We start from the raw sequence: 72,089 nt of genomic DNA, 5'->3' as shown, positions 1-72,089 counted from the left end.
GGTAGTGTTTTTTCCCCTTTCTGCCATCAAAACATATCAACAAATTCACACAAAACAAACAAAAAGTTACCCTAAAATAGTGATTGGACTTTTCAAACAAAGCTCTTGCCTTTTTATAGTAAACCCACCGTTCTTGTGTAAAGACAAAAATAACCTTATAGCATGCACTACCTTAACAACTTTTTTAAGGTGTAAAATACAATTTTGTTTTTATGTTTTTGCTTTAGATTTCCATAATGGTGGGTTATAAAAGAAGTCAAATACTAAAATATGCACAGGTATACAATTAACAGATACCTTTATACGTCTAAAAGCTAATATTTGTGCCTTAAGAACATGCAGTTGCTGTTTTGTAAAAGCCGAAGGTAACTTTTGTTGTGAAGAAGGTCGATTCATCTGTTGCATAGAACCCTGGCTCGTGTTCATTGAGGACTGTGGTTGATGCATTGATGGCACGCCACTGTTGACTGAAGCAGGCTGCCTAGGTGGAAGCTGTTGACCATGATCCGGACCCTGAACCTGACTTTGACCACCTTGACCAGGAACAGAACTATTGACTAACAAAGGGCTTGAAGTTGAACCAAGATGGCCTGGGGGAATATTTGGGCGTGGTTTGGTGGACATCGCATCAGTTGATGAATTCCCTCTTGGAGAATTATCATTTGTCATATTGGCTTCGTTTGCCTTCTGCATTCTCGCTTGCATAAGCGGGATTAATTGTGCAACCAAATGAGAATTTTGCGGAAGTCTTAAATCAATGTTGCGTTCAAGAGCCAAAGCTTGCATTGCCTGCAGTTGAGCTGCCATTGTCATGTTTTGAGGAGTTTGTGGGGCCGACATAGGCCGTATGTTATTATTACCCTGCATTAAATGACCAAGTGATGTCGGCGTGATAAACTGTTTCTGGCTTTGACCTTGACCTTGACCTTGATCAGAGTCTTGCATTTTTGGATCTTTTGAAGAAGGAACCACTGTTCCCATTCTTACTTGTTGAGGCTGCATTCCTAGGCCCGATTTCTGTTGGTCTTGGAAAGCATATTGAGAGTAAGCCTGATGAACAGGGTTCGCCATGCTTTGATCAAAACCCTGATTCCGATTTTGCCCCTGCATTTGGGCAATATTACCTCCCATGACTCCTTGCATATTTCCAGATTGATAAGCTAACATGGCTTCTCTTGCTTCAGGGTTCCTAAGTAATTGCTGTTGTAAAGTCTGTAAATCATCACGCATAACAAACTTTAAACCCGATTCATGTAATCATATCCCAAATAAAATATATATATATCCTACCTAAAAGAGTAAATTTTTTTTGCCACGTGTCACTATCTAATGCATCCTCACTCTTTTTTCCCGCCTCTCTCTCCTATTAATTTTACGTGTTTCTTTATTTCTTTTTATAATTTTTGTTTTCCTTCCCTCTCTCCTATTAAATTATAATAATGATTTCTATAATTCATTTTACAAAATATTTTCTACTTTTTTTAAAAAGGGAAGTACGTTCATAAACATTATTATAAACTGAACATTTCTTTCATTATTTAACCTTTTTAATATGAATTACTTTGGGGTTGTTTGGGATTCCTTATTTTACCTCCTCATAACTTTTTCCCAAAAGTTCATAAATCACAATTTGTGACTTATTAACTTATCCCCTCACAATAAGTCACAATACCAAACGCCTTTTAAACTTTCCAAAAGCTATAAGCAGCCTAAAATAAGCAATCCCAAACATCCCCTTCATTTTCATAATAAGCATTTACATATTTATGAATTTTTGTTTTCCCTCCCCCTCTACTATTAACCAATAATGATTCTATAATTCCTTTTACCAAAACAATTTTTTTACTTTTTAAAAAAAGTATAAGCTTGTTCATAAAACATTTTAATAAACCGAACATTTCGTTCATCATTTTAATTTAAATTTTTTAATTTAATTATTTAACCTGTTTAATATGAATTACTTCTGGGGTGTTTGGGATTCCCTATTTTACATCCTAAGTCACAATATTGTGACTTATTAACTTATCCCCTCACAACAAATCACAATACCAGCCGCCTTTTAAATTTTCCAAAAGTTATAAGCAGCCTAATAATATAAACAATCCCAAACACCCTCTTACATATTTATGAATCACATCGTTTTTTATTATCCAACCAATGTAATAATAATAATAATAATATACCTACACTAAACCAATGGGTTTTTTTTTTTTTGACAAAATTAACTCAAAGTTCCCTAAAGAGGCTAAAGTTTACACCTTTGTGACCAATTGAATAATGAAACTAAATTATGGATACAAAATCAGTCAAAATTAAGCAATCAGAGCATAAACCATATGACAACTAAACAATATACACAATAAATACAAATTCAGCTCAAAATTCACAAAATTCAACCATAACTAAAAACAAAACCCTAACCTGTCTCTGCTGCTGCTGCTGCATTGGATCAAACCCCAACTGCGGAGCCGAAACAGCCGACGACGAAGACGAAGGCGATGCGGACGTGGACGGCGGTCCCGGACCGATGTTCCGCCCATGGTCGCCACCGGATTGCATCCGGACAGCTTCTAATTAATCCTACAACAATTACAACAAGTTTCCTAAATTAAACCCTAATACATATGATTCAACTCAACGATCTTCAATTTCCACTAATTTTCGCCCAAATTCAGCAGTAATTTTGCTGGAATTGAGAAATTAGGGTTTCAATTGGTGTCAAAATCAACACTGTGAGACTCTGTTTCTCTCTCACCTATAACTCTGTGTGTGTTTGATTGAAGTGAACACAAGAGTGTAGTTGAAGATGATAATAATAATCATAACATGTAACACTTGAAAGTTGAAACCCTAAGTACTAGAAGTGATATTTGTAACGTATTGAGGAAATGGGTTCGGGTTCGGGTTCGGGTTCGGGTTCGGGTTCGGGGTGACCTGATTGGGAAAACATTGTGGTTAAAAACGAAAAAGAATTAGCGTTGAATCAACGCTAATGTGTATATGGGTGATGTAACGTGGCAGATATGACGTGGTGAGGTATGATTGGTTGTGTCGGTGGATGTGTACGTGGCGCGGCATAGTATCTGATTGTGTTGGGTTTTTTTTTCTCGAGCTTGGACTTGTTTTGAACCGGGTTAAATGGTATCTTATGTGTTGAAATAAAAATTCACGAAAGTTGATAAAAGTGTTAATTAATACATGAATGCATAATCCTTTATTTAGTGATTCTTTACATATTTGGAATAATAATCCATAAAAGTCTTATTAATGCATAACATATCTTAATAAATTATAATTTGTTAGGAAACAATTGGTTGATATGTTTAACATACATAGCATGTTAACCTCAAACTCAAACCTTTTAATATTTGTGTTATGTTATCAAAAGTGTATTATAAATTGTTGTTTGTGATGGAGATAAAATATCACTTTAATCAACTCAAGTCATTCATATTTCATTTCTCAAAAATATCAATATTTGTATATGGCTGGTGTGACATGACGGATATGACGTGGTGAGATATGATTGGTGTGATAATGGATGTGTACGTGACGCGGCATGGTAGCTGATTTTTATTTTCCTGAACGTAGGCTTGTTTAGAAATGGGTTAAATAGTATATTATGTATTGAAATAAAAATTCACAAAAGTTAATAAAATTACTGATTAATACATGAATGCATGATTAAGTTAATGATTCTTTACATATTTGAAGCAAAATCCATAAAAGTCTTTATTAACATACTTTAATAAATTATAGCATGTTAGGAAACAAATTTAAACATGTCTTATATAGATCGACATGTTTAACACATAAAGCATGTTAAACTCAAATTTAAACATGTTAATATTTGTGTTGTGTTGTGTTAATATGCCAGTGGCACGTGACATAAATTACTCGTGTAAGTGGAGACAATCAGATAAAATATCACTTTTAACCAACTCAAATCATTCATATTTCATTTCTCATAGTAATATTTTTATTTTCAAGTATGAGGGAGACGGGGACTCGTAATCTAAAAGTATGTTAGTTCATGTTAAAAAAAAAAGAAAAGAAAAAAAGTTGATTGTCTCAATGTAAATTTAAAATGGGAATGGGAATGGGAATGTAATATTTAGATTATTATATAGAATATAAAAGTTTTCTAATCATGTCGTAAATTATATTTTAATCAAGTTTCATGACTTGATGCAAATATTTTATATGGTATATCAAAGTTTTGTAATAATGTCACAAATTTTAGAATTATCAAATGCTGTACCTTAAGTAGTTGTAGTTATGACATTTAATTGAGGGTAATAATTGATAGTTAGCATTTATATCTTAATCTTAATATAAAATAAACAAAATAAGAAGGTAGATGATATCCACCATTTTAATGCTATCACTTTAGAGAGCTAGCGTATAACAGATTTTAGATAATAGATCATAATCTTATATGAACATAAAAATAAAAAACGAAAGAATATAGATATCTATTTAAGAAAACAAAAATATATGAAATACTCAATATTCAACACCATGTAGTTGTTATAAAATGTTTTTATTTATTCTTTTAAAGATTATCATTTGTTTAGTTAACGTGTTTTCGAATATCTTTTTGCAAATAAATCTTTTTTTAACTTTTGGTATAAAACTTCTTTAAAAATAACAAATTTTCTATGTGAAGAATATGACAATTTTTATATGATATTTTTCACATGAGAGGTATGATAAGTAAGAGACGGTATCTTTAGCCTAATTCAAAATTAATTAATGGTTGCATTTAATGTTTTATAAAGACGTATATTGCCTATTTATTTTAGTTTATATACTATATCAATTTAATTATATGAAGTAAAGTATACTTAGTTTATTTAAACCGCGGATGTTCATGATACAACTTAGAATCATATAACCGGTCTTCCATATATTAAAAGTTGTCTATGGTAGAAAATATATTGAATTAATATATTGCCAAATAAGATGAGTTTATTAAATTTATAAAAAAATGCAAGTTTCGTCTAATAACAATGTAGAAATTTTATTTGACAATAATTTGAATTAACTGAATAAGATAGTTTTATGTTTTTCTCTAATTAATCAAGGTTTTGACGAGAATTACAAATATCTATAAGCATAATCGAATTAAGCTAAGAAAAAGTATATTAATATTAAAATTTAAAAGCACATAATTCGTATCAAGTTTTACTATTTATTTCAAACATTTATTATGATATAAGTCCTAAAATAAAAGTTAATACATCATATAAAAAAAATGTAAATAATACTATTAAGTACCTTCAAAAGAAAAATATTTTTTCACATAATAAAACTGCAATTAAAAATGCATTTTCACGTTTTGCTAGACTTGATGAAAATTAAAAACTTTCGGTCATTTGGTTTGTGTTTTCGCGTAAGCGGGTTGGGTATCAATATCATCTAATCCCATACCATTAAATTTTTAAAACTAATCTCATGCTCGAATACTCATCGCGTTACCTTTCCCTAATGTTTCGGTCTTGCTTGCCAGATTTGCGTTCGATTTGTTGACCTTAATTGTGTGATCAAGTTTGATTAAATATTGCGGGGCAATTTTGTAATTAGTACAAAGTATAGTTTAGGGTGCTTTATGCAACATTTGTAAGTTAAAGAGTCTTGATGTAAATATTAGGCGGTTATAAAGTTAGTTATATAACTACCAGGTGGTTATATAACCGCCATGGTAGTTATAACCGCCAGAGGTGGTTAATTAACCGCCATAAGGAAAACTATAAATATATGCTCGATGTAAACATTTGTATCGTGTCTTGTTCGATCAATAAAGTTTGTGTTTCGGGTTTCATCCCTTGTTGTTCTTCTTCCTTGTTATGTTCTTGATTGTTGATTGAATCGTAATCTCTTGGGCCTTACACAATTGTCATCCTTAACCATGACTGGTAATCCTGGTACTTTCGGTGGTACGATATCTAGAACTCATATTAATACGAAGGTATGCAACTTATTTGTTTATATATAATATGATTAGTTTTCATTGTCATCATTCATCAACTACTAATAATTTGTTTATCATTTGTAGATTAATGCCATACAACAAAAATTAGAGGTGGATCTGCATACAATACAAAGGCGTGGAAAAAAGGCGATAACACGATGATGTTGAGCTAAGAATAGCGTAGGCTAAATAGATAGCGGTGCAAGAACTCTACCCGAACGTCAATTGAATAAGTGTTACACCGAAAAATCACTTGTGCCACAAACACCATCACTCAGACAATCCTCTCGCTGCTTGAATTAATTGTTTCCCTGTGTGTAATTTTATATATATACTTATTCTACATTTAATTTTTATTCTATTAGTTTTCATGGTTTATGGAAACTTTTATAGGTACGCTTTATTTTCATTTACAGAAGACCGACAATTTTTTTATTATTCATTAAACTTTAGAAGAGTAATTACTAACATAAAATGAAACCAGTAATATAAGAATAAAACCCACCGGTGATCTATCGCTATATTTACCGGTGTTGGTCTCCTTGTGAAACTGTTATGGCTAATGTCACTAACACCCTTAGGAAATCATTAGTTAAAACTTTTGTTACTGATCCTTCAGCAAATTTCGTAACAACACAGCCCACATCATGTTTTAGGCAACCGAAATTCATAAAATTAATGTAGAGTTTGAGAATTTAACAAGTACATGCAAATATGTTCATTTAAATGTATTAATCAACCGATACTGGTTGCATTTCTTCTGCCTCTTTCCTCAATTTCTCGAACAAGACAGATGACAGATATCTCTCTCCAAAACTTGCATGAACAGTCTGTAAAAATAATAAATGAAAACATTATTAATTACTTTTTGTTTCTTAAATTCACAGTTAACAATGGCTAAACCATTCGGTTTCTGCGTTTAACCATCCAACATTTTTTAATCGATAGTTAATTAACTTAACTCCATATTACGACCTATTATTTCCATTTAGAATCCATCAAGTGAAAAAATAAGCACTGCCAATGATACTCTATCGGAAGCTATGGTGTGTAAAAAAGTTACCGAGAGATCACTGGCAGATTACCGACTGCTATGTAGGTGGCATGCTTATTTTGAATTCAACCAAGTTTATATAAAAAACAAGCATATATAAACAACTTATTGAACTCCACAACTATTCGAACAACTTTAAGGTGCTGTTTGTTTTTGCAGACATAAACTGTCTGTAAGCTGATTTCATCTGTTTTTATGTCTGCAACTGAAGATGTGGTCTGAAGCTCTGTAAGCTGAAAAAATAAGACTGTTTGTTTTTATAAGTTGATACTGTCTGCATAAACTGAAAATATGTAAATTATCAAACTTATCTCACTGGATAGAAGTTATTTAACATTCAAGTTACATAAAATTATAATATTAAAAACAAGTTTAAAAAACACATAACATAAAATAAACTCAAAGCACATTGTTTTGAAAGCTTTGTTCATTATGATTAGAAGTTTGACCCTTATTATTGGAAGGAACTTCATCATCATTTTGAAAGCTTTGTTCATGAGAGTCTCCATCATCATCTTCCGGATTACAAAAGCTACCATCTTGTATCTGAAGTGTTTGGACATGTGGGGATGATGAAACTCCAGATGTTTGAGTAGATGTCCATTGATTACCACCTGTAGCACTAAGCCCTTCGAACAAAGCTATGTGAAGGTCAAGATGAGGCAACGGGCGTGTTTTTAATGACATTGCCCTCGGGTGACCCTGCGCCAAATTAATATGGACTATAATTTATACTTTTCACTCTAAAATATAACACAATACTAAAAACATAAAGAAATATACACCTTCTTAAAATCTTCCCATTCCTGAGGCGTTAAAGTGAACATGTTTGTTTCTGGGTTGTAAAGATTTCCAGTCTTGTTTCGCAAATAACACCATCCTACATATTTTGATTTCATGGTATCAAAAGCATTTCTAATTTGCTTTTGACTCAAATCCATGTGAAATTGTTCCTTGAGTTTCTTTCCTAATATAACCCAAGACTCTCTACGCAAGCTTTGTCCATTTCTACCTACCCGCCCAATTTCTTCAAGACATGTTTATAATAAACATTTAATTGCGTCATCCGTCCATTGTTGTCGACCATCATTAGTTTCCATCTACAATTATATATATTCTTAACAATCATTTGTTCACAATACTCAAATAGCATAACAAAAACAATCATGGGTTCACAATACTCAAATACCATAACAAAAACAAATGGCTTAACAAAAACAAATCAAAGGTGGTTTGGGTCAAATACCATAAACCGACACACTCTTTTTTCTTAAAATGTATTTTCCTAAAGACGAAAGTTTATGGACCAAAATAAAAGAAATCATTTATATATGTTGACTTCTCTGAAAACTACTACCAATCTTGCCATATATCTCTGAAAACTACTACCAATTTCATAAATCTTCAACAACTCTCAAACAAAAACAACCAGACAATCAAACTCTAAAATACACACTTATAGCACATCTGGTACACTAGAATCTATCTACTGATTACAACAATCATAAAGACTAAAACTGGAAAACAAACGGATTCAAGAATCAAAACCCTAAATTAACAGAAGATGAACAAAATTGATGTTTGAGAGAGAAACTGAACGGATTGTATGAATCACGATAAAACTTCTCGACTCTTTCAATTTATATAAGCAGACCAAATCAGCCCAAAACACAACCACCAGAACGAGGTGGTCGAACGGCGGTGGTCGAACGGTTTAATGATGAAGCAGCGGGGGGTCGACGGAGGTGGTCGAACGGTGGTTATGGCGGCGGTATGGCGACCGAACCAAGGGAGAGAGCAGGAGGCGGTATGGCGGTGGTTATGGCGACCGGAACCAAGGGAGAGAGGAAGAGAAGGAGTGTACCTGGAGGAGCAGAGGCGGTGGCGATGGCTGCCGGCGAGTGGAGGAGCGACGGAGGCGGTGGCTAGGGTTGGAAGGGCTGGACGACCGGTTGTGGAGGATGAAGACGTTTGAAGCATGTTTCAATAGCTTTTGTTTTAAGAAGTTATAAGCTGTTTGCAGATCTTATTCTTTTAAAAAAACAAACTGTCTTCACAGCTGATTGTCTGCGCGCCTACAGACATTACTCTCCTGAAGATGTTTGAAGCAAAAACAAACATCACCTAAGAAGGCTTAAGGTGGCTGGTTTAAGGTAGGCAAAGACAAAATTGGTGTGCCATCACATTGTCACTTTTTGTAGGCTTTAGTTTTGTATTATAAATAAGTAATATTTAAATTGTTAGATTATACCATGAATAATTATTCTAGCAGGTTAAGTATTTAAATAGTAGATTATTTACTTGTGTGTTACAACTTGGACAAACTAAAAAAATGAATTCAAAGGGATTATGAAATAACAGGTGATTATTATTTTTAGTTACTATATTATTCTAAAGAGTAAATTGTGGTTTTCGTTTCCGTGGAATTTGTTTAAATATGCGGTTTTAGTCCAATAGTTTTAGATTTGCGATTTTCATCCATGAGGTTTCATTTCACTTGCAACTAAGCCCGACCCCACTAACCTCGTTAAGTCTGGTTGTTAAACCCGTTAGCGTGCCCCTCTCGGAAGGGGCAGTTTTGTCCCTTTTCTCCTCAAATAAACCCAGCCCTAATTCGCAAGCCCCCTCACGTGAGGGGCTGGGGTGTATTTGGGGAAAAAAAGACAAAACTGCCCCTCACGTGAGGGGTACACTGGGTTTAACAACCAAACTTAACGGGGTTAGTGGGGTCGGGCTTAATTGCAAGTGAAATGAAACAACATGGACGAAAATCGCAAATTTGAAACTACTGGACTAAAACCGCACATTAAACAAACCACGGAGACGAACACCGCAGTTCACTCTATTCTAAATTTCTAATTAAATTAATAAAAAGTACTCCATTTTATATAGAAAAATGTAGAAAATAAAATTAGTTACCACTATGAGTTTGCCTTTGTTTTCTGGCCTTCTAGCAAGTCTTAATTCAGCAACAGTATTGGCTCCTGAAGATATTCCAACCTACATAAAAACAAAAAGAAAAATCCCAACGACCAAATCAATTTTCTTAAATCTAAAAAATAAATTCAAGTAAATAATTAAAGTGTTAGGACCAGTTGCTCAAAAACAAGTACATTATTAGTCAAAATAGTCATAATACTAACTTGACAAACAAAAAACACAGAAAAATCAATTTAAGGAGCATTTATTTTAAAAAAAAACACATATTTTAAGTTAGATTTCGGGTTAGCCGTATTAATCAACTTGTTATAGTCAGTGTCAGTGCCGGCCCGGAGGAGGGGATGGGCTATTATCCAGGGGCCATAATTGATAACTTTTAGGGACCTGTTTCTTTTTACTAGCCCTGAGTCCTGGAACTTGTAAGGTTCTCGAGAACGGTCCTGATCAGTGTTGAATGATAATTCTATTTCTTACCATAAGTCCTTCTTTCACGGCCAATTATCTCGCCATGTTCATGGCATCTTCACTAGACACCTGTAATGAGTCGTTTCAAAGGTTAACCGGTAGCTCAACTTTTTAAAGATTAATAATATAGGAAATTACGATAAACATGCTAAAAAATTACCATAAGAACCTCCTCCATTATGTCCATGTCCAAGATGTCGGGTTTGAACCCGACCCCATTTCCGGTTATTTGACGAGGCCCTGTGCGATAACAAGGTGCCGTAAGTTCATATGATAAAACTTAAAAGGGTAAAAAAGGAAAACATATAAATTATATAACTTACCTGGTTTGCCACCATTTAGTATGTTGCTTTCCTCGGGCTCAAGCCCTGGTTTAGTATGATTTTTTTTTCCATAAATCTATAGAAAAAAAAATATGATTTTTTTGTCCAAATTATTATTATTATTATCTAATATAAACAAGAACTTTGGTGCCGCAAATGGCCTGTTGGGCCACTTGGCGGCACCGTTATGTTCGATGAATTTTGTTTTTTTAATTCAGTTATCATAATAAATTAACGGGAACAGACCAAACGCTAATATTTTTTTGTTTTAGTTCTAGTATCATAACAAACATGAAAGAAACCGACCGAGTTTACGCAGACTCACGGCCTTATTTAAACCCCATGACCGACAACGCTAGGGTTTTACCAATGCTCAAGTTTACCGACCCCCCCCCCCCCTCAAAATAAATAAATAAAATTGGTTGTTGGTCCACCTCAATTTTTATATAATTTTTTTGTTTTTTAGTTCCGGTACCATTATACACGTAATCAAAACCGACAGAATTCGTGTCAAGTTACCACCTCAATGCTCGGGACCACAACGCTTGGGATTTACCACCGCCTGGGTTTGCCAACCAAATAAACATCGTATTAAATATTTTGTTTTCTTATATGTTAATTTGGTGAATTAATTTTTTTGGGTTTTAACGCAGCCGATACTGATCGAATTCGTATCGACTTATCGTCGTAACGCTCGGGTTTTACCAACACCCATGTTTCAACACCGGGGTTTTGTCGGTAGAAAAACTAGTTATAATTTAAAATAAATTAGACATTTTTAAGATTTTAGAACCGGTTTCACCTTAACATCAGGATTCTTTGATTTAAGATATTGTCCAACACCGGATACTGTGCCTCCGCTACCGATTCCCATCACAAAGATATCAACTTTCCCATTCGTGTCGTCCCAAATCTCTGGTCCCGTCGTCTCAAAATGCACCTATATTTTTTTCATCAAATTATTAATAAACACGGTTTATATATATTTTTAAGTGAAACGGATAATAAAAATTAAAAGTTACCTTGGTGTTTGCAGGGTTAGAGAATTGTTGAAGCATGAACGCGTCGGGCGTTTTCTCCAAAAGATCATACGCTTTCTTAACGGTCCCACCCATCCCTTTAGTCGGGTCGGTTAATATCAAATCCGCTCCAAATGCTCGCATGGTTACTCGTCTTTCTAAGCTTGTGTATGAAGGCATTGTTAACACCATCTTGTACCCTTTTAAAGCAGCCATGAATGCCATACTGATCCCCATGTTACCCGAAGTAGGCTCGATCAACACCGTCTGGTAAAACCGTCAATGCATAATGTACACATGTTAACTAACCATATGTTGTTATTTTTATTATCACAAGTTTTAGTTCATGAGATTGTTTACCTTTCCAGGTGTGATCAGTTTTTTCTCTTCGGCGTCGTTTATCATAGAAAGTGCCGGCCTGACGATGAATACATAAGAAAGTCACCCGTTGACTCTAAAGAATCAAACTTATGAAGCCTCGAATTTGATTTAGACAATTGTTTAAAATAATTTTTTTAGTATTTTGTATATGGTTATGGTTAACAAAGTAGGGGTGCGTAAGAAACTGAAAAAACCGATTCAAAACTAAAAAAAACCGCATCAGAACAAAAACTGACGGTTTGGTTTTATGTTTTTGTAAAAGTCGAACTAACGGTTCGTTTTGGTTTCGCATGTAATAAAAAAAATAATAATAAAAACGAACCAAATTTCTAGATTTTTATTTTTTATTTTAAGTAATTTTTAAAAATTTAATAAATATGTACCTCAAATATTTTTGGTCAAATGTATAATAGCATATTGGTTAACAATTAACACAATTATTTATACCTAAACGCATTATTTTCGACAAACTTTCTTTTCGGCCTAAAATTTTCAAGCTCAAGTGGAAAAAACCGAAAAAACCAAAACCAAACTAGAATCAAAATGAAAATCGAAAACCGAATCAAAACAAAAACTAAAGGTTTGTTTTTTGTTTATATAAAAGCCGAACTAACGGTTTGGTTTTGGTTTCGAGTGTAATAAAAAAACGAACCAAATTTCTAGATTTTTGTTTTTTTTTAAGTAATTTATAAGAATTTAATAAATATGCAACTCAAATACTTTTGATCAAATGTATAATAGTCTACTAGTTAACAATTAACACAATTATTTATACCTAAACTCATTATTTTCGGCAAACTTTCTTTTCGGCCTAAAATTTTCAAGCTCAAATGACAAAAACCGAAAAAACCAAAACCAAACAATAATCAAAATGAAAACTGAAACCGAACGGTTTCAAAAATCCAAAAACCAAAGTTTTGGTTTTTGGTTTGATTTTAGCCCAGACAAAAATAAATTACTTTTGCCAAAATTGAAGTGGAAAAATCAAAACCCATTAATTTGACAGTCAAAATTCTAAATTCTGACCTTTTTTATATGCATATGAAATATGAAGTGTACCCGTATTAACTGACCTGTCCTTGATGCTAGAAGTTGGTTGAAACATTTCTTGCTTGACTGCTACATAGGCCCCACAACCCTCAGTGACTTTGTTAAGATATACAAGGGGTGTTTTTCCAATAATCTGATAATTCAAGGGTCAGATTGTAAATAGTGAAAAATTAATTATTCAACTAAATGCTTTTACTGTTGCAAACAAAAACCACTGCTACTGTTTCAGACAAAAAAGAACACTTGGCACAGCATCTTCATTGGTTAGATTCAATGTTTTAGCTTTAGAAACATTAATTAACAAATTATTTTACATTATTTTATTTTTCTTATATAATAATTTAATTTGTATAAGTATTTTGCTAACCAAGTATTTTTTTTATATAATTATTTTTATATAACTTAGATTTAGCATAAAAACAAATTAATATAACATGTAAATGTTTAAATTGATTAAAAAATAAATAAATTGTGGGCATTTGTAAAACCATGTTAGTGGGAGGGTTCAAACTAACAAAATATATAGTCACGTTACGTTAGTGTCATGTAGACAGAAAAACATTCACTAACTTAATAATCAAACATATTACATGTATAGTGGTTTTACTAATGAGGTAAAATAAATAAAAAGTTGAAAACAAAAGCATCCATGTCATTGGTAAACTGATGGTGGACCCATGCTCACGCCACGTTATTAGCGCTTGCCCCCATTGGCGTCCCTTAAACGTAATGGTAGTGGGTTAACGCCTATTACATATGCTATAAATGGTTTTGGTCTTTTATGTAGGCAATGACCAACATAAAGTATACATGGAAAAAAAGTATTTTTTGGTTTATATTTTATAATATCAAAATACAAAATGATATAATCCACGCACACTAGTGGATCACTTGCCTTTTCTTTATTTTATCTAAAACCAGATTTAGCAAAAAGAGATTTATGACGTCACGGATGGCCCTTTCACTCATGTCGTTATACTATTTAATAGATAAGTTCAATTTAACAATCATTCTAACTTTAAAAAATAAATGTGTAATATTATTTTCGCAACTTGTTACTTGGTTTAAGTATCGTTATTATTACAACCACACAATGTTTGTACAACTTGTTACTTGAATTTAAGCTATATCTTATGCCGATTACGAGGTGTAAACGAGCCAAACTCAACATCAACTCGTTAAAAGCTCGAACTTAATCAAACTTAAATCAGCTTGAGCTTAAAATAAGTTTGTTTAGTAAGCGCGCTAGAGAGCTGGCTCGCAAGCATAAACGAGCTTGTTTTACATAAATTTTATTTTTATTTTCTGAACGGCGGAATTCTATGTATCAAATATATGTATCTATATAATAATATTTGTTATATACAAAATTGTAATAAAATTAGCAAAATAGTATAAATTATGTTGTATATGAAATTAGAATTAGAATATATATATATAAATGTATCTGAGCTAGGTCTTGGGCAAATTTCGTCCCACCGTGTGTTACGTTAGAGAGTTTTGCTCTAGTTATGGCACAAAGAATGCCAAGTGGCAGTCGGCGGTATGGTTTCCCGTGAAACTCCCGAGCCAAACTCTGAAGCCAGCGTGGACCCGGCTAAGACAACATAGTCTGACAAGAGTTGGACATCGGGGCTCTCCAAATTTGGAGAGCGCAATGGCCTAAATACGCCGTTCTAAGAAAAAATAAACAATCCAATCCTAAGCTGAGCTCCAGCTTGAAAAAACGTCTCACAGCTCAAGTTTTAGAAGAAGAGCTTGAAACGAGAGGAAATTAAAATACGAAAGCTATACACGATATGCACGATACGATCGGAGGCAAAATATAATTAATCACCTGAGATGCGTCTCTTCTGATGTTAGTTCCAGGTAGGTCTTTAGGCAGATCTCTGAGTCTTTGAGCAAACGATGATTCGGGCAACGGTTGAGATGTATATAGCCTTGCTCCGATCGAATTGAGCAAGTTAGTTCTTCTCTTGGATACAAGCTTGGCTAATGCAGCCATTAATGGTTGTGGTGATAGAATACAAGTTATAGATATTGAGAGTGAGGTTGAGAGGTGGAGTGTTGTTTTAAGACGAAAGTGGATGGTTTATATAGAAGGTGTAATGTTATTATTATAGTATGCACCCCTTGAAGTTATTTTTTGTACAAAAATGGAATATACTTTCTTTTGACTGACTGTTGGCAGGTGCCTACGTGATATGGCGGATAACACGAAATGCTTACATGGATAGTGAGTTAGTGATGAGCCGGTGTATGGATTTGAATGTATAATAAAAGTGTATCAAATAAAGTGGATATGAAATCGTATAAAATAACAATGACTGTGAAAATTTAGTTAAATCATCAAATTGATTGTTTACCTAATAAGATTTGTAAATGAATTTTGGTATTACATATAATAACATAAAGCAAGTTTTTTTTTAATTATTTTCCATGTTTAATCACATAATTAAATGTTTGTGTAAAATATAATTAAACAACAATCATATCCAGTAAAATCTCACAAATAATACAGATATTAGCAGGGTGTGTAAAAAATAATTAAGCTAGTAAAATTTATAAACACGATTTTATCTGTGAAACTTTTAAAAGTTGATGTAAAAAGACAATGCCATCCTCTTCAATATATTATAGAACTATATATGCATTGAAAAGGGGTGAGTAGATTATGAAAATTTAAATAATGTTATAAACATGTTACCGAAGTATATAGATATTAAATATATATAAAAGGACTCTAGTATAGTATAGTATAATTTTACACCAGATTCGATAGAAAGAATTGAGATTTTGATAGTATTTTTTTAAATAATTTTATAGATAGATTCACTAGTCATGAACATAGCTCTCAAAATATTAAAAAGTAACAAATTATACATATAGATAATTTTGATTTTACGATTGTTCAACAACAAGGTTTATCTGTTTATGATTATTAATTATTATAAAGGCACATAGATAACATAAGAGTAATTTATAATTAAAGACAATTTTTATCATTAAAAAGACCCCAATTTTATTATTTAGTCATCAATACATATTTTATTATGAAGTTTTTCTCTGTGGTCAACATAACAGAAGACATATACCGATAATATTGAGTTCATGCAATTTTTGTGACTCGGCAAGTTAACGTGAAATTTGCCCATTAGGTTTGATGATTAAAAAACTTTGTAACAAAAAGAATATAAAATATATATTGTGTTTTTGACCAAAATTATTTTTGTTAGCAACATTTTGAATTATCCTAAATACACAAGTAAGCCATTCTGAGACAAAGTGTCAACTGTCAGTACTAACTTTGACGTTTCAAATCTGACTCATATAGAAACACCTAAATGAAGAAACCCACTACTATAGGAAAACCCTTTAGGTTTCGAACCTAAGAAGTCAAAGATCTCAAACATTAACTTTCATTCCCGTGTTATTGGACTAGAAGGCCAGAAGGGTCAATGATGACCAAGAAGAATACTAATATGAATTTTGTACTTCGATTAAAAAAAATGTTGAGCCGATCAAACAAGAAAGAAGTTAGTTAAATTAGATTTTGATTCCCAATAACAAAAAAGTACATGAGAAAAGCCGCCACATGCCCACCTTCACATGCAAATGCAGTGTATCTTATTCATTAGTCCCTATTGAGTTTTATTTTAATTTATAAAAAAACAAAAGAATTGAACTAATTTGTAAAATATCGTGCGAATTTAATAACCTTTTGATAAAACTTGACAAACTAACTGAATCCAACTAAAAACAATGTATGATTATATGCTACCATATGTAAAACAAATTTCTCAATCTTTGATGGGTGATAAGCTCTAAAAGATAAGCGATAAGTGGTTAAGTCACTCTATTAGACATTTTGTGTTTGATTCTGAATTTGTATAAATGTTATATTGTTATTGGACTATTTCGGGTATCCATAATTACTTGCGGATCATATGAGAAAGAATGATAAATATTAACATAGGTTAGGAAGTATGAAGTATACATTTAGTTAATATTATTATGGCTTCGGTCCCATAGATGGTTCCCGGGGTGGGGGGGGGGGGGGGGGGATCCCCTGGTGATCTAGAGTAGCACACTATCAAGGTAAGGGACTTGCCCCATGTGGGGTCCAAGGGGCAACGTCTCTTGCTAGAATTGCATTGTTAGGTCAACGTAAAAATTTATGATTTTGCAAACAAATTGGACCAACGTGTGAATGGCAAGAAATGATATTCAAAAGTTATCGGAATTAAGTAGTAACTTGGTTACTAAAAGTCGGCAGTAACTTTGAAGTTGGGTAGTAACCTAAATAGAGGTCAATGACATATCTTGAACAGTTGTAGCAACTTAGTTTAGTGGCAGCTATTTTGTCTATCAGTAATGACTTAAGTTAAGTAGCAACTACTCATAAAAACAATTTATAAATGGTTCCATCACTTGAATTTAGGCTATTGTCTTTGTTCATGATTCCTCTTCTTTCATTTATATTTTTTTGAATCTTTGATGTTTGTTTTTTCCTTTTTGTATTTTGTAAAGTTAATCTCCAAGTGTATAATTTTTTTTATTATATTTTATTTCAAATCGATGGAGATTTGTGAAAAGGATTTCTTATTTCAAATTCAAATAGATGGAGACATGGGGAGAAGACTCTTGATTAATACAAAAACCATAATCGATCTAAATATCTAACAAACAACAAAAGCTGCTTAAATGATAAATCTAAGCCCAATTCACTTGATACAGTCAAGTCCAATAAGCCTTTTTTGCGGCCCAAAATAAGCAACCCAAATACCCAATCATGATAGTTTAAAGTTAATTATATGTTTTGACATTAAATTGGAGATAAAGACATATATTTCAACTCGTATTATTGTAAAACCGTTATGCGTTTATGTTTATGTACCATCTAATAAAAAAAATATCTCATGTCATGTGCCATCTTTATATCTTCTCTCATAATTTTTTCCGGTCATTCTATTTTTTATTAACTACACCTCTCTCTCTCATACATAATAATATGCATATTTAAAAAAAAAATACTAATTATATATATATATTAATTTGAAAGTAAGGAATGTCTCACATTTTGTTACTGTTCTACTGATAGCATATATTACAACAAGTATATTATGTATTGGAATTGTGACACGTTCTATGATACGTGTTCAACATCTGTGTTATTAACTTTTATTCATTTATCTTTTATCGATTTCTTCGTTCTTCCTGTTACCTGTCTCTCCCTTAAACCCCTCTTCTTTAATCTTGAGGATGATGAAAGATCCAACCAAAAGAGAGAGAAAATTCACAGATGGTCGTTGGACAGTTGTTGACGGGGCTGTGATGACGGAGGCATCGAGTATGCTGTTTTGCACCGGTACGATTGTTGCCGGTTTCGATTTACGAACCCTAGGCGGCGGTTGCTTATGGTGCTCCGGCGATCGTTGATGAGGCCGCGATGGTAATAACGTGACCGTTTGCCTGCCGTTGCCAGCGGCTCCGACCGTCTATGGCGGCAACGGCATTGAGTCTGTTGATTTCTGTGTATGGCGATGGCTACTTTGAATCTGTTGGCTTGATTCGTTGATGCTAGCGCTTGACCGTTAGCCTGCCGTTGCCGATGGCTCAGGCCGCAGATGATGATGCATTCGGTGGCGGTTTTGTATGTTGAAGGCTATGATGATACCTCTTGAACTACGATAACTCGTTGATGATGAGCTTAGCTTCATCTGAGAGCTAATTTGTTTCTTTGATATTTTTTGATTTGTTTTTTTATGTAATTTTCACTGCCTTTATTTTTTTTGTTTGGTGTAACCTCCTTCGTTTGGATTTGGTTATACGATGACTTGCTTTGTTGTTTGATGTTTTGCGCGCATTTAAATTCGTTTGATTGGCATGCGTACTCTACTGTTTAGATTGTTTGTGATCTTATTCCGGTAGTGATTTTATTAAGCATTGGACCAGTCGACCAGAATATTCAGTCACCGATGAAGGGGTCCGTGAACTTAGATTGAACAAATGAACAAACACTTAAACTCGACCAAATTTCGTGTTTGTTCTCTAAGAAAACGAATATTTTGTATTTGTTTGTTAATAGTCTAAATAAACGGTTCTCAAACACTAACGAACCTAAATGAACCCAAATGGGCCTATATGAACATAAACGAACATTAATTATATCTACATTGAATATTTCCAAATCAAACAAGTATGTCTAAGCAAATGGTTTTAAAATATGCAAATCAAATTGATTTTAAATTAATATTTGCAATAAGTAAATTTAAATGATTTAAACAATGAACACATATAAAAGAAAATAATCAAGCGTTCACAAACGTAAATGATCAAATGGGTCATTTGCTCTTCTTGTTCATTTCTTTAATTAAACAAACAAAAGGTGTTAACATTCGTTTGTTTATTAATTGACTGAACATACATAAACAAACTTATTGTCAAATGGTTTGTTAAAAGTTTATTTTTGTTTACAATTTACATGCCTAATCTCCCCTTTTATCATGACCACTGTTGTCTTCAATGCATTAGCTAGTCAAAATGACCACCACCACCGATGCCTCTAGTCTCCACTAGCCGCCACCACAACCGGTGAAACAACCGCCACCATCCATGTTGCCGTTGCAACCACCACATTGAAAAAAGACCCGAACTTGGAAAAAAATTCAGGAACTTAATTTCAAGATATAAACAACGATATATTTTCGCCCTAGAATATATTTTTAAGACCCAGAAATAATATAAAAGACATATTTGTATTTTGTAACTCTTTACTTTCAAAAAATTAAAAACAAATCAAGAAATGAAATACAAAACCTAATCATCAAGAAACAAACTTTCAACATCCAAAAACTACAAAAAGTCAACCCGTTGACTTCTCTAAACTGCATCAACTAACCTTTTCAAAACCCTTAAAACCCTAATCTCAAGAACCATCAAGAAACAAAACTGAGAACATCAATCTAGCTAAAAACAGACACACACATACACAATTGATAAAACTTTCAACTTCCAAAATCTTCAAAAAGTCAACCCGTTGACTTCTCTAAACTCCATGATCAACTCACCTTTACAAAACCCTTATTAAACCCTAATCTCAAGAATCATCAAGAAACAAAACTGAGAACATCAATCTAAAAAATACACACAAATGACAAAACCTAACATCCAAAATCTTCAAAAAGTCAACCCATTGACTTCTCTATCATGCATCAACTCACCTTTTCAAAACCCTTAAAACCCTAATTTCAAGAACCATCAAGATTCAAGATCCATCATTTATTCCCTTAATCTTGATCATCACCAACTTCTGGATCATTCAAAATACTACCATCATCATCAACACCAACATCATCATTATCATTATCATTATTATTATTATTATTATCATTTCCCCAAATCATATTAGACAACTCATAAATCCTAACATCAGCAGGTGGCATCCAAGCCTTCAACTTTGCACCCAAAACAAATGTTTTCTCTTGATTCCTAAAGAATCGTTCCGGCAACTCAACCATTTTGTTATTAAACACATCTTCATCAACAAACGCCTCGTTTTCGATCCAACTTTTATAAAACCTTTGCATGTGAGTTAAATCATCAAACGGGTACGTCCCATTTTGGTTGTAGTATTCAAGAATCTTGTTCAAAAGATTTATCTCGTTTAACTTTCTCCATACGGTTATCGTTCGGCTGGCTGAACCTTCGGTGACATCTTTTGGGACAGCAAATTGTTGACGTTTCGGTGGACTGGATTCGTTGTTGTCGTCGTCTAGAGTGAATGATCTAAAGCGTTTTCGGGGTGGGAGTTGGTTGTTTTCGGGTGAACCATCGGAGGAAGAAGAGGTTGGAGAATCATCCATGGTGGACTAATATTGATGGGTTTGTTTTCTTTAAGAATCTTGTTGACAAAAGACTGGATTTTGAATGGATTTCAAGAATTTGAATGATTTTAAAATGTGTAAATGGACTTGAGTGATCAAGAACTTGTAGTATATATATAGTTTTGTAAATGTGACATATAGTTTACGTTAGTGGGTATTCTAAATCGGGTCAAAACCCGATAATACGTATTCGGATCAAAATTGTGGGTTCATAATTGTTACTATATAAAAATAACAAATAAGAAGTTTGGTGTCGCAAGTGTCCTATTGGGCCATTTGGAGACACCAAACTGGTCTGTAATTTTGTTTTCGTTTTTTTAGTTTAGTCATCGTAACGAATGTAACAGGAAATCGACCGAACGTTATTTTTTTTTTAATTCGGTATCATAACAAATATGACGGAAGCTGACCGAACACCCATAGACTCACCTCCTCAGCGCCCGGGATCGACAACGGTCGGATTTTACCAGCGTTCTATTTTACCGACTGATGCCACCACATCGGTCCACCTCTATTTTTGTAATTTTTCTGGTTTTATTTTTTGTTTTAATTCCGGTACAATAACGTACGTCACCGAAATCGACTGAATTCACGTCGACTTACCGGCTCAAAGCTTGGGTTTTACCATCGTCTGAGTTTTACCGACCGGGGTGGTGCAACGTGACTGTTAAAAAACTAGTTTGTAATATAAAGAGAATGAGAATCATGTTTTGAATTTTACGTGATTCTTTCCGAAACTGAAGATAACTTCAACTTGGAGGCGTCTAAGGGATTCGTATGTCTGGGTTGAGTTAGCTGGTGGTGACATTTTGCCATTAGTTCACTACGTACGAAATACCTAAGCAATTTTTTGTTTGTTGGCTGTTAAAAAAAAGTTTACATAATTATTTTATATACCTTTTTATAAAATTACATTACTAATATTAAAATATAAAAAATAAAATTAAGGTGAAGCGGTTCATGTTCAAATCAACCCTTGAAAACTCTTGCTTGTTTGGGTTCATGTACGTGTCTGACATGATTTCCCTTTTGACGTTGTATTTAGGGTCATGTCGGGTTCGACATGTCAACCCGCAAAACCCATTTAACACTCATGCATCAATTATTCAAATAAACTTATGCACACCCGGATATGTCAAAAAGTAGCTATTAGATTTAGTTAGTGTTATATTAGGGTTGAGTTGTTATACTTTTGTGATACTAGCCTTCTTTTTTGTAATTAAAATTCCGAGATTGAAAAAAAAATTTCATCACTGAAAAGGTTTAATGAAGATGTAACTAACCAGCCACCTATTTTTGGGAGCGATAGGTGGCTTCTGATATGCTCACTAGAGACATCTGGGTTGTGAAAGATCGTTAAGCAAACGATTTAAGTTAACTGATTATCTGCATTCGGTTAACTACATAACAAATTTAGGTCTAAAATTTTATTCTTAACAACTCAATATAACAAATTTGAGAAATATTCACAAAAAGGTGTTTTCAATATAATTGTAGTGGTGCTCATATTAATACGACAAACTAAACTGACAACAAATGCAAATTATATAGTATTACAATAAAATATAAAAACAAAGTAGATACTAAAAATGAGAACTTTAGCAACCAACATGACATAAAACTATAATAACCAATCTTTAACTAAAATATATACGCTAGGAATCTATTGTACTAAGAGTAAATATTATGATGTGAATGAGAGCATCATTCATGATCCGGCTCAGCTAACCCGGACACCACATCACCTGGGATAGATCTGCTTTGCTTGCCACTGAAGTAATCAAAAAAGGAGGGCCGTCAAAGCCTGCAACCCACCTAATGGCCAGTCCAACCTTCTTTTCTACCACACTCGGTCTAAAATGATATCTAAGGTGATTTTTAAACGTTAAAGATATAACCTGAATGTATCGTAAATATTGTATCATGTAAGTAATTTTTGTCAATTTAGGATAATAAAAATATAATTAGAAATGCCGTAAATACGATATTTTAAAAAGTTTCATTTTTCATTTTTTATTATTTTTTGTTACTTATAAATAAAGTGGCGGGAAAATACGGATCCCCAATTAAAATTAGGGTTTCATTCATTCCATTCGATTCGATAGAAACTGGAACGATGGATCAAAATTGATAGATTAAAGCAAGCCTATTACTCTCCTGTTAGTGTTTAATCGAACGGCTGTTTAAGGTATGCTTCTGATAATCTGCTTAATTGATTGATTTCCAGTTCTCGTTGTATTCCTTATGAATGAATTAAATTCATTCCATACGATTTATCACATATTTGATCTCATCACTTCTACCTAATTTAAGCTGCAATGCTTTCATATCACCAATTCGGTTTTTTGTACCCTCGGTTAACCGAACCATTTGTATTTTCATATAGCTTTTATTTCATGTATTTACAAGCAAAAAATTTAGCTCAAGTTTGGCTTTGGTTATTGACTGAAATTAATCGATCCAAAAACGATATATTAACTGAATAAACCGAACCGAAATTGATTGGTTAAAAAAATAGAAAAACTGACAACTTTGGTTATGGTTTCGGTTTAGGCTAATAACCGAACTGAGCCGAACCCTGCACTAATTGTAAGTTAGATATTGTCTGCAAGTTTTATTGGTTTCAGTGTAAGGGAGGTAAACATGGAGAGCTATAAATTGCAACATAAGTAAATGTTAAAAAGTTGTATATAGTGTTTACTATTTAACATTTTGATGTTTTTTTTTTTCTAAAATCATGTGAATACTCTCAATTTTATTCAAGTGATTTTAATGGTTTAAACTTTAAAGTATTTAACATTTTGATGCCGGGCCAATTGATTACTTTTAAGTTATTCATGTGGTTTTATTGGCTTTAAAGTTAATGTCTTAGAGCATGTTTCGGATTGAGTTTGAAAAATGCTTATTGGTGTTTTCAAAAGGCCAATAAGTTAAAATGTGTTTGGTAAAAAATCTTTTTTATTTTAGCTTTTTTAAAGGGTTAAAAAACAGTTTTTCAAAAGCCCCAAATCTTGGCTTTTTAAAATGGCTTTTTGAAAAAGCCAATAAGCCAATAAGCATTTTTCAAAATCAATCCCAAACATGCTCTTAGTTTAGAGATATGCTAAATTCTCATGTATAACTTTTACAGATTGGATCGAAAGTTCTATTGTCACGCATACCTGAGTGTTTCATACATACATTAAAATGCTCTAACCAAATATTTTTTCTTGTTTGATAGTATACTCACTCGATTGAAGTTTTGCTAGCTTGTTTCTTCGAAGAAAAACAATGAGCAAAGAAGAAATCCCAAATGTTACAAGGAGGACAACGAGGTTGTCGTCAACCAACACCCCGAATGCAAAAGAAAACGCCACAAAAGGCAATAATCTTCCACCGCTTACTCTTTGTGATCTCGTGTTCGGAGCACAAGAACCACTAACTCTTGACGGTTTAGTTTCTAGTCTACCAGGAAGACGAAACCAGATCCTTGAAATTTTACGCTTTCTCGGGCCGGTGAATTCTCCTGTGTCTCCGTTATTTGTTTACGGTGGCGCATCGACTGGTAAAACCAGTACTATTCTCCAGGTTTTCAAACACTTAAACCGGCCATTTGTCTACTCAAGCTGCAGGACTTGTTACGGTGCACGCCAACTTTTTGATAATATACTCAACCAGCTTTTGCTTCATAGAAGAACTGAAACTAATGATTATTCCAGTGCGAAGAAATGCGAAAAGCCTGCGGATTTCGTTAATTTATTAAAAGAAGCATTGATGACAGTTGTGGACGGTTTGAAGGGGTCAAAGAAGTTGGAAGGATGTGTTAATGGAAGTATGGTCTACTTGATATTTGATAGTTTGGAGCTTGTTAGGGATTGGGATAAGAGTGGTGTCATATTGCCTCTTTTGTTTAAGCTTCATGATGTCTTGAAGGTTCCTGATGTTGGTTTGATTTTTATTAGTGGTTCATCGTTTGATACGTACCATTCGGATACTGGTTTTGTTGACCCGGTACACGTTTATTTTCCTGATTATACAGAAGATGGTCTCAGGCAGATATTCATGAGAAATCAAGCCAACCTAAAACTCCGATCAGCGTTTCTTGAGTGAGTGATATAGTTTATTTTTTACATGTTTCACCTAGGGGTTCATGAACTGTTCAATGGGAAGTTCGTTTATACTTGTTCGTTTAATAAATGAACGAGCATAAACAAGGAATTTCGTTCGATTAACTAAATGAACAAGCACGAATACGAACAGAAGGGATGTTCGTTCAACTGTGTTCATGAACGTTCGATAAGGTGTTCGTTTATGTCCGTTTATGTTTGTTCATTAAAAGTTTTGAATATTTTTTAATGACTTTTCTAATCTTATTATATAGATTTAAGCAAAATTATTAACTATAAAACAAAAAATATATACAAGTATTATGTGATTAATTTATATGTAACATTAACATATGAATATTAAAAAAAAACACCAACACAAACTTGGTAGTCGGAAGTAATTGTTGACACTAACCATTCTCGGTTAGTCAAACAAATAAAACATTGCTTATGCTCATTTGTGTTCGTGACACGTTCACGAACAAGTTCATTTCCTTAATGAACCAACACGAACCAGAAATTCTGTTCGGTTAGGTATGCGTGGACCGTTCGCTTGTCCGAATAAAGCTTAACCAACGAACATGAACTTGTTTGGTTCGTTTCATTTACAGCCATAATTGCACCTCATAAAAGTTTTATAATTTATCATGTTGCTTACTTGCTTAATTGCTCTTTGACGATTAAGTATAATTACATGAGGGTGTTTGGATGTGTGTTTACATTGAGACAAAATTATCAGTTTTGAGCATTCTTGTAAATGTGCTAATGAATCTTATTTTCCTATTGCCGATGACAAAATAGCTAGATTTGGAGTAGCATGTGTGAAGCTGTTTTGTGGTAAATCGATTGTGATTATTTTATTATTTTATTCTGATTCTTCAAATTGCACTAATCACTTTGTCATTCAGACACCTTCTAAGTATTTAAAACTTGATATTATTATTGTTAAGGAGTTAACATCTAAAGTTGTATTATACGGTATACCTTTTCGTTTGAATTTTAATGTGCACGATGTGATAACTAAAATATTGTTTTTTGATCATGGATCTTATGTTACACAGTGTGGTATTGAAGCCTTTCTGTCGAGTAACAAGAAGGCTTGATGAGTTATCTATTGCGTTATCACCATTATACAAGAAATACCGTGAGCCGTTAGACGATTTAGATGTTATCCCTAATGAGGAAATCAAGAGAAAGTTGTATACTTGTCTTCAGCCTCATATCGGTCCTGCTCTGAATGAGATATTTAAAGTCACTTCTCAGCCATCTGTAGAAGCGGGAATTACAAACAGTCTGAAAAGAAAAAACAGCTTGAAGAAACTTGGAAATGATTCTATTGATGATATCGATTTCCATATGTCGACTTCTGCAAAATATCTTCTCATTTCTGCGTTTCTTGCTTCTAGAAACCCTGCTACCCTTGATGCATCATTCTTTGATTCAACTGGTGGTCCTGCCAATCAAAAAAAGAAAAGAAAGTGAGTTCCTTTATAAGTTCTTGATATTATTAAGTAGTGTGATATCATAATTCATGACTTGTTTTATTTTTGTTTCCACTTAAGCCAGTTTCATTTCTTATCTCTGTTTTGCATACAAATTTCCGCATTATAAAAACAGGACACACGGAACGGAAACGAACCGGAATGTGGGAAATTAACAATTTACCTTTCAAGCAATACCAAGAAAAAATTTAACATGACATTTCATAATTGTTTTTTGAAATTTTGAATTTTTAAAAATCTCATCATTTTTCAAACTTGTAAATGAATTTATTTTATTAATAATTCTTTTCACATAAGCATTTTTTTCATACATGTTATCTGATGAATGATGATGTGGCTCTCATGACATCAGTCAATGCGACAGCAGCGATTTTTGCACGTATAATCATTTACAATGAGGTTGGTTGCTAGGTTCATAATCAGTTGTCGTTGGTGTCTATTTTGCATCCAATATAAAGTTAGTTGCTAAATTCGTGAAAGGATGTAACACTTGTATCTACTTTGTGCAGTGTGTATTTTACTACTTCTACTTAGGGCCGAGTCGAGCCAGGTTGGTTTCGAGCACGGGCTCGAAGTTAAACAAGGCAAATCAGCTAGGCTGTATCTCGATTTTGAAGTTAAACGAGCTTAAGATCGAGCCAACGAGCCGAGCCTACAAAAATGAGCGAAATCAGCTAGGATGTTTTAAATTAAGTTTTTTTAGCTAGTTTTATTCGAGCTTTTATCGAGCGAGCCACGAGCCCGAGTTTCGAGCCTCGAGCTTTTTGAATAGCCCTACTTCTACTACAGCATACTGTATATTTTCTTTATGTTTCCGTATTTTAGTGGCTGAATCTTTAACTACTCATAATTTTCAGGACTTCCGAAAAATCAAGGGATTTAAAGGAAGCTGCAGAGCAAGAACGGTTCATGAAAGGCCCTGGAAGTTTTCCATTGGAGAGATTATTAGCTATTTTCCAGTGTATCGCATCAAGTGAAGAATATTCACTTGAAAACGATGAAGATTCACTAGAAACAACCGGTTTAGACTCGGATTTTGGTGAAAGCAATCTCATGTCTGATATTCTACTGCAAGTATCAAGCCTCTGCAATGCTAATTTTATAACTAAAGGTGGGAGTTGTCCACTAGAAGGATCCACTCGTTATCGGTCCACTGTTAGCGAGGATCTCGCATTAAAAGTAATATTCATTAACTTATTTTGATGATAGTTTTTAAACATTTTTGCCTGTTGGTTTATTTAACTTTTGTTTTATGTGCAGGTTGCAAGGAGTTTGAAGTTCCCGCTTTCAAAGTATTTGTACCGAAGATAGAATGCGAACCGAAAGCTGGTTACATTCTCTGTTAACAAATGTAAACGTTTCATGATTCGACTTTTGTATCTTAAGAACCTTTTTATGAACACCAGGTAATGACCAACTTTTGTGGAAAGGTGGTTGGTTATTGGTTGAGACTCCGACCTCGACCAGGCTCGAGCTCAGCTTGAATTGTCTTACAAGGGATCGAGCTCAAGCTTGTTTCGAGCTCTTTTTTTAAAGCTCGGCTCGTGAGTTTTTTTCTCAAGCTATTATTTTTTATATATATTTTGAAAAAAACCTTAAACAAGCTTAAGCTCGGATCAAGCTCGATTGTGAAGTGTTAAGTTAATACATAGAAGTGGAAAGAACTTCCCATATGACGCTCGAGGTCGGGTTCGACAACTAAATGAGCTTTATTTTAGGCCCGGGCTCGCCTCGGGCTCGAAAAAGCTAGGCTCGTTTGCACCGCTAGTTGAGACTTAGCTGCTGATAAGGCATGCGTACTTGATTGTTGAAAAAGCATTTGCTTGAACAGGATTGGTTCTGATCAACAGTTTCAATCATTCATGTATACAAGACTATGCGTAATGGGCTACAAAATGGGGCGATATGTGGCGAGAACCCCCCCTCCCCCAGGCAATGAGAGGTGTGATGGGGTGGGTGGGGTGGGGGGGGACATGAACTTGTCGTCGTGGTGAGTTTTTTTGGGTTAATATTATTATGTTAGTATGTTATATATATATATATCTATACTATATATAATACATAAGTCATAGGCAAATTAAGACATCTCTTTTTTAAGTAATTTACAACTTATAATGTATAATGCACACACTATATAGCATGTAAGATAAGGACAAACTTGTCCATTAAAAAATATGTCTATAAATAGTTATAATATTACCCTCTCAACTTTACTCAGTTTTTGTAAATTTAAAAATTAGTTACAACTTTGGACCTTCATCTTTACTAATGTATTTCTTTTAAATTTAATTGTTAACAAACTTCCCACCAACGATTTTCCAGCGGCTGTAACTTTTTCATATGTTAATATTCTTTTAAGAAAATTACACCATAAAAATGAGCATTTTATTGTCTTTAATTTGGGTATGGTATCGCTATAGTTTATTCAAATTAAAATTAGGATGTTACGTATGTGTTCACAATTCAGTTTTAACAGCTTCTAAGTTAAGCAATAAGTCAAACCGTCGGTTCATATTTTTTCATTGAAAACCGAAACTGAATCGTTGAAAATTCAAATTAAATCGTTACTAATGGTTTGGTTTTACACATTGAGCTTCAAAAATAAGTTTACCGACCGGCTCGGTTTTATATGGCCAATTTTCAGTATAAAGCATAAACCAAACTGTTTGCTATGGTTTGAACATTCTGAAACTAGCTGACCAAAAGTGATGATCGGTTTAAACGTTTTTAAGGTTTCAAACGAACCTTGAACATCCGTAATTTTTACATGATTACTAGCATTTTCGTTTCACGCCGCATCGCACGACCATCCGTCTATACTATATATAATGTAGCACTCATGGGCAAATTAAGACACTAGGTTTTTAAGTAATTTACAATATTCAAAGCTTTATGTACACCCTATAAAGCATGTAGCATAGGGGCAAAGTTGTCCATTACAAAATATGTTCTACGTAAATTCAATTTGTTAGAAAATAGTTACAAAATTGACTCTTAAACTTTACTAACCTTTTGTAAATTTAAGAAATTGTTACAACTTTTACCCCTCATCTTTACTCATGTATTTAACAGGTTTATATATTTTCTTATTTTTTTTCTATATCTCTAAATATATTACGTTTAAGGAAAAAACAGAGTTTACCATTACATCGTACTTATTTTTGTCGACATTTCCATATAAAATTTATTCTATAATGAGGTACGGTTATAATGTACAAATTACTAAAGCATTATTGTACAATTCAAATATTTAACTATAAATCAATAAAATATTTAAACACATAAATATGCATTAAAGTATAACTCATGTTATGTTTTAGTTTATAAATTATGAAATTATAAATTTAGTCCTCCATTTATACAACTCACATTACAAAAACAAAGCAATAAAATCAACTTAAATTAATGTTGTATGAATTTGTAACGGCTTCACAAAAAGTATGAAGGCCAAACATAAACCATGGGCATAACCGTTAGCAACGGGTTTTCGTCGAAAACCAAAAATGACCGGCCAGAAGTTAATGGAAAAAATTAACCGTAAAATCAAGCCATTGACCAGCTTGAATGGTTTTACGGTTTTAAATCAAACAACGAACACCCATAAACTTGTTACATGATTACCAAGGTATATGTTTCCCGCTGTATCGCGCGGGCACCCGCCTAGTATATATATATAAGATGGGGGCTAGAACACCATTACACCCCTAAAAATGAAACTGTTCATTTGCTGACGTGTTGTCATGTGTCAACCCCCCCCCCCCCCCCCTTCTCATTTGTAGCCCTCTGCTACACGTAGTCTAACGGACTTGATATAATTACTGATTATCAAAGTTTCATGTGTGAACTCCATTTTTTTTCTCTGTTTGATTGTACTTAACTGCTTTTTCAACCAAACATACCATGAAGTAATATTTATAGACTGCACATGGCATGTGATCTGAACTTCTAGTTTAAATGGAATAAGTGACACTTGTAGAAATTATTATGGTAATGTGTTTATATAACTATGGTTGTTATATACTTGCCGAATGCACGCTTGAATAACTTGCTAATAGCACGGGTTCAAGCTTGAATAAATCACTAATAGCTCGGGCTCAAGCTCAAATAACTTGCTTGGGCTCAAGCTTGAATAACTCGCTAATAGCTCGGGTTCAACAAAAGTGTCAAATTAATGTATATGAAAGCATTTAAGCTTAAGTTAAAAATAAAAATAAATAAATTTTGAATCTGTTTGATGCGAGATGTATATGAAACTTGGTAACTCGTGATACACTACCACTCCACTATTAGCTTATTGGCTAATCTTTATATTTTATTTTGTCTTCTTCTCAATAAAATCTGACTTTTACTATTATTTCATGTTTATTAAAAATAAATAAATACGTTTTACTTTACAAAGTGTATACAGTTGTAGAAATGTGTAACTATTGCTATGGTTAAGAATATCTTAAGAAACTTGATAAATAACTTAAATTTTCAACATTCATTTTAAAATATATGCATCCAAATCCCTCACAGTGGGCCGGGTTTGGGCTGGGTGTTGCTAATCCCAAGCCCGTATCCGTTTGTAAAATCGTATGCCCTGCCCGGCCTATTACCCGAGCTGGCTTGAACTCGGCTCGTTTCGACTTATGAGGGCTTGAGCTCGAGCTCGGTTCATTTCGAACTCTTTTTCTAAAGCTCGAGCTCGGTTTGTGAGTTTTTTTTTCAAGCCCGGGCTCGGCTTGTTTATTATTTATTAATTAACTTATATACATTTTTATTGTTTTCATACATTTTAAGAAAAACCTTAAAGAAGCTTAAGCTCAGCTCAAGCTCGTTTAGCATCTTAAACGAGACAACGCTCAGCTCGAGTTCAACTTTGAAGTGTTAACTTAATAAATAGAAGTCGAAAAAGCTTCCCATACAAGGATCAAGCTCGGGCTCGATGACAAGGCATGTGTACTTTGATTGTTGAAAAAACATTTGCTTGAACAGCATTGGTTTTGATCAACAGTTTCAATCATTCATATATAAACGGATTGATTTGGTTGTACTCTATTTCTAAATGGCACTAATGACTTGATATAACTATTGATTATCAACGTTTTGTGTGTGAACTATTACAGACATAACCATTAACAGTTTTTCTCTAAATAGTTCATACAAATCTAATATTTAAAATAATGTAACTGTCGTTTATATTTAGATAGTTTGAATATGTTTAATAAGTTTTTATTCTGTCTTTATTATTTTATATTTGTAGCTTGTAACCGCTTTCATCTTCATATATTTAAACCTCACTATTATCAATAACAAAATCAAGTTGGTTTGATAAACTTATTATGAACTCCATTAATTTTCCTTTATTTGTTTATATTTTTTTCAACCAAACATACCATGAATTAACATTAATAGATTGCACATGGCATGTGATCTACACTTCTGGTTGTAATGGATTAAGTGAATACTTGAAGATTTTGTTATGTTAATGTGCTTATATAATTATGGTTGTTATATGCGTGTCGTGTTCAAGCTCGGATAGCTCACTAGTAGCTCGAGTTTAAGCTCTAGGAACCCATAAATTGTTTCTTAACGTTTTACCGACAAAAGTTAATAAATAAAGTACTATTTAAAAACAACAAAAGGGTGTATAAAAACTTGACACCTAAATCATAAGCAAGCTTTTAACTCAGTATAATGATGTCACAGTCTACTATCTCAACTACATTTTCAACCTTCTATTAATTATCAGACTTTAAAGTTTAAATGAAAGCACTATTATAAAGACATAAGAGTAAATTATTTTGAATTTTATAAAATTTATAAAATGTTTTGATATGTTGTCTCTTCATACCTTTGGTATGTGACATTTAAAAAGTTGGAGAATAATAGTGTCACTACCAAGACTATGAATGTGACATTTGTCAATTTCGGGTTATTTTATACTTGTATTCTTAATGTAAACCCGACCCGTTTTGTATCCCGAACCTTTTGATATTATCAAAATGATGAATTGTATGTTAAATATTTGTTTTATAGTTGTTGGATAAAAAAAAAACACCCTTTTCGGTTCTTAAAATTCCCCGAAAACGCTCAAAACGAACTCCAGGGACTAAAACTACCAAAATGGAGACTTGAAGGACCCATTTGTAGTTTGTGCTTTCTTGGGTCTATAACCAACCCATTTTCATGAAACATCCTTTATGAAAGACCCATTCAACTTACCCTATATATACACACCCATCTTCTTCATTTGTGCTTGCTCATTTCTTCATTTCTCTCTCAAATTTTTGAATTCTAAGGTTGTTCTTCATAAGCTAATCTTTCATTTTAACTAACTTCTCAATACTTAAAGCTTGATGTTACAACATATATATAATATACACTCCTTGTTTACCTTCGGTCTTTCATTTCTCCGGTCTCGGCCGGTTGAAATGTCAGGCTAGTAAGGCAAGGTTACATGGAGGACTTTGTAGTCCTTGTTTATATATTTAACAAATCTAACCATATAACTTGTTATACTTGCTTAACTTCTACATATTTTAGTTTATTGGTCATATTTGTCAAGTTCCATGGTATTGGATATGTGGTGACTAGCATCGGTTTCATCCCGAGTTGAGAACCGAACCAAAAACCGAACTTTTGTTTAAAAGCATTATTGTTAACTTTTTGAATGTAAAACTTAAGTATTATTATTTATAAGTTATTTTACAAGTTCCATGATAATTGGGTATGTGGTAACCATCCTCGGTCTTATTCCGAGTCAAGGACCGAACCAAAAACCGAACTTTTGTTTAAAAGCTTTATTGTTAACTTTTTGAATGTAAAACTTGAGTATTATTATTTATAAGTTATTTTACAAGTTCCATGGTAATTGGGTATGTGGTAACCATCCTCGGTCTTATTCCGAGTCAAGGACCGAACCAAAAACCGAACTAAACCGAGTTCACTCGCTTAAGACACACAAGTGTGTTTTTAGCCACCAAAACTCATATTTTTCTTCAAGATTATATTTTAAATCAATTTTAGTTAATTTCTAAACATACTTGGCATGTCGGTAACCAACTTGATCTTATAACAAGTTTGAACCGATAAGGTCGTATACTCGCTTAACGAATGTTAAGGTTCTTCACAATAGAACTACATACTTGGTTAAGTCTATTTTGATTTTATTGAGTTATCTCATAACATTTATTATTGGGAAGTTAACTGTGAGCTTGGTCAATTATCAAGTCTTGAACCGAAAAACCCGAACACTCGTTTAAACCTCGTTTTGGTATTCTTATAACCAAGGGTTTTGCAATATCGCATTTTAACCCACATTATTACTTAACATAGGTTGAGTAAAAAAAAAAAAACTAATGAATAGAATACCGAGACCCGGTTTCGAGTAAACTTATTTTACAAAACTCATTTCTTTAATTTCTCAAATATTTACATTTTAAATCCTAAACTTTATTTATTTACTTTATTTGTCATGTATTTTATTTTAAACCCTTCCAAGACTACCTACTAACACGAGACCCGTTTAATACAGGTCTTGCTCGTTAAACCGATCTCTCCGATTATTCACGACACTATCTTTCAAGTTACTTGTTAATGTGAGTACTTTTTCATCCCCCGTTTTCCATCTTTCGTTTTGGGGGTGGCATTGCATACTTATTCAAATTCAAATGATTTATACTTGAGTCTTAAACCACAACACGTATTGTATATGTTTACTTATATAAATGCTCGATTTGGTGTTATATGCTTTACATGATTATGTGCAAATTCTTGAATGCTAAGGCGGGTAGCCTCTTGAATGCTAAGGCGGGTAGCCTCATCAAAGTATGATCATACGTTAATTCCGAGTATATATGGTATCCCCATATAGAAAGGTGCCGTCAATGTATTCTTATTGACGATTTCATTATTGTCGTCAATGTATTCTTATTGACGGTTTTATTATCTAAATTGTTGCTATTATTTATTGTTTTCATATACTAGTTGTGGATTTCATACTATATAGTTATTGTCCAAAACTATGAAAATTGCTCACCAACCTTCGTGTCGACAAACTCTATTTTATGCAATGTTACAGGTTTGATGTTAGCTTGATTGGATTACTTGAAGAAACTTATTATCTTGGCTTTAGGATATTAGAAAATAAAATAACAAGTTATTTGTTTATCTATCTATTTGGCATTTTGTATGAACAATTGTTGTGTTATTTATGATGATATGGATTTAAATGAGTTGTTTAAATATTGTAACTTTATAGTGTCATTGTGCAATGAGCAATCATGTCGCGCCTCGACGTTTCCGCCTTCATTGGTCGGGGTGTGACAATGAAATATATTTATCATGCATTTTAAATGATAATTTAGTTTTTAAATGTCAATACTTGTTTATTAAAAGGATTTTAGGTGAAAAAAATTAGTTATTCAAGTTCAAAAAAAAAACTAGTTTATTGATAAATAAATAAATAAATGTTTTAGACTTGAGTTATATTAACCTTTAAAAATGTGAAAAATAAATGTTTCTGAATGGTTTTCATAAAGCATTATGGAAGAGTGATGGAGCTCGTATAAGGTTGTGGGGTCATAAAATTGTTTAATACAATTACTATTATTATTATTATTATTATTATTATTATTATATAATATATGTAAACGCACATCTGTAACTCCTATCATATTTGTCATAGTATTAATTCTTTTTCGGTGGATTTTTATACTTCCCTTCCCAAAATTTCTTAAAATCGAATTATTAGTTTCAATCAAACTTTATTATATAAAACTAAGTATTATCCTCCGTGTTATATGGGTATTTTTATTTTTCGTTTATAATATATACTAGCTTTAGAACCCGTGTTACACACGATATTATCCAAATTATAAAATTACAATTAAAGCAAATAATTATATAATGTATATGAAAAAAATGTATTACATCTATACTTGTATCTATACTCTGTGTACATAAATTATTTTATTTATATCACAAAAATGAATTTTAAATAAACTTAATAAAAAATGCACGCGCAAAAATGTACTTGCTAACGCTCTTTCTATTAAAAATTTCATTCTCAGTGTCATATATGTATAATTAAAAGAATTTTGGTTACTAACCAATTTCAGGAATAAGACTTCTCATACAATAGTAGTTCTAATCACTCAGGCTAAATACAAAATAAGTGTTACTTTTATTGATATATTTATCAATTTACCACCCATTGAAGGAAATGAGAACATTAAATTGTAACGACGGATGTTTTTCATGAACTATGTTTTTCCGAGCTACACCATGAAAAAGATTTTGGTAAGTTTCAGGGAGCTTCTCAACTTTGTCATAATGACAACATAAAAAATAACATGTTAACTCATTCAATTTTGTGAATATTTTGCTTAATTTAAGCATAGTTTTGCATGGCATGCTTCCCATACAACGTTCTGATCACCATTGAAGGAAAAGTTAATGCTTACACAAATATTGCAAATTTAGTTAGAAGCATTGATAGGTACGGGGGTGGCATCTCGAAAGTGTTCACAATCTTTTCTTAAATTTTAATAGTCGAGGAAAAATAGTCAATTTGTTAAATCCTGAACCTTTTGATTACCTCCAAAAATGCACTTGAAATTAATTTTGAAACCCAAATCATGTTTAAAGTTCTAACTTTCATCCGCCTGACATTTTCAAGTCAACACTTTGAACCCGTAACAAATTTGATGATAAATCTATCTGCATTCCTAAACTTTTTAAAAATACTCATATTTCCCATTTTTGACATGTAACAAATTTTGATCCTAAATGTAGTTAACTTGTACCAAACAATTTATTTACCATCTTTGACCTTTAAAAATCAAATTTAAGTTCCACAAAAACAATCATTGATAAAAATACGAAGAAATTAAATATGATAAACTTTGTTATGTCTAAAAGTGATTGGTATATACTATCTTTGCATTTTTAGCATACATATAGTTTACTAAATTAACCGAAAAATAAATGGATAGATTAAAGCATGGATATATAACTTATAATTTATAAATTTATACCAAAAGGATATATTTATACCAAAAGGATAGATTTATTCCAAAAGGACTTCTAGTCCAATGGTATTTTGGTGGTGGGATAAGACTTAGTGACCATAAGGTCCTGTGTTCGAATCTCACAAGAGGGGGTTTTCTCAAATATCGAGTTTCCTCCTGAATTGGTGACTTGGTAGTGGATATGATCGCGTGGTACCACTGCTGGCACAATGATACTCCAGTGGTCCGTGAGCGATCCAAATTAGTCGTTCAAAAAAAATAATTTATAAATTTATATGACGATTTACAACAACAACAACAACAATAATGATAATAGATAAATTGATTGATTTTAAAAAAATGGATCGACTTTTAGGCATACATTTATAATTTAATGATTAAAAAATAACTTTGTAAAATGAAAGCATATTCGAGTTTTGTTTTTCTTAAAATCTTCTACAATATACCTAGTACAATATGTTAATGATAACATTTGAAATTATATTATTTTCAATCTTTGACAAACATGGTTTGTTGTTGATTTTTGAATTTCACAAAGTATTTTGAAATATATAGTAAAATAATATGTTAATATTTATTTTTATAAAAACGTGTGTGTGTGTGTGTGTGTATAAAAGGATTAAAGGAAAGTGAATAATTAAGATCTTAGTTTTGGAAAGAAAAGAGTTGTGAGAGTTAACCAAAAGATAACAAGTGTCTACAATTATTTTAATTTATTAGAATAGGTAGATAGATATCTTTTTTTTTAATTTTATTTATTGCAATGGAGTTAATAATATACTTACAATTTGATTAAGAAAGGGCTTCACAAATAAATTAGAGGTTATAGCCTGTTTAAAAACTATATGGGTTTGGTGAGACGCATGAGCCAATTATTTTTTTTTTACTATAAAATTATTTCTTAATTATAAATAATATCGTTTTAAAAAAAATAGATATTGATTTTTAGTTATATCCACATTTTATAAAATTTTCATATCAAATATTTGGTAAGATTAATTTTCAATATAATGAGATGCTATAAACTGTTTAAGGGTTATCTGGGTTTGGTGAGACCCATGCCTGTGAATTCGGGTCAAATACGTGAGAAGCCTTCAGTTATAAATAAACAATCTGGTGGCTTGAGAGGATGTAGGAATTAACCAGAGAGCTTTTAAAGGTTTCGTTTATATATATTTAAGATTTAAGATAACATGACTACAACGATTATTATACAACTTTTAATATTATTGTAAACGGTAATCATTTTGTTTTTGGTGGGTTTTATTTATAAATTCATTATTTCGAAAATCATGGTGTTGCATTAGGTGTGTAAATGGATTGTGAGAACATGTTACAAATATTAGATGGGATGTGATAACCAGATACCAACCCCTTCTTGTAGAAACCAACTCATCAGGGTCTATACGAGTTTATAGGGCCTACACGAGTTGAATTGTGCACGAAAATGGTACAAAAACATCATACTTGCAGCTTGACCCGTCTATACGTCTTGTATAAGCCTATACGAGCCGTTTAGACCTTGACATATCGAATAATACAATATGCACCACATAGTTCTCCGTGGATGAATCATATGACTCGCATAAGCCTATATGACTCAAATACATCTATACCACTCATATATTTAATGGTCAACGATGTCTAGAATAAAGCCGAACCTATACAACTCGTATAGCACAATATAAGCCGTACAGATGATGCATGGTGTCTACATAAGGTGGTGGTGTATGGTTAGCATGTGCCTTTTATATTCCAGTTTCTCAAATTCTCCACGTTATATCAATTTATGGAGTTACGTGGTTTTTATATATTTTAAATAAGGAAAGAACTTGCTTAAAATCAAATTTAATACTACTCGTTGTATTCATATCTCTACAACATATATAAAATATGTTGCAGGTCAAACGTAATGGTCATTAGAATGAGCAAATGATATCGGGCATCTGTATCGTACTGGGTTTTTTTGTTATAGATTCAGTATCTACTTTTTGAGGTTTCAGGATTGGTGCGTACTAGTATATTACCAATTTGTTGCCTTCGTATACTGTAATGTACTGAGCATTTTTGGTACCAGTACGATTTTGTACTGTTTCGCAGTGTTGTAGTAATCGCTAGTCTCTAGTCGGGCGGTGGGGTAGGGATTAGCGATTAATTGGGATTAGTCATCGATTAATCAGCACCTAGTCCCGATTTTTACAACACCATGTCAGTCCAGTGCCGAGTTCATACCTAATGGTATATATATATATATATATACAGAGAGAGAAGATTTTAAATGAGAACCCCTTTGAGTTTTAAGAACTCGAAAGAACTCAGTGTAATGAATTTTTTTTTTCGAATTTTTTTTACACATGCGTAATATATGTAGGTTACATACACGTAAAAAAAATTACAGAATTTTTTACGCACCGAGTCGATATTTTACACATGTGTAACGGACGTAAAAGTTAGTGTAATCAGTTACATATTTATTCTCTCTCCTATTTTGACTTTTTTGGCACATTTAATCTCAACTATTCCAATTCATTTAATTAAATGTGTGGTCTAGAATGAAAGTTCTTAAGTTCTTATAACTCAACATGGTTCTCAAAATATCATTCCCCTATATATATATATATAGTGTATACATACACTTAGTTGTATAAGAGCATTCATATTAAAGTCTTTATATCCAAACTTTTTATACAACGAAAACAACTAAAACACAATTACATTGGATTCCCTATAATAGAATATATATATATATATATATATATATATAAAGCTAATGCACGCTATATATTTAGAGGTTCATATTCAACCCTCTGTATATTGTCATAAACGTATAAAGAAATAATAATAAAATAAGCATTTGCTAGTAATGTAAAGATAAAAATGTTTATGGTATCTAAAAATAAAATAAATAAGGGAAAATTCTGAAAATGATCCTAAAGAAGAGAGAGATTCCCATAATAGTCCTTGAAAATCTAACATTTCAGACTTAGTCCACCTAAATCAATCGAAGCCGATAGATTTTGAACAAATCCGATGGTTTCACCAGCCACTAAGAAAATACCACGTATTCCACTACCCACCTACCCAATTGATTTTCCCCTCAAACTGATTGGTCCAGATAGTCTTGTGATGAAAACCATCTCCTCTTAAAACCATCTCCCCAGCTTCCTTTCCCCTTGCTTTCATCTCCAACGTTGGTTTTCAAATAAAGATGAGTTTTGTGTTTTTTTGAAATACATCCAAGGAGATGTATTTCAAGCGAGTTTCGTCTCTGCAGATGATTTGTATCTTAAACCATAAACCGTATTCATCTTCATCTTCATCTTTTTCATCTTCATCTTCCGGCCATGAACGTAAAACCCACTTTCCGGCCGCCGCCGCCACCACCGTCACTCCACCGCCGGCAAAAACACACCTCAAAAACCACCACTACTCCACCCGTCAGCAAAAACCCACCACCACCACTCCACCCGGGGTCTTCCGGCCATGAACGTAAAACCCACTTTCCCGCCGCCGCCACCACCACCGTCACTCCACCGCCGGCAAAAACACACCTCAAAAACCACCACTACTCCACCCGTCGGCAAAAACCCACCACCACCACTCCACCGGGCAGGTGGAGTGGTGGTGGTGGGTTTTTGCCGACGGGTGGAGTAGTGGTGGTTTTTGAGGTGTGTCGGTGGTGGAGTGACGGTGGTGGTGGCGGCGGCCGGAAAGTGGGTTTTACGTTCATGGCCGGAAGATGAAGATGAATATGGGTTTTATGTCAAAAGACCAAATTCACTTGAAGTTTATCTGAGAAGATGAATTTCAAAAAACAAAAAAATCAGCTTTTTTGAAATCTCACGTAAGAGATAAAAACAACGGGTGGAGTGGTGGTGGTGGATTTTTGCCGACGGGTGGAGTAGTGGTGGTTTTTGAGGTGTGTTTTTGCCGGCGGTGGAGTGACGGTGGTGGCGGCGGCGGCGGCCAGAAAGTGGGTTTTACGTTCATGGCCGGAAGATGAATATGAAGATGAAGAAGATGAAGATGAATATGGGTTTTATGTCAAAAGACCAAATTCACTTGAAGTTTACCAGAGAAGATGAATCAAAAAACAAATAAATCAGCTTTTTTGAAATCTTACGTAAGAGATAAAAACAACATGAAAGTTATCTGGGAGATGGTTTTAGAGGAGATGATTTTCATCCTAACATTATTTGGACCGATTAATTTGAAGGGAAAATCAACTTGATAGGTGAGTAGTAGGACACTTGGCAATTTCTGAGTGGGTAATGAAATCCATCGGATGGATTCCCAAAGCGTCGGATCCAATGGATTTGGAGGGACTATTTTAGAATTTGAAATTTTTAAGAATTATTTTCAATTTCTATCTCCTATTTTAAACTATTTTCAGAATTTCTTAATAAATAAATATGAAAAGGCCATCAATGGTCTTCTCAAATGTACAAGTTTTAAAGCATAAAGTACAAACAACAAAAGCCTCTCAGAATCATCAATCATTAGGCTGAGGGGTGTGAGGGGCTCTAACGGGGGCGCGAGTGGGGGCTCCAGCCAATAATATTGTGACGTGTGGCAGAGAGAGAAACTGGATAAGATGGGTGTTGGAGCCCCCGGCCCTGGTGTGGAGGGGCGCGAGCAGGGGCTCCAGCGGATTTTTTTTTTATTTTTTTATAAATATATTCAAAAAACGTATTATTAAAAAAACTCATAAATTATAAAAAAAAACACACATTTTTTTTAAAATTCAAATTACAAAAAAAACATACTAAAAATTAAACAAACAATAATACTTAATAATTCTACCAATCTAATACAAGATCATCGGGTCGCCTCTCCCACAAATGTTCAACCAACTCATGTCGAAGCTCCCCGTGTATCTCACGGCTCTTGATATTTGCTATGTTGTGAAGTTTTTGTTGATCACTGATTGTGGACGGTTGTGGCGGAATGTCACCTTGGTAGTTTTGGCAGATAGCTTTGCCCTCGTCTTCTAACGTCATGTTGTGTAGGATCAGACACGTGTAGACAACGTCCGTTATCCTCTCCCGAGTCCAATAACGTATCGGGTTCGCCAGAACATAATATTGTTTTTTTATAGCTCCAAAAGCTCTTTCAATATCTTTTCTAGCAGACTCTTGCTTCTTCGTAAAATACTTCCGTTTGTCGGCGATTGGATCTGTAAAAGCTTGAACTAACAAAGCCCATTCGTTGTAAATACCATCGACCAGATAGTACCCGTACTTGAAGAGTTCTCCATTTGCAACAAAAGATTGAGGTGGTTCAACCCCGTCGATAAGGTCGTTGATCAAATTTGACTGATCGATAACATTAAGATCGTTATTTGACCCAGCAACACCAAAAAAAGCATGCCAAAACCAAAGATCATGTGACACCGCCGCCTCAAGTATAAGGGTCGGCCCTTCATGATCACCACGGTGGAACTGACCTCGCCAAGCCGTTGGACACATAGCCCATCCAACATGCGTACAATCGATGCTACCTAGCATCCCAGGAAAACCATGTTTTTCTGCGTGCACCTCATATATGCGTTGGATGTCATACATTGTAGGTTTACGCAGATATCTCCGAGCGTAAGTCGATATGACTCCTACGTACAATATACATTACAAAATGTAATAAATATTTAATAAAAAGTAAAATTAATGTTTTTTACCTTGGCAGAAAAAATGAAGGGATTCACGTGCAACCCTTTTCGACATCTGTAAATACTCATCCAAAGCGTCCGACGAGATGCCGTACGCTAATTGACGGATAGCAGCCGTGCATTTTTGAAGAGGGGTAAAACCGGGGAGACCCCTAGCATCCTCCCTTTGTTGAAAAAAGGGATACCGTGCCTCTAAATCACTTGCTATACGCATGAACAATTGCCTGCTCATTCGGAAACGAGTTCGAAAATCCGACTCCGCATATACCGGTTGAGGGCTAAAATAATGCCTAATCAAAATATCGTTAGCACCCGATCGATCACGATCACGAGGTGGTGCTCTAACCCTCGGGAGTCGAGGTTGATGGGCTTGATTTTGCAAGAGATTGACCACGGTTGCGGTCAAAACTCCCCCCTACATGAAGAAGCAAATCATCCTCTTCGGAGGAGTCGGAATCAGACGAGTATGACGACATTATTTTTAAAAAAAAAATTATGAAGATGGGTTGATTTTGGGTTTTTTTTTGAAGTTGTGGTAATTGATTTATATGAAATTGGTTATATATAGGAAGAAAAAACTTTTTTTTTTATTAAATTATGAGCCCAACGGCTATGTTAAATGGTCCAACAGCTCTTTCACGCATTCCCAAGCCACCTTTACGCCATATGCCTCCCGCGACCCACCTTGCGCCCGCCTTGTTTTCCGCGCTCGCGCCCCTCTCGCGCCCCTCTCGCGCCTCGGTGGTGTGGTGCTCGCGCCTGGGGGCGCGAGCGGAGGGGCTCTCGCGCCCCCGCTGAAGCCCCACACCCCTCAGCCTTATCTCAAGGCTCAAACTTCAATTCATATAAGATTTCAGAAACTAAGGCAAGATAGGGAGAGTGTTGACTTTTGACTGATTTAAATATAAGGTTCAGAGAGTTGACTTTTATTTGTTATTATCATTTCTATGCATATAAAATGCAGGAGCTGACCTTTATAAATATTTGTTGGTTTGTGGGTTAATAAATAGGTTATATAATAATAAGTCAACCCCTGATTTTATTCCTCAAAATTGTGATACCGGACATGGTTTTCTTTTGTAGCAGCAGAATATTTGATTACAAACAGAGGAGTAGATAACACGTGTAAGCTACATAAAAGTGATCAAACGATGAAGCAAATATGCAATAAGGCATTTTTGTAATCAGGGAGGAGTAAATGGTATCAGATATCGGTATAAATAACAAACTTAAACGAGCATCTCGGTATTAGTATCGGTACTGGTACCAAGATTTTAAGAATATCAGGATTGAAAAATTTAAGATCGGAAAATTTCGAATCGACATCGGTAAGGTACATACCTCATTCATAGGCGTCACCCTCCAATCGTTTCCTCCAAAAATGTCGGGCCACACCGTTACAAGGTGGGGGTGTTTTTGAGCTTTTTTAGGTTTGGACGTTTTCTCAACGACGGCTTTTGGGGCTAGTCAAAGAATCAATCATGTGTTTTACTTTTTTTCTTCTTTTATTAATATAAACATTATTTAATCATTACAATAGACTTCGATCTCTACACATAAAACTAGAAAAACACTTACCTGATGTAGGATTGCACCTATGCTACGGATGCCAAAAGATGAAAGGGATCAAAAGATTAAACAAAATCAAAATAAGGGCATTCGTGCCGGAGGTGGAAAACGTCTCGCCACGTTAAGGTCATGTAGTCACAAGAGCCATTTCCAATTTTATGCATAGTAATTGAGAAACATTAACCATTATACGTGCCTATATTATGAAAAGTTTGTAATCATTAAAAGGTTTTAACTTATAAAATTGATGATATATAGCCACTTGTGGTGACATTTACGTAGTTTGTAATCATTAAAAGGTTTTAACTTGTAAAATTGATGATATATAGCCACTTGTGGTGACATTTACGTGTTTTAATATATAGCCACTTGTGGTGACATTTACGTGTGCACGTAAATGTCACCACAAGTGGCTATATATCATCAATTTTACAAGTTAAAACCTTTTAATGATTACAAACTTATCTAATTGATATGCTTTTATACAAGTTTTCTTATTGTAATAATTTATACAAATACAACTATTTAATCAAAACAACAAATATGCAATGAACCAAAACATATTTATATTTATAAAGAAGGTACGAGTAATTAAATTACATTTCATCAATCTTAATATAAAGTATATTCAGCATTTAACGAAGTTTCAGTGAGAGCTTTCAGGTAAGGTAAGGTTTCTCGGACGTAATTTCGAACTACAAGTCATAAGTCAATGAACTTGAGAGACCAATAATGACAAGTCGGTCATAGTTGGTTATGTTTTCTAATTACAATAATGTTTCCTAATTGTTTTGTAATTATGATTGGTAATGTATTTGCTAGCAAGTTATGTTACTTTGTATAAACTGAGTCATGATTAGACATTATAGAACACGAGATGTATTTGAGTTAGGTTTCATCAACATAAACACGAGTTATATTTCCTCCATATAATATTAAGAGTTATTCAATATTAATTTTCTGTGTGTTTGTAAGTTGGTGAGTTATATCAATTTGTTTATAAATTTGTCGTGATCACACCCTCTTTAGACCCTCCCGTGTTATGAATGATATTAGAAATCCTAAATAAGATATAAAATGAATTAAATAATAATTCCGTGTCACCTAAAACTATATCCATAGTTCCATATTCAAATGTCTTGAGCAATTTGGCATGGTTCATTGTTGAGTGATTTATAAGTAAAAGTAGAAGGGTGAAATATTGGTTACCTAGAGAAACACTTCATATTTGAAATATTAAAACTTGATTTTTATAATTTCTTGATGAATTAGTTCACCAAATTTGAACCAGCAAGTATCATCAAACTTCCGTGTTTCATTAGGTAAAACTAAGCCATAAAATCCCACAAACACCAAGTTCAAAAAAACATATTTTATTTTTAGTTGTAATAACTATAAAACATTTACCTATGTAAACGAGCTCGACCGTAAGCACAAGAGCCTGAACCTAGCTTCACTTATCGAACTATGGTAGACTTACGAGCCTAAACAAAGCTATGTAAAATATTTATTTCAAACCAATATAAAAGTTTTTAAAGTATAACTTTTGTTCAAATTTATTTATTTTTTTTCATTTGTAATAGCTTAAAAGTATTTAGTGGTGTAAACGAGTTCGATCCTAAGTACAAGAACCCGAGCCTAGCTTCACTTATCCAGTTCCGGTAAACTCATGAACATAAACAAACCTATCACTTATACAAGTTCTAATTAATATATTCCAACATATATATTGGGTGCGGTGGCAATTTGGTAATTACATTATATCACAAAATGCTAATAGAGTATTTTTATTACGTTATGACATTTACAAGTAGCGTAATAAAATTACGCTATAATTTAACAAGCGGTGTAATAAAACTATGATACTTGTAAAATTGTAGTGTAATAAAATTACGTTATTATTTAACTAGTGTAATAAAATCATGCTACTTGTAAATACTATAGCGAATTAAAATTATTCTAATTACATTTCGCGTTGCATTGTAATTTTGTGTGAAATTACCAAATTGCCACCATGCGTTTTTCTTTCCTCCCTTCGTACGCTTTGCACGGACTTTTTTAGCTTGTATCTTTTTAGTTTGTATCTGATACAACTCCTAATATATGTTATATATAAAACTAAAAATAAATTTTAAGTTGATTACCAATATTCTTGATAACACAATAGTTCAGTCAACTAATTTAATTCAAACCAGTGTTTATATTTTTGGTTCATATTCACATTAAAAATTGATGCAAAACACTTCATCAAATCTCCATATTCACATCCAACCACAAATTCTCTAAACAGTAAGCAGCAGCTTCTTCTTCTTTTCTCTCACACCCACATGTTAGGCTCTCTTTTTCTCTCTCTTAAATGCAAGTTATTAAATTCTTCCACTGCTGCCTTAGTTGCAGTGAGAGAACCTAAAGAAAAAAAAGTTTTTTTTTTTTTTTCTATGAATAAACATCAACCACTTACTACTTACTGGTTAGTAGGGGTGCAAACGAGCCGAGCTGCTCGTAAACTATTCAAGATCGGCTAGTTAAAAAGCTCGATCAAGCCCGAGCCCGAGCTCAAGCCTAAAAGTAAGCTTGTTTACTAAACGAGCCCGAGCTTCACTTATCGAGCTCGAGCTGGCACGCGAGCCTAGCAGACCTATCATTTAGATAATTTTTTAAATGCATATTTAATAATTATTGATTAATATATATAAGGTTATGAAAATTAAATAAGAATAACTAAATATTATTTTATACATAAAATTACAATTAAAAAAACATATAAAAATAATTATAATTATATAAAAAATAATAGTAAACGAGCCGAGCCCGAACCAAACTCGAGCTTGAAAATCTACTCGCGAGCCGAGTTCGAGCTTTGAAAATAAAGCTCGAAACGGCTCGGCTCGTTTGTACCCCTACTAGTTAGTAGTTACCAGTTACCACCACCCCCATTGTGTTAATTTTTTTTCATATTATTTTGAATTTTTATATAAAAAAAGTTACAAACTTACAACAACCTCTGTTTTTTGCATTAATTGTAGTTCATATCAAATGGCTGAGAAAAAGTGAGAGATATGTGTTACACTCTGTCCTCAGTAATTGCTTTACATTTTCTCAACCATATTCTTATATAAATCACACCCTCTATTTCCAATCTTTCTTGCTCATATCTCTCTCTGTTCTTGAACCACTTTCTCTCTCTAAAAACATGATTTTACTTCGAATTTCGTAAAAATAATTCATACCCATTTGAGCTTGAAGTGAAATCTGATGTGGGTCGTGTTTATTTTTCAGTAATTTTTTTGAAGAATTTTGGCGGGAAAAATATAGATTTATGGATGTATCTATAGCTTTGCTGTTGGTTACTTGTGTGACTGGTTATTTGTTATGGTTTAGTTTCATGTTTAGATCATTAAAGGGCCCACGTGTATGGCCCGTATTCGGTAGTCTTCCGGGTCTGATCCGGAATTCGGACCGGTTACACGAGTGGATTGCTGATAACCTCCGGGCGTGTAACGGGACCTACCAGACGTGTATTTGTGCGGTCCCGTTTCTGGCCCGGAAGCAAGGGCTCGTGACGGTCACTTGTGACCCGAAGAATCTCGAACATATTTTGAAAACTCGGTTCGATAATTACCCAAAAGGGCCGACGTGGCAGGCGGTTTTTCATGATTTGTTGGGGAAGGGGATATTTAATTCGGATGGTGACACGTGGCTTTTACAAAGGAAGACGGCGGCGCTCGAGTTCACCACGCGAACGCTAAGACAAGCCATGGCTCGGTGGGTGACTCGAGCGATTAAGAATCGGTTTTGTCCGATTCTAGAACGGGCTCAGATCCAGGCTGAGCCCGTGGATCTGCAAGATCTTTTGTTGCGGATCACGTTTGATAACATTTGCGGGTTGGCTTTTGGTAAGGACCCGCAAACGTTAGCACCCGAGTTGCCTGACAATAGCTTTGCACTGGCTTTTGATCAGGCAACCGAGGCTTCGTTACAACGGTTTATTTTCCCGGAGTTTATTTGGAAAATAAGGAAATGGCTTCGGCTTGGGTTGGAGGTCAGCTTGAGCCGAAGCCTGATCCACGTGGAGGATTACTTGTCAAGTATTATTAGTACACGTAGGCATGAGTTGTCCAGTCAGCTTAAAGATGGAAGCCTACATGATGACTTGTTGTCAAGGTTTATGAGGATGAAAGAATCCTATTCTGACAAGTTCTTGCAACACGTGGCACTCAACTTCATCCTAGCTGGACGTGACACGTCATCGGTCGCGATGAGCTGGTTCTTTTGGTTGGTGATTCAAAACCCAATGGTGGAGGAGAAAATACTAAAAGAAATTTCTAGTGTATTGTTGGAGACACGTGGCGATGACGTGGCGAAATGGACCGACGAGCCGCTAGGGTTCGAGGAGGTTGACCGGTTGGTTTATTTAAAGGCGGCATTATCAGAAACCCTCCGGTTATACCCGTCCGTGCCAGAGGACTCAAAACATGTGGTGTCGGATGACGTGTTGCCCGATGGGACTTTTGTCCCAGCGGGGTCATCGGTGACTTATTCTATATATTCCGCGGGTCGGATGAAGTCAACGTGGGGTGAGGACTGTCTTGTTTATAGACCCGAGCGGTGGTTATCACCAGACGGTACAAAGTTTGTAAGGCATGATTCGTATAGATTCGTTGCGTTTAACGCCGGACCGAGAATTTGTCTAGGGAAAGATTTGGCGTATTTGCAAATGAAGTCGATAGCGGCCGCAGTGTTGCTTCGACACCGTTTGGCGGTCCTGCCGGGACACAAAGTGGAGCAAAAGATGTCATTGACATTGTTTATGAAGTATGGGCTTAAAGTGAACGTGTATGAGAGGGATTTGAGGGCAGTTATGGAAAGTGTGAAGAAAGCGACCGAAAGTGGCGAGTAGTGGCGGTGCGAGGCGGGGCAGGACGGTGGGCCCGCGGCGGAAGGTGGTGGTGGTTGGGGTTGTTTAATAGCAAGCTTTGGTTTAGTTTGTTGGGTTGATTTAATTGGTATAAAGTTTGATAAGGTTGGTTTGAATTTTGAATACCATTAATTTACAGGTTTTGGGGTGGAGCTTGTGCTTTGAATATGGTTCACATGCAATTTTCATCTTGTAGGTACAATTTCATTTATCATTGTGCCATTATAGTCTTTGTTTTAATTGTGTTTATTATTATCAGAAAATAAATAACATTTGAACAAATTTTAACTGCAATCATTTCATTTTTATTTGTAAAGTAATATAATATAATATTATAAATTATAATGCATTTAATGTTTGATGTTGAAACTTTTTGCCTTGATGTTGGTTGAAATTTGTTTAGGTAATTTATTTTTGATGAGTTTAATTTTAATTAATGGTGAGAAAAACTAGTTTCCTGGAAGCTGTTGAAATAAATTTAAGGCATGAAAAAATGGTTGCATTCTTTTAACCTACTTTTTCCATTAAAAGGATGTTTCTTTTGCAACTTTGCTAACCACTTTTACTAATTTACTTTAGTGTTGGAACATTTATTTCTAAGCAATTAGTTTGCTTTTAAAAAACAATACTAATTTACAACGTAATTTGCGCGTTAATGTTAATGTCAACCAAGCGTTTTTTACCACTTTAGTTAGACTGTCCCCAACAAAGCTTTTTTTACCACTTTAGTTAGACGGTCGCCAACGGGTGAGAGAGCCCATTCGTCCTTCCCCTGCTCTGCAACGTACGCCCAAGGCATGGCCTACCTTTCCCTCTCACTAGAGATGCAAAAAAAAACCGGTTCTAGGCCCGACCCGACCCTACCGCGGGTATGGACCGGGTTTTGGGTTTCCCCCTGAAACTGTACCCGGACCCGGTGGAACAGTTTCCGCCAATACCCGGTCAAAACCCAACCCTACCCTACCTGAAACCCGAAAAAAACCCGATGAAAGCGGTCAAAACTCGGTCAAATACCAGACTATACCCGGAACCGGTTCCTACACGGTTTCGGTTCCTGAGAATACCTAGTTTGTGCACCTCTACCTCTCATAAATCAAAATCTCTCTCATCTATCTATGTGCGGCTCCCCGGCTTTTTATCAAACTCGGTGAACTCACCATGTTGCGTCGGACATGCCACTGACAGACAACCGCGTGGAGAGAGTCTTGCAAGATAGACAAATATCTTACAATTCACAAACCTGACATAGCTTCTTTTTTTTTTAATCTTAAACTATAATTCGAGTGTATTTTCAATGTTTATAAAAGTTGATTTATAGTTGAACAAACATCAACCTATATGACTAAACAAAAGCGATATATGTAACTCGTGTACATACAGCATGACATATTGCGTCGACGCAAAACATTTATTGTCTCAACTTTATACAACAACATAATATGCGACATGTAATCTGCGACAAGTTAAAAATAAACAAAAACTAAAAACAGAGATCCAAATAAACCTTCAGAAGGCGAAACAAAAGCTAATTATGAAAACCAGTTACGGACTTGAGTTAACACTTAACCCATTTGAAGAGCAGCCCACTGGGCCTTGGGCTACGGCCCGTTTGATCAAAAGCTGTTTTTACGCTTTAGTTTTATCTTCTTTTTTCCTTTTTTTTTCAAACGGGCTCATTCAGTCAAGAATTTTCTCACCAGTGGAAAAGAAGTTCCAAACAAGAGTTCCAATGATGTACAAGATAACAGACACTTTGAACACATCATCCCATGAACCTGCGAAATATGTTTTGACGTTAACCTGTGATGATCGTTTATTTTTCGGTAATTAGCAAAAGTATTTAATTAAAACTTTGTAATATTACCATTCTGGAGTATATAACCGGTTGCAGCTGTACCAAAGACTCCCGCAAGGACTCCTGCTGTGTTTGACAGCCCTAACAACACTCCCTGGTGTACAAAGTAAAAAAAAATAAAAGGTCTTTTTAGCTTCAAAAAAAAAAGGAAATAAATAAAAATGAATAATAAGCTAGAAAAGTCAAAAGTACAAACCGCGTAACGGGGTCCAATATCTTGATGGTTGGAGTACAAGCCAGACTGTGAGAATGCATCAGAACCCTGTAAACAAAAATGGACACAGTCGTATGAATGCAACTGTCGGCTACGAAAGCATTTACTATCAAGGTTATTTTTGTCATTTTACAACTCCAGATGAATGGTTATGTTAAGCTAGACCTGACTGCAAGCCATACAAAGTACTGCCATAGCAGGCGTCTTAACACGACTCAGCTGAGTAAGAAAGAAAGCGGGTCCCAAGAATCCAATTGATTGCATAATCTGCAAGATTCAAAGTTCCAATATTCATCTAAGGAGGGTATTTCTGTCATTAATGCATTTGCACAAACAAGTATGGTTGGTTACCTTACGAACAGTAGTGATTGATAGACCTTTGCTAACAAGTGTGTCTGCAATCCAACCGCCTATGTTGGCAAAGACAGCCATAGTCAACCATGGCAGTACGCATAATAGTCCAGATTCAGTAAGGTTAAACTTTAACACCTGAAAAAGACAAACAGCCGAATTTACTTATCTTAGATCGAGAACGATAGTCATGCATGTTTTATAGTACCTGGTTATAGTATGTAGGCATCCATGTTAAAAGAATAAAAGTTCCCCAATTATGGCAAAAGTGTGACACAATGAGAGCCCAAACAGGTGCCTTTGATAATATAAGTTTCCATGGAATTTCGGTTACGGGTTCCTTTGAAATGCTACCACCCAAAATATACTTCTTTTCCTCAGAACTAAGTTCGGGATCCTCGTTCGGTGAGCTATGAGCCTGAAAGTCAAAGTCAAGGTCAAAGTCAAAAGTCCGTCATGGCATTAACAATTGATGAGTTAAAATCATTAAAAAAACTTACTTTGCTTATCCAAAATGCAAACCATAAACTTCCAAGGGAACCAAATGAGTAAAACACAGACGGCCATGCAAACTTCTGGATCAAGATAGGCGAAAAGGCTAAGCCTATCACGGATCCTAGATACATTCCACTGTATACCAATGCTAGAGACCTACTTCTCTCTGAGACAGGAATCCACTTGCTAAGCATGTTATTCATAGCAGGCATAGCCACACCCTGTCACAAAATGACAGCTCATCCTCATTTAAGCAATAATTTAGTTAAGAGATTGTAGCAAAATTAGATACGAACCTCGCCGATCCCCATGAAAGCACGCATAAGGAGTAAGAAAGGAAGGCCGATTCTGGCTGCAATAGGTGTCAAAACGGTTGCAATAGACCACCAGACAACTCCAAAACCGAGCACTTTTTTACCACCAATTTTGTCGGCCCATATGCCACCAACAATCTACTACCCAAAAAACATGCAAAATATATAAAACTTGTTAACTGACAGTGAGTTAGGAAGACAATATGTGTGAGCAAAGCAGCATATGAGCAAATAAACAGCATTGCTTTTTAAATAAACAAGCAAACTTTTGCAAATATATTTGCGCAAATTAAGTGATGAAAGCATTAATAGAAGATGAGATTTCTTGAAAGAATGCTAACCGATCTAATAAACTACTTAGAAAAGGCTTCTAAGAACAATCAATCATCTATTTAGCTTTAACTCATAAAAGATTAAAACCAGTTAAAAAAACATTCAAAAGGATTAAAACAAACCTGAGTGAGTAAATAGCCCCAGAAGAAAGACGATTGAATTAGACCAACTGTAGCACTGTTCCAATTAAACTCTTTTGACATGGGCAGTATTGCTATGCTCATATTCACCTGAAGTATTATAGACATAAACAATAATAAATATTTATAATAAATGGAAAGAAAACTTAAAGCATGTATAATGAATTAGTATTCAGATATGTAGAATAACAGAAACAACTCACACGATCCATATTGCATAGCAGAAATGCAGAAAAACAAAGAAGCACAATCACGAAACGCTTTGGAAACTGCTCCCACCAGGGCTTTGTTTCTCCAACCAGAACCGCCTCAGCTCCACCTTCTGATGATACAAGTGAGCCCAAATCTGCTGCTGTCACGTCATAATCCTCAGACTTATAGTCGGCCCGAATTCTATTAATACTAGTATGACGTGGCTGCAGAGTTTGCCTATTAAACGGTACCGGTTTAATCCAGTTGCAGCTCTCGGAAGGCAAAGAGACGAAACATCTGCATATTCCTCTTGTTCTTTGCTTATTATTTGTCATGTGAAACCTTTTGTTTTCAGCATTAGATAATAACATTGCTCTGCATTTCAACATGCTACCAGTAACAGGATCAAGACCATTAGAAGACATGGTATTCCAGTATCCAGATACAAAGTAGATCTTCTTTAACTTATATATATTTTCTGATCTCTGGAGTGCTGTTGGTTGTTCAGGTTGATACGTTCTGCCTGAAACAAGTTATTATCAAACGATTAGCATAGCCTACTGATGAAGTATGAATTAACTTGTTCAGTGAGTTACATTTGTTACAATTCAAGTGCCAGAAGCTTAAAATGTACAATTATGATAAACAAAGCATTAGGGCTGTAAATGAACCGAACGTTCAGCGAACCATTCGGTGAGAAGTTTGTTTATGTTTGTTCGTTTAATATCCCGATGAACATGAACAATACTTCCGTTTAATAAATTAAATGAGCGAACATGAACAAACGTCGTGTTCGTTCATTGATGTTTGGTAACGTGTTCGCTAATGTCTGTTCGTTTACGTTCATTCACGTTCGTTCATTAAAAGCTTTTTATATTTTTTAGCTTATTTTCCAAACAATTGAACTTGTGGAACTTAGACCTTTCACACCTTTTTTTTTAACAGTAATGATTATGATTCTTTTGGATGGTCATGACTAATGTTTGGGATTACAATGTTGTTTTATATTTTCAATTTAATGTATGTTCGTTTACATTCGTTTGGAAAGTTAACGAACAGAAAGGAACAAGCATGAACAAGCTCATTTCCTTAACAAATGAACACTGACTTGAAATTTCGCTCGGTTATGTATTCGTGAACCGTCCAATAAAATCTTAACGCATGAACATGAGCACGTCTTCGTTCGTTTACAGTCCTGCATAACATGCTTCCACTATGTTTACACATGAAGACTAAATGCTTAACCTAAATCCCTAATTCAACCACAATTAAAAGCACAAAGCCTAACAAAATTCACAAATCAAAGCAACATAATAACAGCAGGAAATGATGCATATGCACAAAACAGCCTCAATTGATGATTGATACATATGTAAACGGGCACAAACGGTATGATTCAGAAAGTCTAGGCGTGACCAATAACCGAACCGTTAATTGAACCAAAAACCGACGAAAACGAAGTTAACTGAAAATAACCGAACCTAACCAAAAAAACCGACGAAACAGAAATTAACCGAAAGCCAAATTAACCGAAAATCGGTTATCAACCTAACCAAACCGATGAAACCGAAATTAACCGAAGCCAAACTAACCTAAAATCAGTTATCACTTATTTTTTGTAACCGAAAATAACCTAACCAAACTGAAAAACCGACGAAACCGAAATTAACCGAAAATAAGTTATCGGTTATTTTTTGTAACTAAAATAACCTAACCGAACAGAAAAACCGACAAAACCGAAATTAACCGAAAGCCAAATTAACCAAAAATCAGTTATCGTTTATTTTTTGTAACCGAAAATAACCTAACCGAACCAAAAAACCAACGAAACCGAAACTAGCCGAATTAACCGAAATCCGTTATCAGTTATTTTTGTAACCGAACACTCATATTTTCATATATTTATGTATCCGTTTCATGTATTTCTAAGCAAATTCAGCTCAAATTTAATTTTGCTTATCAACCGAACCGATTAACCGAAAACCGATTAGTTAATTCTGTTGAGGCAAATAACCGAATCTAACCGTGCACACACTATCAAAACCCCTAGCATACCTAAACCTAACAACAAATAACGAAATGCTACACATGCATACACAAATTAATAACAAAAACTGCATTCCTCAATATTATTATTATTATCATTACCATAATTGAAGCTCCGGTGAGAAATAACCGCTCCGATTGCCATAATCTGCCGAATAATTATCCACACGATCCACGCAAAGCCGTAATTGCAACAATTTCACTCAATTACACCATAATTCACTCTATCTCTCTCTAGCTTAGAGCGAGAACGAGTGGATAAACCGTCGAGAAGTTGTCATTCAGACGAATAAGCTTCAAACTGTTCTTTTTATTTTATTATTATTATTACTATTATTATTATAATAAAAATAACAATTTCTGTGATATTTGAAACTTGTCATTGAGGATATTAGCAAGTGGCTGTCCCACTGAAACGTGGCCTCTTATTTAAACGGTTAGATTGTTTTGGTCTCCACTTGCCCTTGGATGTAACGACATTTACCCGTTTACCGGTTTACATTCACTTTGTAAGCTCGACTCGTGAATTGTTCAAACACCGTCTTGGATTATTTATTATTGAATAATTAAATTATTTTTGATTTGTTAACTAATTTTAATTTACGTTTGCTTTACGGTGTGTGCATATAATGCATGTATATGTTGCCCCTTGGTGAGCAAAAGTGAAATTGCGCTAATTTTGACGTTATTTTACTAATTTCATGAAAATACGTTAAAAGTGGCGGAATGTGGTGCATTGATTGCCGACAAACAAGGGTACATACACCCACCGGCCACTGTCCCAATTGTTGAGTGTTTTGTGCCATATGTCTAAGGATTGATACAAAACAACTATCGAGTCGGGGATCTTACTGGAAGCAACCTGTCTATTCCTACGAGATAGAGGTAAGGTCATCAACATCTTAGCCCCTTGGGCACTACCAAAGATTTGCTATTGATAGGATTTACTGAATACGATGATGACGATTATGATGAACTAATTTTAATTTATTAATTAACTTTACATATTTTGAGAATAAGAAACTTAAATATCCTAAGCTCGGGTTGAGCTTGTATGGTACCTTTGATTTGTTGGTTGTAACGACATGTACGTCGCGCTTGTAACGAGCCAGGCTGACCCGGGCTCAACTTGGCTCGCTCGACCCATTTTGACTTACTAAAGCTCAAGCTCTTTATCAAAAGCATAAGCTCGGCTCGTGAATTACCTTTTCAAACCCGAACTCAACTCTTTATTATTTATTAATTAAATTATTTATGTTTTTAATTAATTTTATATATTTTGGGAAAATAAACCTTAAGTATCCCAAGTTTGGGCTGGTTGTGAGTTTGAATTTAAAACATAGGAGTCCAAAAAGTGTAAAATTTTAAATACTCGAGTCTCGTTAAAGCTCAACAAACTTCACATACAAGGCTCGGGACTCGATCATTAAACAAACTTTATTTGAGATTCATGCTCGAAAAAAGATCGGCTTGTTTCAAGCTTTTTATCAATTTGAGCTCGCGGGCAGCTCGACTTGTTCAGGCCCTACCGGTTATTGCTTTAATGTAGAGATGAAGTAAAGGGTAGTTTAGGTATTGCGAATAGATGGATATTCCATTTGCTGAACTAGGGCCATAAAAATTCATTTTAGTTGACGTTTGCAAATGTATCATGTGACATTGGCTTTTTATATATGTTTACCTTTTATCAAACATGTATGCTTGTCAGTATGTGTGGTGGACTGGTTGGTGGTTTCTGTTCATATTATAGTTAAATATCTAGAATTTTTTTTTTCTTTTTCTCAATGCTTTTTGTTCAAGAAAACATTATTTACACTTAAATTTTCATAATAATTAAGATTAAACATGTTGAGATAAAACCGGGTTTTGCGGTGAAAAAATGTGGATGATTATTTTTTTGTTTTATAATGGTACCATCTTGAACCGACACCGATTGTCTGACCGAACAAACTGGTATTCGTCACTCATGTTTCTAGTTTTGTGATAGGACCAATTTCAGAGTATCCAATATTATAAAGGACAAAAATTATAATTTAGTCATAGACTCTTAGTGTACAACTATGTTAATGCATTTTTTTACGTTAATTACGAAAATTTCACCTAAGTAAAAACTTTTTAAAAATTAAGCAGATACAAACAAGGGTATAAAATAGATCTCAGATATATACGAACCTTTTATTGGTGTTCTTATGATAGTAAATATAATATTGTTTGTAAGTAAATTTAGATTAAAGTGAAAATAGATACTTAAGTATATTTAAACGAAATAATCATGTCTGATGTGGGTGACTCTCAGATTGTGTCTCGTGGCGCAACTTGCCAAGTCAGCCCAAATATGCGCTTAGGACAAAGATGTGGAGTGGCTTGGCAGGCGCAAGAGTGAAGATTAGTGTGTGGGCCCGTTGTCGGATAGTATATTTTTAGAAAACATGATAAAAAGTACATAACTTTGATATGTATTTGATAAATTTACTTCTAACCATACTTGTCTTTCCTAGTCAAATTAGTGCATTCAAATCCTAAGACACACCCAACACTTTCTACACATGATTCGCTACCTCGATCAACGACTTCCCGCCACCCTTAACCGTCATTTTCTCGGTCAAACGCTCTAAAAACGTAATCTCACACGTTGGACTCTGGTTCAAGAAAAAAAAATACGGGTCCCAAAACTTAACACCCCAAACCGTTGTTCCATAAAACATATTCTGTTTAACAATGGCTGCTAGTTAGTCTTTTGGCACCATGAAGCCATCCTTCAATTTGTCACATTTGTTTAGAGTTTAGACAAAAATAGATTATATAATATAATATTATATAATTATAAACAGTATAAAACAATTTGGTTAGTAACTAGTAAGACTTAAATGTTAACATCAATGGGACTAGTGGACTACCATGTGGATACTGCAAAGAGGTATTAAAAACAATCATGTACTTTATTATACATCCAACCACCACCTAAATGTACTGCTAAACATATATGTATATTTTGAGAAACAAATACATATGTCAATGACATAATAATGCACCAAAAATACAGATCAGTTTTCCTACCTGCCTAACAATATTTGTTAGTTACATAATGTTTTAAAATTTTCTGATACATTTTAGAATAATCATCAGATAATGCAGTGGGATAAACATGAGAATAAGTCAATTCTAGCCCTTTTTTTTCCGGTTTCGATATGGATCCACCGATTGCAGTGACATAATATCAAGCCTCAAATAAAGCTCGTTTAGTTATCAAGCCTGAGCCCAAACCTTCTATGGGAAGATTGTTTAGGCTCGTCGAGCCTTAACGAGCCCTGTGAATTTTTTTAAGTTTTAATGCTTTTGGACTTCTATATGTTAATATCACACAGCACAGCTGACCTCGAGTTGAGCTTTGGCTCGTTTATGGTGTTGCACTCGAGCTCGAGCTGAGCTTAGCTAGTTTAAGGTTTTCTCAAAACGTATAAAAATAATAAAAAATTATGTAAATAATTAATAAATAATAAACGAGCTAAGCCCAGCCGAGCTCAAGCTTGATCTCTCGTAAATCAAAACGAGTTGAGCTTGAGTCTCGTCTAACCAATATGAAATAAACCTAAACTCGCAAACACATGAACTCATGATCAGATTCAATATATAATTAATTAATAAATAAACAATGCAATGTAATTAAGTAATGTTAGCGGTAGCATTATGTAAATATGAATTAAGTGTATATAACTGATAGTATTATGTAAATATAAGTTAAGAAGTGTATATAACTTTTTTCTCTCGTAAAACGCTAATTACAATTTTCAATACAATACAGTCACGCACTTTTACTCACCTCTATCTTGGTTCCAAGCACCTTCTCCGTGCCCAAATAATTAATCCGTCGAGATGTGGAAGTTGCTTTTAATAGAGTTATGTCTAGATCCGCTGCGATGGAACGTGAGGGGTGGTGGAGGCGTCGCAGTTGTTGATAGACATAAATGGCACTGCTTTTCTGTCAGTGACGGATACATAAAATTTTTTAAACCGAATGAATGAAGAGAGTGGGAGGTGTTGTGTTTAAATGTAGTAGCCTAGTAGGGTGGATCATGGAAATGACGATTTTGTCCCTGAATGTATAAGTGAGAAGTTGACTAATGAGATTGACTTTTGACTTAATTTAATATGTAAACGGGAAACGAGTCAAATGACGATTTTGTACGTGTATATACAGGTGGGATAGTTAACTAATGAGTTTGACTTTTGACTTATTTTAATGTGTAAATTGAATATTTTGGTTTCTAGTTATGTATTTGTCAATGTTGATAGGACATTGAACCGGACGGGTAACCGGTTCAACCAGTAGTACCGGTCGGCCCGGCAAACAAATTTGGTAAAAAAACGACAGTTAGGGTAGAAAAAAGATATTTCAAAAAGAAAATATTTTTTTTCATAGTAAACTAAACCGGTTCACCCAGTCCCGTTTTCCGGTCGGACCTGGTCAGATCGGCCGGATCTCTGACAGACGAGCGAACTACAAAGATCTGGACCGACAGTGCGCCGAATCTCGGTCGAACCGGTACGGTCTCAACAACATTGGTATTGTGCACAAACCGGTTTTAACTCAAAACCGGTTTGGGTTGAAACCGGTTCAGTTTAGTCAGTAAAAATTAAAATCAGTTTCGTTCGGGTTGAAACCGGTTTCTTGACCAGGTTACGATCGGTTTCAGTTCTAGTTTTTATTGGTTTTAACCGGTTTCTGTTTGATTTTTGTAACACAATTTTTTAATTTAATAACATATTATAAGGTTATGTATAATAATTCATTTTCAATATCAATAAAAATTAGTCAAAAAGACTAGACTGTATATAATAAAATAAGAAAATGATATAAAGTACACATACGGTACGTAACTCCGTGTAAAAACTAATAGTTCAAACAAGTATCAAAGCTAAATAACTTGATAACAGATTAACAGGATACTCACAATCAATTAAACAGTCCGACTATGAATTTGCCACGACATGTTTGAAAAAAACAGTATAGTCACTGCATGTTCTTCAGTTATCAATACGTTTACACATCATTTTTGGTATACAAGATGCATCAACGTACGAGCAAATAAAGTATGTTTAGTTAAAGCTTAACATCACTTGTAAATAAATGCGTTTATATAAAGCTTATAAGCATTGTAAACTAAACACAAAGCTTTTTTTTTCTTTTAATAAAATGATGCAACTTAATAAAAGATGTGTTAAGGTCACCTGATCATATAAATGTTTGAAAATAAATACGATGTTAGCATACTAACCACCAAAAACCATGCCGTTTAAAACTATAACACATTTATGTTAACATATATCATAAAAGTAGATTAGACTCTTATCAAGTTTACTTGATTATTCATTTATATGGAAAGTTATACGATGTTAACATACTACTCACCTATGCAATGAAGAAGAATGAGAACAATGATCATGAAATTTTCCAATTTGAGAATGTCGTACCATGAATAATAATATTGAAGAAACGTGGATCTACTCACTGGTAGCAGATCTACTTTCCTCGGGTGTGATTGTACTATTTCACCGATGGTTCGTCTGGATCAATGTTCTTCCACCTACAAAACGAACAGCGCCGTTACTTACCCCTCAGAAAGGGACAGAGGGGTCCTTTTTGGGGTAACCCTCCGGCGTGAGAATAAGTATGTGTAGGAGAAGATAATAATGTGTGAGTAAGGGAAATGGGAGAGTATTGCTTAATAGCTCAATACTGTATGTTACTCCGTATGATTGTGTGACTGTCTCTCTGTGTATGAGAAGGTAACTGACAAGGGCTGCCTGTCAGTGAATGTAATTGAATATGCTTCAATGTGAATCAATGTGTCTGTAACTGTGTACGTTATGATGTATTTATAGTGCTAGGGTTTCCACTGATTGAGCTAAAACCAAATTAGGGTTTCGTTGGCCTCCTCCAATCGATTTGCGCCACGTGTCCTTTGGGACACCTGGCGCTTTCTCGTTGGTTGTAATCACGTGGTAGCACATGTGTCATGCTGAGTTGTCGACCTTTCATTTGGCAGCTGTCAACATCAGCATATTCTCATTCCTTAAAAAGATACCTTCTGGAAGGTTGTCTGACGTGCACAATCAAAGTTGCCCTAATCCTGATTTGGATAAGGACGAGGTTGACTATGTGCATGTGTGATATGCGCCCATCCTGAGGATGCGCGAGGTCTTCTCTTTATTCTCACGCGCAGATATTTCATGCGCAGATGCGATACGCACAAGCATGTAATACGCGTCACGCGCGGATGCCCCACGCGCAGCTGCGCCATGCGCAACTGTGATATGGGTGGGCATGTATGATGCGCGAGCATGTGATATGCGCCGCGCGCGGATGCGCCACGCACGATGTGATATGCATAGGCATATATGATGCGTGAGCATGTGATACGCGCGAGCATATGTGATGCATGAGCACATGTGATGCGTGAGCATATGTGATGCTTGAGCATATGTGATAGCATAAGTTTTGGCTTTGTGCCTTGATAATATCTTTGATTTCTAATGTCTTGTATATATCTTGTGGGTTGACCCGCCCCGCTCGATGTTGAGGCGGGTACATACCTCTTCAAGCCCCCCCAGTCTAATGTGTGTCTTATCTCGCGCGAGCGCGGTAAGATAGATATTAGACTTACTGATTTGGTCTTTTGGTGGGGTTTTGTCGTTTTCTTGGTTGTTTCCATCGTTGCGCGAAGTTCTATCCATTTGGTTGAAAACGAATCGTCTGTGTACGTGACGGTTGCTGACGTGGGTCAGTGATGGAGACGTGTCAGACATTTCGTGTGCTCGAGGTGCTACAGTTGCCTTTCGTGTCCCCTCACAAGCTGTCAGGGACACGTGTCGCGCTCGTGTTAGCCAAGACCTGCGAGTGGGGGCGCGTGAACTCTGGCATCCGCCGTATTTTTCTTTTCGTGTCCTCTCACACAGTTGTCAGGGACACGTGTCGCGCTTGCGTTGGCTTATACCTGCGAGTGGGGGCGCGTGAAGTCCGTTCAGCACCCAAATTTCTCTCTCCTCGGCCTATAAAAGCCAGCCCTTGGAGTTCTTTGGAGTTCTTTATCCTTCATCTTCTTGTTTTCTCTTCTGAGTTTTTCTTTCTTTGTCTTCTGAAATATCTGTTCTTCAGAAGTTTCCGTTGTTAGATTTGTCAGTTGTATGTCTGATAGCTCGGACTCGTCGAACCTGTCGATCACTTCAATCGTCTCCCGAAAACGCCGCGTTAAATCCGTAGTGATGTCGACGTTGAAGAAGAAAGGCAAGGGGAAGAAGGTTGCTGAGGGCTCATCGGAGGAGGTAAGGATGACCAAGGTGGTGAGGAGGTGGAATGAAATCCCCTGCAAATTGAGGCAGGCTGATCTTGACAGCCTTATAGCCTCTCAGGGCTTTCCCACCCTGTTTGGCTGCATGTTGCCTGAGGCCGGGCAATCGGCGGCGGACCCGCCTGCCGGTTATATATCCTTATATAGCCATTTTTTCACCCACTGCAACCTTCGTCTCCCGATGACAAGGTTTGTGGGTGCACTGCTGCAGTTCTATGGGATTCATATATCCCAAGTCCATCCTTTTGGACTTGTGCGCATGACTCACTTTGAGTTCATGTGCAAATCCCAGCGCGAGGAGCCTACCCCTCGGCGCTTTCAGTATTTTTATAAGGCCAAGATCCAAGACAATTGGTTCTCTTTTATTCCTCGCAGTCAGAAGGTGAAGTGCTCCACTGTTTCATTCAAGAGCCTTCATGACTGGTCTGAGAGGTTCTTCTACATTAGGGCTGGTGTGATACCCATCCGTATGACCATGCGCTCCATCTCTTCTGCGCCTGCGGATGTGGGTGTCCTCAAGAACCCAACTGGCGCCTGGGTTAAGAAGCTGTCCACTGAACCATCCCCCGCCAAGAGCATTCGTGAGGAGGCGCTGGTGGGGGTTGGTATGAGCAAGAGGTGGGCGGACAGCTCGCTTGAGCCCGTTATCCAAGTCGACGGGTTGTGTAAGTTTATTTCATTGCTTTATTTCTTTTTCTGCGCGAACATAATTCTTTTGCTGATATCACTTGACTTGTTTTTGCGCAGTCACCAAGGATTATATCCACGCCGCTTATGATGATCAAGTGGAGGGTGGCTCCGTCGCGCTTGGCGCTGGGGAGGTTGGTTTCCCAGATCGCTTCAATGACATGTTCATCCCAGTGGATCTGGAATTTGACTTTGATGGCGACGCGCCTGGTAAGCCTTCGCACTTATGCTTATTCCTTTAGAATACCAAATTTTGCTAACACTTGTGTTGCATGTATTGCAGATGCGCTCGAAAACTACGAGCTAGAGCTCGCGGAAGAGGAGGAGGAGGAAGAGGAGGCGCCCCTACTAAAACGCAAAGCTAAGAGGAAATCTGGCGCAGGGGGCAGTAAGAGACAGAAGAAAGATGACACCCCTGTCGCTCATCCCCATGCTCAAACGAAGGGACCTAAGGAAACCCAGGTGTTTACCACCAAGGGTTCTTTAGCTTCCCTGCCTGTGAAAGTGGGCAGACCTCCTGTCCACTTGAGGTATGGTGGCGTCACCTCCTCCGTTCGCGCGGCTGAAGAGAGAAGCAGTGCCGCGCCTGCGACAGGTATACTTTGCTTATCTTCATCTGATTGAATTATTATTAAACCTCTGCTCCTTTGAATGTTTGCAGGACCGGCGACGGTTGCAGATCAGCCGCAGGCGCCACAAGGTGCTGAGGCTGCGCCGGGGTCTGCTTCGAAGTCCCCCGTTCTACCCTCTGAGAAGGGTAGGAACTTTATGGCGATGTTCGCCGCGCGAACAGAATTGCGCCAAGGTATGTTTTGCACATTTGTCTTCTGAATTTTTTCTTTTGGATCCAGTCATAAACCAATTTTCCTTGTTGATTTGTTCATAGGAGTTGTAGCTGGCGTACAAGTTGCTGGTGACACTCCTGGCGCCGTTTCCGGCGCCGCTGGTTCTGGTCCTGCTCCTGCTAGTGCTGAGTCTCCCCTTATTGGGATTACAAAGGAGCAGGAAACCGTATTGCGCGCCGAATTGGCGGCGTCGAGACCTCCCTCGCCTCCTCCTACACGCAGCCCTCCCCGTGAGACTGGTTTGGAGCCCTCCAGGTCGCAGGAGAAGAGGCCTATTGAAGAAGATGAGGAGGATGAGGGGGCTCAAGCTGAAGACTCCTTGGGAGACCGCGCCAGCCCTGCGATGCCACAAGACTTCGCAGCGCAGACTTCTGGTGGGGCTGGCGCTGACTTTTCTGCTTCATCCCCGCAGGTATGTTTTAATTTGTTGCTCCGCTGCGCGTACTTCCATATAAGTATGTTTTTATGACTTAGAACATTTCTTGTGTTTTGCAGGAAGGTGACCACGTTTACCGCCCGAGATGGAATATTAATGAAGAAAGTTCCTTCCAATCCATGGGCTTATGCGAGGACTTCTGGGCTCATGTCGTGCCTCCTACTGAAAGGAGGTATCAGGAGGAGCGCACCCGCGCTGACTTGCTCAACGATCACATTTTCGCTGGGTCAGCTTTCTTTGCTGCCTCCCAAGAGCTTCATCGTGATTATATTAAAGTACGCGATGCTCTTGTGGCAGCCCAGCAAGAGGCTAAGGTGGCCGCCTGGAACCTTTCTGATGCTCGCGCACGAGCTGAGAAACTCCAGGCGGAGCTCAGCGAAAACCGAGCAAGTGCCAACACCGCCTTTATTAAGCGCGGGCATGAGCTCCAAGCTGCGCGGGAGAAGCAGCAGGTGGCGGAGGCCGAAGTTGCCAAGTACGCGCGGAGAGTGCGTGTCTTGGAACAGCAGGCGGAGGCGCGTGACCAAGCTATCGTCCAAAATATCACTGAAAAATCATCACTGGAGAGCGAGGTTGCGCGCCTGAAGAAGTATTTGGCGGCCGCGCAGGCCGATAGAGATTAGGCCCTGGCGACGGCAGCGTCTAGCCAGGAAGCACTTGATGCTGCGCAGGCGGAGAAAGAAGAAATTTTGGCGGCAGCAGCGTCTGATAGAGAGGAGTTAAAAAAGACCAAGGAAACTGTGGAGTTATTAAACTCCCAGGTTCCTGCCCTCGAGACGTCTGTTGCTGGCCTCGCGCAGGATCGCCAATGGCTGGTGTCACAGGGCATGACTCGTTGCGCTTTGGCGATGAAATATTCTGGCGAGTTTCAGGCCCTTGTGATGGACTGCAATGCTGCCGCGCGCTTGGTGGGTCGAGCTGAAGGGTTTACGGATGGGTACGAATATGGTATGTTGAAGAAGAACCCATCCGAGTACCCTTACAAGAGCGACGCGGCCTGCGCGGACATGGCCGCGGTGGGGGAGAAGTATATGAGTACGCCCATCCCCATCCTTGTTCAGGTACCTTGACCTTAATGAGTTTTTCTTGATTAATTTTCCAAGTGTTTTGTACTCAATACTTTTCTATTGATTTGCAGATTGCTGCGCTTGCTGACCAGCCCGACCTCGGCGCGCTAAAGAAGTTGCTCGATGAATGCGAGAGGGCTGGTGGCGATGATGGTGGCGCGGGGGATGTTGCCCCTGCCAGCAGCTCTGGCTCGGCGAAAGAATCTGCTCCTGACACCGTCGTGATAGAAGACTCCATTGAGGAGGAAGAACTTGACTATGGTCAGTTCGGAGATGAGGAGCGGGCCGCGCCAGATGCTGAGGGAGATGATGAGGGTGATGAAGTGGCTGACGTCGACGTGGAGACTTGAGAAGCCCTTCATCAAATTTTATATATATATATTTTTTTTTTTTACTTGTAATTTGTAACTCATCATACTTGTAAATTTCAATGCTATGGAATGAAATTTGTTTTCCCTTTTTCACATCTTGCGCATTTCCATCCATCTCTTCATGTTTGCTTGTATAGATATAAGATATGCTTGAACGTTAAAATAAGAACAAGGTTGTAAGGAAATTATTTACTTAACCATAGTCCCATTTTGTAAGTGGTTTCGCAGTATCTTGTTTATGCTGACATGCGCGATGACTTTTCGCTACTCTTTTTTGCGCGTCGTTGTCGCGCGTTTTTTATATGAGTTTTAGCCATTACATGTCAGCATGTGTTACTCAGATATCCACTTTTATTCCGCGCGCGACCTCGACCTGAGACCTTAACAAGTCTCGCGGGACCCCCGTCATATCGGAGTGTTGCCACGCGAAAACTGACGTGTATTTTGTGAGCAACCTTTTCATTCTCAATCTCGTTTCGTCTGAAATGGTAGCGCCAATTGTGACCGTTTGCTCTGGGAATTTTGGGTTTAAAATCCACTTTTCTGGCGCATTGTCCGCCATTGGAAGTTTCATTCTCCCTTCCCGCGGCGTACTTGTTGTGACATCTGCCCCGATCCGACCCGACCCAGGTACCCGTTTCTCTGACCCGATCTCTCTTTTATTATTTAATATTTATACTTATATTTTACTTTTAATAATAATATATATTTTCTTTCCCGCCTCTTTCTCTCTCTTTCTTTCCGCCGTCCCGTCCCTCTTCCTTCTCTCTTTCCGCCTTCTTTTCCCTCTTGTCGCCGTCCCGCCCTTACGCCTTGTTTCCCTCTTTGCTTGTCCTTTGGTTCTTCCCGCCTAAGGATGTCTGCAGCTCCACGCGCCAGACTCCTTACATGGAAGCCTGCGTGAAGACATCTTGTTCCTGCGATGCGTGAAGAGAACTCTTCTCGCAGCGCGCTAAGAATGCATGTTCTTCCCGCAATGCGCTAAGAATGTATGTTCTTCCCGCGATGCGCTTAGAATTCTTGTTCTTCACGCAGCACGCTAAGGATTTGTGATTCTTCCCGCAGTGCGCTAAGGATTGTTGTGCCAGCCTTCGCGCTCGCGCACTCAGCCTTCCCGCGCTTAACCCTTGTATCTGCTGTTTATTCCAGCCTGTATGCTTTTGTGTTGTCTTATCTTCTGTGCTGTTGACCTAACCTATCTAATGTCTGAATAGTTACTTTCGGCGCAGCATGCGTACCAACCCCCATTGGTTGGTAGAAAAAGTGACTGACATCATCTTTTGAGATCTGCTTTTGCCATGCTTGACCAGTACCTTTATCTGATCCGCCCATGCTTTTTACTGTTCCCTGACAGCTTTATCTTGCCCCCTGCAGCTGCCATATCTTTTGATATCTTTTGCTTTTGGAATCTTTTGCTTTTTGAGATCTTTTCCTCTTTTCTAGGGATTGTGTTCCCTAGGGTTTGCCTATAAATAATAGTAGTATTTTCTTAACACTTCACACACTACACTTATTATCTCTTCCTCCCTTTTTGCTCTCTGCCGTTGTCCTCCTGCCGCCCCCCCTCTCTGCCTCCGTCTTCCTCCTTGTTCTTCCTGCTTTTCCGGTAATATATATTATATATAATAGTTTACTTATTAATTATGCTAACTTATAATCAAGACTTAAAACAAATCATTAAAACAATAATCTTTAATTATAGGTTAACTTTGCTTGTTTAAGAGTTGATTCTTGCATATCTATCACCGCATCGTTTATCAAGTGAGTTATCTCGTATCTAATCCCTTTTTATTTTAAATGCTTTGGGATGTTCATGTGTTCATACAAAACTTGAGTCTTAAACTTGTTTATGAACTTTAGTCGCGCAGTATCCCATGTGTTGAGGACGTTTACTTGGCTGTTTATTTGTATGTGTGTATCATTAACCGCTTTGTTCGGCCTATTCCGCAGTTCCGTTGGTACCATTAGTTGAACACGGGAGACCTATCGTTTACGGTTTTCTTGGTTTACACTTGCACAGATGTTTTCTCGTTTTTATGCTCAATTGGGAGCATGGATTGAACTATGATCTATGAACTATCTTAGGCTTGATCACAATCTGATTACACCCTTGTTAAACTCTAGACATACACGTGTTGCGCGCAGATTTACTGTGATTATCTATGATTATCTATTAAACTTGATTTCTCACCAACACGCAAGTGTTTGACGTTTATTTTAACACATGTTCAGGTTTGCAGTAGCTGTTTTGGAGCTTGTGGACACGTAGGACGTTTTTACTTTTGGACCTAGAATTAAAATGTATCAAGACAAGTTAATGTTGTTTGAATGTTATAATTTATAATATATTGATTTATGTTTGATTTATGTTCTTTATTTTCCCCGCTGCGCGTGCGCGATAAAATGTGTATTAATAAATATTGACACCAATAGTGTCGCGAGTAATGAAGCAATATGTGGCGCCCCGATGTATAATCCGCCTTTGGTCGGGGTGTTACAGATTGGTATCAGAGCTCGTTGACTTTAGGATAGGTGGTTAGACGTAACGGCCTAGAATACCTAAGAGTCCCTTCTCGCGCATGAGAGAAATCTCATGTTTGCGCGCTTATTGTTAATTACTCGTTATTTATGAATATGCTCGCGCCTGCGCAGTATATGATTTTATGTTTTATTTCGCGATATTTCGATTTTTGTTGAATTTCGATTTTATTGATTTTACTTACATATTCGTTTGTTGGGATTTGAAGATCCGAAAAGTCATGGTGATACATGAATAGTTGATTTTCAATTTCCATTTACGATTATGTTCTGAGGTTGGAGACTTGAAAAGTCATGGTGATACATGAATTGTCAACCTCCAATACTCATTTTCTTGTATATTTTATATTGAAGATTGGAAAGTCATGGTGATACATGAATCGTCAATCTCCAATACTCGTTACTAGCTATTTTAAATTGAGAACTCGGAAAGTCACGGTGATACGTGAATTGTCGGTTCTTGATTCGAATTTGTTACCTTTATTAAGTCTGCATTTAGGATCATTTATTTTACTTTAACTTTTGATAGTATCTAACTCCGTGAAACCAAGCTTTATAAGATTAAAACTTTGCGCTAAAACCAAGATATTAACTAAAATTAAAATTTTTATAGAATGCCTCCGCTATCTCGCCGATTTCAGAGAAGAGAAGCCTCGCGCATGCGTAGACAGCAACGTTCCCAGGAAATGGCCGCCGCAATAGCCCAAGCTTTGAGCCAAAACAATGCTAATACCTCCAGTTATAACATTAAGTCCTTTAATGCGGGTAACCCTCCGAAGTTCACAGGTCTTGAAGGAGCCACCGTGATGCTCCAATGGCTTGAGAAGATTGAAAACGCTTTCCTCCATACCCAATGCCCCTCAGAAAGACGAACCCTATATGCTTCCAGTGTCCTGGAATCCAGAGCGCTTACATGGTGGAATGGAGTAGCTCATGCGCGTGGCGCAGAGGCTGCTTCTAGCATGACATGGGAGGAATTCAAGGAAATTCTTACGCGAGAATTCTGCCCTCCCAACGAAGTTAAGCGCCTGGAGGAAGAATTCTGGAACTTGAAGCAATACAGCGGTGAAGCGCGCGAGTACGCGACGCGCTTCCACGAGCTAAGCTTACTGGTCCCTCACCTTGTTACCCCTTCCCGCCGAGCCATAGAGAAATTCCTTGGGGGTCTCCCCATGGAAATTCAAGATTCTGTATGGGCCAGAAACCCAGTTACCCTCTCTGACGCCATTGAGTTGGCCGCTGTGCTCAGCGACAACCATGTCAGAGCAGGAACCCTGTTCCTGCGGGGAACTGAGAAGACCAAACCCAAGACTGTCCCTGAACCAACAGAAACCAAACCAGAACCCTCAAACCATAACCAGAAACGTAGGCGCAGACAAGCCTATGCGCTTACCAACCCGCCCATTGTCCAGCAACCAATTTATCAACCAGTTTACGCGCCTAACCCACTGTCAACCTACCCAGCACCTCCTGTAGTCCACAACTATGCCTTAACCAACCCCGCACTCCCTGCCCCGCCAACTAAGAAACCTTACACAGGAAACCAACCCTTTTGCCCAACCTGTAGACTTCATCACCCACCTCAAGTCCCGTGTCGACAATGTAACCGATGTGGCCGCGTAGGTCACTCCGTTGAGTACTGTAGAACCCCTCCCTCCAATCCGATTGCGCCAACACCACCAGCCTACCCGCAGAACCCACAGCCAACTTACCAAAACCCACGACCCAGATCGTGCTTTAACTGCGGTGATCCCAGTCATTTCCGGAACGCGTGCCCAAGACTACAAGTTCAGATTACTCAAGCGAATCCGGTGAACCAAATTTCGAACCAAGTGACGCGTGGCCGAGCTTTTAACATAACCGCGCACCAAGCGCAAGCGAATAACGACGTAGTTAATGGTACATTTTTGCTTAACGGATTTTATGCATCTATGCTTTTTGATACTGGCGCCGATAGAAGTTTTATCTCTCGCGCCTTTGAGCGGAAGCTTGCGCGACCGCGCGATAACTTAAAAGAAGATTTTTCAGTTGAATTGGCTAATGGCGAAACTGTTTTAATAAACTCGGTGATTAAAGATTGTACGCTTAACCTTAACGAAAACGATTTTCTAATCGACCTCATCCCTATGCCTCTTGGAAGCTTTGATGTTATCATTGGTATGGACTGGCTTACGCATAATCGCGCCGAAGTTATTTGCGCCAAGAAATTGATTCGCATACCTCGAGAAAATGGTGATCTTCATATCTACGGCGAAAAACCCTCCAGTGGTCTTAAACTTATGTCTTGCGCCAAAGCCCAAAGACTCATGCGGAAGAAGTGTATTGCATTTCTAGCCCATGTGGTTAAACCCGATGAAGGAAAGAAGCTTCGCGATATCCCTGTTGTGCGTGATTTTCCTGAAGTTTTTCCTGATGATCTTCCTGGTATCCCTCCCGCTCGTGAAGTCGAGTTCCGTATTGATCTTGTCCCTGGTGCTTCCCCCGTAGCTAAATCTCCTTACCGTCTTGCACCCGCTGAGATGCAAGAATTGGCCAGCCAACTTCAAGAGTTGACTGCTAAAGGATTCATTCGCCCTAGCTCTTCGCCCTGGGGTGCTCCGGTGTTGTTCGTTAAAAAGAAAGATGGATCGTTTCGCATGTGTATTGATTACCGCGAGTTGAACAAACTCACCATTAAAAACCGGTATCCCTTACCGCGTATTGACGACCTCTTTGATCAACTCCAAGGTGCCTCTTGTTTCTCGAAGATTGATCTCCGCTCTGGCTATCACCAGTTGCGCATCCGCGATGAAGATGTTCCGAAGACTGCTTTTCGAACTCGTTATGGCCATTTTGAATTCTTGGTCATGTCCTTCGGTTTAACCAACGCACCCGCCGTTTTCATGGATCTTATGAATCGGGTGTGTAGGCCTTTCTTGGATAAATTCGTGATCGTGTTTATCGATGATGTTCTGGTGTATTCTAAGACCAAGGCCGAGCATGAGCAACATCTCCGGTTGGTGTTGCAGAAGCTTCAAACCGAGCAACTCTATGCTAAGATTTCCAAGTGTGAATTTTGGTCGGATGAAGTACAGTTTCTTGGTCATGTTGTAAACAAGATGGGTATTCATGTCGACCCATCCAAGATTGAAGCAATCAAGAACTGGATTACGCCATCCTCTCCTTCTGAGATCCGTTCCTTTCTGGGCTTAGCTGGTTATTACCGGCGTTTCATTTCGAACTTCTCAAAGATCGCTTTGCCTTTAACAGCTCTTACGCACAAAGGTAAACCATATATTTGGGGCTCGAAGCAAGAAGAAGCCTTTCTGACGCTCAAGCGTTTGTTGTGTGAAGCTCCTGTTCTTGCACTACCTGAGGGTAATGATGATTTTGTCGTGTATTGCGATGCATCCAACCAAGGTCTCGGTTGTGTTCTTATGCAACGAGGCAAGGTTATCGCTTACGCATCAAGGCAACTCAAGGTTCATGAAAAGAATTATACAACTCACGACCTCGAGCTTGGTGCAATTGTTTTTGCCTTGAAGATCTGGAGACACTACCTTTATGGTACTAAGTGTATCCTCTACACTGACCATAAAAGCCTTCAGCATATCTTTGATCAAAAGGAACTTAACATGAGGCAACGCCGATGGAACGAACTCATCAGCGATTACGATTGTGAGATCCGGTATCATCCTGGTAAGGCTAATGTGGTAGCCGATGCGCTCAGCCGAAAACCCTGCCAGCTTAACTGTATATTGCCGCGCACCCAGCTTCACTTCGCGCCGATTCAAAGCAACCTTGAATCGCGTATTCGTGACGCGCAGCGCGCATCCATCAGTAATGGTAACCTTCGCGCCGAGTTAGCGTGTGGCGCGGAAGCGCATTTTGTGCCTAATCTGAGTGGAATTCTCTGCTATCTCAATCGCATCTGGATTCCCTTTGATGAGAATCTTCGCGCTGATATCCTGAGTGAAGCGCACAAATCTCGATATTCTATTCATCCTGGCGCTGATAAGATGTACAAGGA

The 72,089-nt window shown here is 36.3% G+C and overlaps 4 protein-coding genes and 1 pseudogene across 5 annotated transcripts in view; 2 read left to right on the top strand and 3 right to left on the bottom strand.

Moving 5' to 3' along the window:
* Positions 1–2,570, bottom strand: part of LOC143613036 (ATP-dependent helicase BRM-like) — a 10,302-nt gene extending 7,732 nt beyond the window's left edge. Inside the window, exons 1-3 of the mRNA XM_077086866.1 lie at positions 2,422–2,570; positions 298–1,212; positions 1–20 (exon numbers count right to left, since the gene is read on the bottom strand). The exon at positions 1–20 is cut by the window's left edge and continues 1,267 nt beyond it. Coding sequence (XP_076942981.1) covers positions 1–20; positions 298–1,212; positions 2,422–2,559 — 1,073 coding nt within the window. The 5' untranslated portion in view covers positions 2,560–2,570. The remainder of the gene's footprint in view (positions 21–297; positions 1,213–2,421) is intronic.
* Positions 2,571–6,705: 4,135 nt separating this feature from the next.
* LOC143612543 (bifunctional L-3-cyanoalanine synthase/cysteine synthase 1, mitochondrial-like) lies at positions 6,706–15,266 on the bottom strand (annotated as a pseudogene). The gene is made up of 10 exons (XR_013149960.1): positions 15,044–15,266; positions 13,230–13,339; positions 12,136–12,193; positions 11,779–12,042; positions 11,559–11,696; positions 10,757–10,832; positions 10,594–10,673; positions 10,443–10,502; positions 9,948–10,028; positions 6,706–6,804 (listed from the first exon to the last, which is right to left on the bottom strand). The product of XR_013149960.1 is annotated as a bifunctional L-3-cyanoalanine synthase/cysteine synthase 1, mitochondrial-like (transcript).
* Positions 15,267–24,260: 8,994 nt separating this feature from the next.
* LOC143612533 (origin of replication complex subunit 5-like) lies at positions 24,261–28,073 on the top strand. The gene is made up of 4 exons (XM_077086499.1): positions 24,261–25,177; positions 26,239–26,655; positions 27,537–27,858; positions 27,940–28,073. Exons 1-4 carry the CDS (start codon positions 24,363–24,365, stop codon positions 27,988–27,990), a joined length of 1,605 nt encoding a protein of 534 aa, XP_076942614.1. The 5' UTR covers positions 24,261–24,362; the 3' UTR covers positions 27,991–28,073.
* A 19,146-nt stretch (positions 28,074–47,219) lies between these two features.
* LOC143613025 (cytochrome P450 86A8-like) lies at positions 47,220–49,062 on the top strand. Its single transcript, XM_077086859.1, has one exon. The coding sequence runs from the start codon at positions 47,249–47,251 to the stop codon at positions 48,827–48,829; it is 1,581 nt and encodes a 526-aa protein (XP_076942974.1). The 5' UTR covers positions 47,220–47,248; the 3' UTR covers positions 48,830–49,062.
* A 1,232-nt stretch (positions 49,063–50,294) lies between these two features.
* On the bottom strand, positions 50,295–53,246 carry LOC143612523 (ascorbate transporter, chloroplastic-like). Its single transcript, XM_077086489.1, has 10 exons — positions 52,753–53,246; positions 52,532–52,639; positions 52,059–52,214; positions 51,768–51,983; positions 51,476–51,685; positions 51,268–51,405; positions 51,082–51,183; positions 50,899–50,964; positions 50,712–50,796; positions 50,295–50,622 (listed from the first exon to the last, which is right to left on the bottom strand). Exons 1-10 carry the CDS (start codon positions 53,164–53,166, stop codon positions 50,525–50,527), a joined length of 1,593 nt encoding a protein of 530 aa, XP_076942604.1. The 5' UTR covers positions 53,167–53,246; the 3' UTR covers positions 50,295–50,524.
* Between the last annotated feature and the right edge of the window lie 18,843 nt (positions 53,247–72,089).

The sequence above is a fragment of the Bidens hawaiensis genome, unplaced genomic scaffold, assembly GCF_021521415.1.
Source record: "Bidens hawaiensis isolate Kalapana, Puna unplaced genomic scaffold, B.hawaiensis_p1.1 tig00002236_1, whole genome shotgun sequence".
In the NCBI taxonomy this organism is placed as follows: domain Eukaryota; kingdom Viridiplantae; phylum Streptophyta; class Magnoliopsida; order Asterales; family Asteraceae; genus Bidens; species Bidens hawaiensis.
This window is presented reverse-complemented; position numbering and strand designations above follow the sequence as displayed.

What these genes read in the sequence shown, in the direction of transcription:
- LOC143612533 (XM_077086499.1), top strand. Translation starts at nt 24,363, where the DNA reads ATGAGCAAAGAAGAAATCCCAAATGTTACAAGGAGGACAACGAGGTTG. An exon ending in AATCAAAAAAAGAAAAGAAA is followed by an intron (nt 26,656 to 27,536) that starts GTGAGTTCCTTT and finishes CATAATTTTCAG; the next exon opens with GACTTCCGAAAAATCAAGGG. An exon ending in GCGAGGATCTCGCATTAAAA is followed by an intron (nt 27,859 to 27,939) that starts GTAATATTCATT and finishes TTTTATGTGCAG; the next exon opens with GTTGCAAGGAGTTTGAAGTT.
- LOC143613025 (XM_077086859.1), top strand. Translation starts at nt 47,249, where the DNA reads ATGGATGTATCTATAGCTTTGCTGTTGGTTACTTGTGTGACTGGTTAT.
- LOC143612523 (XM_077086489.1), bottom strand. Translation starts at nt 53,166, where the DNA reads ATGTCTTCTAATGGTCTTGATCCTGTTACTGGTAGCATGTTGAAATGC. An exon ending in CAATCACTACTGTTCGTAAG is followed by an intron (nt 51,184 to 51,267) that starts GTAACCAACCAT and finishes TGAATCTTGCAG; the next exon opens with ATTATGCAATCAATTGGATT. An exon ending in CGGTTATATACTCCAGAATG is followed by an intron (nt 50,623 to 50,711) that starts GTAATATTACAA and finishes CATATTTCGCAG; the next exon opens with GTTCATGGGATGATGTGTTC.